The following is a 72,089-nucleotide window of genomic DNA, read 5'->3' as shown; positions in this document are numbered from 1 at the left end:
GTGGATTTGTCAATCGACTCAGTGGCCTGAAGAGGCCTTCGCATTGTGCGGTGCGGCTTTTGGACGCTGCCAAGCAAGCTGCACGGGCGAAGGCTTTAAGAAAGAACACAATGAGCTGGAAAAAACCTGGCTACCTGTGAAACAAAACCAGGAACAGGCGGGAAAATATCCACCCGAGAGAGAGAGAGCGAGAGAAAGAAAGGAAAAAAGTGTCACCATCTGACGCTCTCCGTGTTTTTGCCACAGCCAACTCTCTGAGTACTATGAGTGAATGACAGCCTGAGAGAGAGAGAGAGAGAGAGAGAGAGAGAGAATGGGGAGGACTGGGTAAGCCTTGAATTCTTGTCATCAGCCCCTTCAGTATGAATAGGCCTAATGAATACGGCTAAGTGGTAAGAATCCATGGTCAGCAGCATCAAGGCAGGTAATACCGCCCAGATTTAATTGGGAGCAGGTATTGGAGGCTGTATTACTTTAATTGGTTAGGGGTGCTTTAAGTGGAAAAAGACAAAGTATAATAGCCAAATTGAGGCACACAATAGCACTTAGCGCAGGATTGTATGCAATCGCTAATCTGCCGAGGAATGAGGCAATTCTGTGCCATTTTCTCAGTGAAACCAGCTGCACTGAGCTTGTCCCTTTTGTTCTCCCTTGGGAAAATGCAAGATTGAAACAGAAAATACCTTTACCCGGGCAATCATTTGCCACGTGTAGAAAGCGGATACAGCAGTGAGCGATGAAAAAAAAAAGAAGGGATCTTTGTGGTGGAAGAAAGGATGGAGAGGGAGATAAAGGCTGAAAGTGGGCCCTGTCACGGTCAGCCGAGGAGGAATACAGTGATGACATTTGCAGTGACAGACGAGCCTCCCAGGAAGGCTGGCCAGAGTTTAGAGGCAGGAATCTGATCTTTAAAAGACATGAGCTGTGATAATTAAAAGAGGACAGGTATTTAAGACTTGGGTTTGTCATTAATATTGACCGAGATCTGGTTTAAATCTTAATGATGCTCAGACAGCTGGACCTACACAATAGAGTGAGGTCTGAATTAAACACCAAGGCCTCTCCATTGACCACTGCAAAAGACTAGAATTAACATGCAAACAAAGACACTGAGTGGTTTACGTCACTTTGGAAAGTTACTTCAAACATAGACAAACCCATGCTGTATCTGAACAATATATTTGTGGCAAAAGAAAGAGAATCCAGCAAGTTCCCGGGGTAGGATAATCACACAAACACATCAAAGTCTAGTATGGTCTTGAAAAGACATGTTTGATTCACTATATGGATGTAATTGGTCACTGTATGTGGTGAGCAACTGATAGAGTGCATTTTATTTGTGTTTTGTGATTCGTGGTAGTGGTTTTTGAAATGCTATAATTAGTGTGCTGTGGGGAGTGTTTTGTTGCTTGTGTTTAATGCAATGTCTGGTATTCTGTGTTTATTGAATCGTGTCTAGTGTTTTGACTGTCTTTTGCAGTGCCACGTATCTGACAGCATGATGTGACAGACCATATGGGAAACATGTAAGGTGACAGGATATTCTTATCTTTCCATTCTTGTGCAAGGTGCAGCTGGATGGATAGCTTTTGCTTAGAGGGGTCAAAAACAAATTATGTATAAATATATAGGGCTGGGCGATCAAACGATATCGGAATTTATCGACGGTACACCATTGTCGCATAACGATATAAAAAATGTTCGATATATTTTCATTAAAATGCGCGAGCATCGACTGTAGATCTTAGAGGCCGTTCACATATCGCGTGTAAAAATATGTGGAAAGCGCGGCTGTGCCGCTGTCTCCTACTTTCCAAAGCGCTTGCGCTCCAGTGGCGCTCTCCACATCATGTTGACTGAAGGTGCGTTCCATTCGACCGTAAGTAGACTGCAAAGTTAAAGATGGCGTGACCACCACAACATTGCCCAACATCAAATGGCAAGCGTAATGAAAGCGGAACAAAACTGCGCTACTCATTATTTTGTGATTCACGGACCGTTTATCAGTTTGGACCAATGCCGATCTTGATCAAGTGACTGTTACCGGTTACTACACAGTGCTAAGAGATCCAGTAAAGGAAGCATTTGAGCATTTGAATTCGACACTGAAGTAATAACATCGCTGCGAGATCTAGTGAGAAGCATTCACATTTCTCTGTTATTAACGGATCAAACAGCGCTGACGTGCAAACCAGGAGAAACATTGTGCCATGAATGAACTAGTAATAGGCTTTAAGTCCACAGATCAGCAACATTCACCATAGATTAACACTAACTGTAACCATGGAATTTGGCTTGCATAGTAAAATGGTTTCAAGTATGTCACACATCTTTTTCCAGCACTTGAAAACCCAAATATTATCATATTTAAATTATATTTTTAATGTGACCAAAACATTATTTGTTCATCCTTCAAATATTAGCCCAATTTATAAAAGTAAAAGTTTCAAGATGTAGAACTCACACTTATTTAAAAATAATGTTTCTTTTAATAATTAGGGTTTTTTTTAAATCAAGGACATTTATCTGGCATTTCTTTCTTTTTGCTATAGAGACAGTATATATATATATATATATATATATATAGTTCCCTGAGTTCCACTTATAATGTTTTCAAGATTTTTACATTAAAAAAACATCCTAATTTAGAAGTAATAATCTATTTTCTATCCTGTTTTTGACCCTCTCTTTCGAAAACTCATTTTTGATGGGCATGCCGCATTCAAAACTTGGAAGTAAACGCCCACTGCAATGATTGGGTAACAGTTTTGCATATTAAAATAATTTTCAACGTCCCCTCCATTGCTCGTGTGGAATTGTTTTGAAAACTTCCAATCTTGAAAAAAAAAAATCTTGTTATACATAGTTGAAACATTTGCCAACAATGTGAAACATTTATGCTTATGTGTGCTAAATAAGTCTTGGTTGTGGCAAATAAAGTACTTGGAGTTACCTTAGTTATAACCGACAAGAGATGGCTTATGGTGTTTAGTGTAAATGGAATTATAAATGATTATACCATGGTCTGTCTGAATACTCGATTCTGATTGGCTGGAATCAATTCATAGAAACAACTGGACTCCAGGGAGCGAAAGATGGATTTGCAGTTATCATTTTGTCAATATGCTGAATTAAGTGATAAAATCATACCCTATATATTGTATTGTTATTTGTTGTATTGACAACTCATCAATTAAATATTTACTATCGTATATTCTGCATAATTAGATATTTTTAAATAAACACTGACATAATGATATATATAACACTGATATAAGTGCTCACCCAGATTAAGACCTACCTATATTGTATTTATATAAAGCGTTCACAGGTAAATTTGCGTTATGTATTTCCCCAGCTTCGAAATCAGGCACATTATACAAATGTCAGGAAACACGATTCCTGGCTGCATTTCAATATCCATGGATCAGTTGTATCAAGTTGTAAGGAACACTATATTGAGTCCAACCTTTAGTTTAAACTGAAATAATTTGTTTTACTCACGTTTTCGCAGTTTCCCCAATTTAATCCAGTCACGCAGCAGGCTCTTTTGCAATGCTATTCATTATTCATATTTGATCAAGTGAAAAACCTATACATTGTCATTTGCAGTGTCTTGTTTTAATAAAATGAATCATATAATGTCTTACTGATGACAAAAAAGATGTACTGTAGCTCACTGAAGCTATTATTCAGGATTACAGCGAGCAAATGGCTGAGATAAAAATATAACAAAAGCAGTGTTCTCTACGTATCCGAAGCAAAGTAAAGAACAGTAAATCACAACTATCACGACTATTCAGTTCGACTGCGGCGCTACAGTATAAATACTCAGTACAAATGATCTGTATCAGACAAAGCAATATGTGACGCATGGTAAAAACACTGTTACTCACACTTGTGTCTTGCGACTGTCGGATACAATGTAGTTGGCACGGCATCATCTTTTATTTTCAGTCTCTTTGAAAAACCTGCATCTAACAGTCTTGTTTAAAAATGATTCCAAAGTAAAATGAAACGAACAAACACTTAAATGCTCTTAATGTTAGGATCACAAGGATGGTATTGCGAAGACTGTGTTTTTCCACAACTTGGCACTTCAAAACGTCTTGTAATTCTTAGAGGCATCTCTATCGTTTCGTTGCTTGAGTAATCCTGTGTTTGCATCTCTCTCCTATTTACTACTACATGACATGCACGAATCGGTGGGCGGGGCTAAGAGGCATTGCTCTTCTTCTGCAGAGGCGGTCTTTCGTCACACTATGACCTAATGATGTGACAAAATTCTAAACGAGTCGTTTTCTAAGCTTGTAAGAAAGCTTTCCTAGTTTTTGGACTAATGAGGATGTTTTGAGTTCTGAAACGTAAAGGATATTTTTTATAGTACTATGACCTCCCTTATGACCCCTTTAACAGTCATGCAGCCTATACAATGAATATAAAATTTTGTGATTTGCTGAGACAAAAGTGACCAGACATCATTCCTTTTCTATGAGAGGTGATGTTTTAACCCTTAAATGCATGAATGTTTCGCCAATCATTATTACATATTCGGGTCTTTAACGACCCAGATCTACATCTAACACGGATGGATCTCTACCTGTCGCAATAATATAAAACTTTCCTGATATTAGAGTAACAATTCCAGAAGAATAAAATAAAGCATATTTTGTTATCTTTTGGAGCTTGGAAGGGATCAGTTTGAGCAGATGTTTTATATCATCATCACTGTCCTCATCAGAGCTCATTTCCCAGTACATTCAGCATCTGGCTCATATTCGAGATCTCGAACTTTCTCAAAACTTTCATTTTCAACATCTTCAAAATCAGTATTCATCAGATCCACCATTAAGTGACAGTGACAGTAAAAAAAGACCTGAGGTATGCGTTTAAGGTTTAATCAACGTTAAGCAAACAGGTAGCACAGTGATGTTGTGACCACTATGGGAATGCAGAAAGTGATCTGCTACCTGATGCAATTGGATACTAAAGCAAAGTAGGACTAGCTACTAAAAAGCTTTAGTGATCTTTAGTGATTTAACTGTCAATGTGAACACAGCTTTAAGTCTTGACACTTTTGATTTGATCTAAATAAACTTTAATGTGCTTTATTGGCATTTAATTTAATGCTACTAGTAAATATGTTAATGATTCAAGACTGCATTACTGCCCAATCCATAGCTTACTTTTTGTGCTATGATGAGCAGATGGATGTTACATTGAACGTCAAGATATTGAGTGTTAGCTGGGTGATTCCAGCTTCAAAGTAGAGAGTCATCGTGCAAAGAGGGAAGTCAGTCTACATACAATATTTGGCCATGCATTCCATTTGTATGACAACTAGCTTTATATTTTTTGTGTACACTTAGTTAGTCTTCATATCTAAATCCTAGTCTTTATCTCTTTGGTTTTATGGCTATGGGTGTTCTTGGTTTTATAGAGTTAAATTATACAAGTAAGGTCGTTTCATTTTACTTTGGAATCGTTTTTAAACAAGACACAGTTAGATGCAGGTTTTTCAAAGACACTGAAAATAAAAGATGATGCCGTGCCATCACAAGTAGACGAGGGGGACATACAAGTTTACACCAAATATATTAATCCGTCTATTTTATTTTTAATCCACTTTCGACCAATTCTGTCCTGATGTCTTTGAGGTGAGGGTCTAAGGGTGGATAAATGTAAGGATTTTTTTTCAGATCTAATTGATAAAAAAAAGCTTGCGCAAGGTACATATGAACGCGCCTGGAGACGACAGAAAAACATATGGAGATCAGCAGCTTTCGTTTCTGCTCTGATAGCTTCAAGAACACGGCGAATGTGGTGAGTGCGTGTTAGAAATCAGGAATGGTGAGAGAACATCGTGCTCGTTACGTTTTTCGTCTTCAAACCAAACTTCAGCCGTGTTTAAATCCCGTCTGGCAAGCTAACTTCCCATAATGTTCACGCATCAAGTCAGTAGGTGGAGAGTAGGTGGTCTTTTGTGGCTGTTCGAACGCATTCGACCACATAAGTGTTTACACTACGAAATCATCCGGTTGAATGCAAAGTTGCTCAAAACAATAGAGCCCATTTACACCTACATTTAGCGTCGTCCACTTGTGATCCGATTGTGAGAGAGAGAGCTCTTTTGTCTAATATGTGAGACCCTTTCAAAATATTAACTTTAAATAAAAATAACTATTCTGACAAACAAAATACTCCAAAAGAAATGGGGAAAAAGCAACTGATGAAATGAAATACTGTTCAGAGCTCACCACTGATGTCAAAGCATTTTACTACCATCTAAATATCTTTGCAGATTATATCAGGAACTCTAAAATTGGATTATATCATGAAGTCTAAGACAGTGGCAATAAACTAAGCATTAGGGTGATGTGTGTGTGTTTGTGCGTGATATTTCTCTCGTCTCATCTGTGGTGTCAAAACAAAGTGCTGCACTCAGGTACTGAGGAAGAGCGATCTGCCGCCTCCCTCCCGTGCCTCACCCTGCTGCCTTAAAGCAGCTCTTTAGAAATCAGGTATTTGTCACTTTTAATGAACATTATTTCACACCGGGCCTGAAAAAAAACCATATACACATATTCTAAAATAACCATCCAGAGGCCTGGTTTGTACGCTTGTGTGAGGTGTGACAGAAGGTGTTATTTAATTAGGAAGGACCATATTAGTGGTGTAGTGATATCTAAAAGGGAGAGTAAAAATAGCAGGGTTCTGTTAACATCATCTCATAAAGGTACTGCTATTGTATACCGTTTAAACAACTCATATTCCAGCCATGCAAGTGCATTTATCACTAATTGAAGTTAAGCTTTCGTTTCAAAAGATGAAATCTTGATAGTTTTTGTTGTCACAAAATAAAATCGTTGTGTGATTTTTCAGAAAAAAATAAAATAACTACACTAAAAAAAAAAAAAAAAAAATGGTGTAGGATTTAATTTGAAACAATTCACTTAATAAATTAATTAGCAATTAGCATTGCACACCTGCAGGTAATAGATAGGTGTGTAGGAGAGAAGACAAAAAAATAAGGAAATCCCACACCCTATCAATACTTGCAAAAAGAATCAAAACATATGTATTAGCAACGTTTCAGGCATATACCTGATGAAGGTCATGAGAACGAAATGTCTTGGTTATTTATGTAACAGTAGGAGACGTTACGTCGACGTCACCGACGTTTTGGGATCACAATACGTCGGTGGAGCCCGATCTCACGGGAAAACGTACAAATTCTACGAGGTGGCTTATTCGTACGAATTCATACGACCTGACTCGTACGAATTAGTACGTTTTTTGCAAAATCGTACATATTTTACGAATTGGCCAATTCGTATGAATTCATACGAATGACCTACCCCTGACCCCGCCCCTAAACCTACCCATCACGTGGGTTTAGACAAATCGTACAAATTCGTACAAGTGAGGTCGTACGAATTAGTACGAATTAGCCAACTTTTTATCATTCGTACGAATTCGTACGAATTGGTCGTGAGATAGCGTTGGTCGGTGACATTGAACGTCTGAAAGGGAACGTTGCTAATAAATATTTTTTAATACTTTTTGCAAGTATTGATAGAGTGCTTGGTATCATTTTGTTTTTTAGATTTTACTTAATAAATTAATCAAATAATAAAACGTGACATTTTGAAGTAGAAAGTAGAAAACTTTTTTTTGTAAAACAATAAAATATTTGTTATATATATATATATATATATATATATATATATATATATATATATATATATATATATAATAACATTCTTACAAGAAGTTAAATACAACATGCACTAATATATTTAAAATACATTCCTTATTATCTAATGCACATAAATTTATGTTAATCTACCATATTTTGTTTTAAGGATGTTTTAGAAAGAAAAAGAAAGGGTTTTAATGGGCAGATGTGTGTTCCAGGAAATATATATGCTTAAGCAGAGAGGTTTAACTTCCCAAAAAAAGTCCAACCACATTACGATATTGAGGTCTACTAAATGGAAACGGCCTATCTATTAACAATATATATTTGATTGTTTATTAATATTAGTTTTTGTGATAATTATGATTGTTAAGGGAAATCATTCTTGTATGATCTATACTGTAGGTCATGTTTTAATTCTGCCTATTATACCCCTTTTGCGCCAACGTCACAATTACGTCATGGCGCTAGCTGGAGGCAAAACAAAGGGAAAACTGGAGGCAGCCAATACAAACCAGCACAGATTCGGCTACATAATAAGGAGCTTAAATTATTATTTGTATTATTAAATGTCATCTTGTTGTGTTGTTGGGTGCAAGAATCGATGAAAAATGAGTATGCTGTATCTGGAATTTTTATTTATAGAAAATATTCATATCATTAAAACTGCACCGTAATGTCACTCTTTACATTGTCGTCTTGGTGCTGGCTAAGCAGAACTGCGGATCGTACCACACAAGTCTTTACATGACCATTCAACATACAGTAGTTATAGGCATCTAAATATGTATATGCCCTCAGTTGCTCTTTACCCTCGGTTTCTCTATCGGGTAGGTGTAGAAGTCAGGCCACTCAACCGGAGGTAGCGTTAACGTTAATCCTGTCAGATCGTCCACTGACTGAGCGTGTACGGTCATCTGGTTCCGTCTGTTAAAATTAACTTTTGCAAATAACAATCGCGGTCCTGGACAGGGAGTGATCTTGCACTCACAAAATCGGATTTTCTCCAGTCACTGTTAAAAACAAGCTAACAAAACTTGCAAACTAACGTTACTGAAGCGGCCAGAGCGATCGTACTGCCTCCACCTAAACTTTTACTGTTAGTTAATAAAAAATGTCCTCATTCATGTTGGTTCACTAACAAATAACACATTTAATCTTAAATGTTTTTAGTAAATGTTTAATAAGATTAACAAATGCTGCAGGCAATTGTTCATTGTTAGTTCATGTTAACGAATGTAGTTAAGTAATGTTATGCTTATTGTAGTGTTCCCAAAGTTTAAACCAAATTTGATTGATGAACTGAGTAGAGTTGGTTGCTATAGGGGGTTTTGGCTGTTTTTGACTGGCTTACATCACACAAGCCCACCCCAGTCTCTATGGCATTCTGATTTCTACAGTAGTTACTTACGACCATTTTATCATCTGCCAAGCAAAAATCGTATTGCTTAGAAAGAAAGTAGATTCGACTGCTGCCCTCTTAAAGCACAAGACATGTGTGTGCAAAGAAAAGGAAGGAGGGAGAGAGAGAGACAGAAAGAGCAAGCTGTCACCAAAAAGGCAGCATATAGCACAGTGGAGTGATGTACAGTGAAGCAGAAAGAGCATCATTTGTAATGGAGTTCACATCTCTAATGTCACTCTCTGAAAGACCTTTAATTTCCGCAATAAAGACACACAAATTACCAAATTATACCTCTGTGTGACACAGAGAGGAAAATCCCAGCTTCTTTGACTCTGTGTCGCACGGCTATGGATCTCTGATGAACGAGAGGGAGAATATGATCCAAAGTGCTCAGATAGGCTATACCGAGGACTTCCTCTCTGTGTGAAAAACAGAAGCCTGGGAGATGACAAGAAGCAATCCATCACAATCCAGCGGATGAATGGGGCTGATTCTCAGACAAGCAAAATCTGTGATGATTTGATAAAGTGCAAAAAAAAAAAAACATAAATTGAAGGCTAATGAGGAGAACTTTATATTATTTTAATTTATTTATTTTTAAATTATTCACCTGAAAGCCAAAATCTGATTTGGGCTGATGGTTTGGTTAGTTTTAGCACATTCCTAATATCATAAGTTCACTATAAATCAAAGTGAACTCGTTTATTGAATGAGTGAAAACTATATTATTTCCACCACATCTTTATTTTTTGGATAAAGGATCCAACTCGATTACAAAGTATTGCTACTGACTTAAAAGGCCACAAGATCACAAAACTCTTGTCTTTTGGTAGCACCTGTTTAAGGGTACATTTACACAACAACAATGTACTAAAAACAGAAAGGTTTTTCCTTTGCGCTTTTCGCGTACAGATGACAAATGTAAGAAGTATTCCTATTCACACAGATCTGCAAAGCGACTAAAACGCAGCATTAAGCATGCCAGGCCAGTAGTTGGAGTTGTAATTTGTAAAGAAACACTATGCGCCTATAGACTGAAAACATAATATGCATATTCATGACGTCACCGCTTTCATAAAATTCATGTTTTTGTAGTTCGGAGATGATAAAGGTATCATTTAAAAAAAACTGGCACTTTGTTTTCAAAGGTTCACATTAAGGCAATTCGTTAGCTAGAATTGGCTAAGTTGATCCTGAGTCCCAGGCATTTTTAATGGCTGAGGATCAAGGATTTGTGAGTGTCTAATTCGAGCCAATATGAGCCAGTCGTCGAGGTAATTCAGGATGCGTATTTCCTTCTGTCTCAGAGGGGAGAGGGCCGCATCCATTCACTTTGTGAAAGTGTGCAGTGCCAGAGACAGTCCGAATGGAAGGACAGTATACTGGGAAGAGGAAAAGTGCTCTCTTTTTTAATGTGTTTTTATTTTATTTTGTTCGCTATAACAGCAGTCAGTTGCATGGGTGAGTGAACATTGAAATGAACGGGCCCAATGTTATATATAACTATAGAGACTACACCAGCTAACTCACGAACAATTCATACGAATTCGTACGAGTGAGTAAAAGGTGGCTAATTCGTCCAAATTCGCACGACCTCACTCGTACGATTTGTCTAAACCCCAGTGATGGGTAGGTTTAGGGACAGGGGTCAGGGGTAGGTCATTCGTACGAATTCATACGAATTGGGAAATTCAGATTTCAGATGACCCTACATCTGTGAAGATATAATGCCAACATCTGTGAAGAGATGATGCCAACCACTGCAAGAACTTCAGATGACGCGAACTCTGAATCAACATGCACCACTGCCAAATGTTCTATATATTGTAATCATTATCATTACAACTTGAGATGATTGCTTTAATGAGATCATCATTTTAACCTAGATGAATACATGATGTTAGCTAACTGCATGATTTGTATTACATTTCTGACATGGACATTACTTGGACACAGTCACCACTTATCACCAATCACTAAACTGTATTATAGAAACATGCATTTTCTGTAAAGCTGCTTTGAAACGATATGAATTGTGAAAAGCGCGATTGGAATGCTCAATTTGTCTACAGAAGTCGATGCCGACAAAAGTTTTTTTTTTTTTTGGGGGGGATGCAATCTCCTTGAACAGACCAAAATATTCCCTTTCAGTCTTTTCAAATTCTACTGGCAAAATGTTACGCCAGGATATCAAATGAATTTTTTTCACAAATTGCGCCCCCCTTAAGGCTAAAAAATGCAGCAGTTGCCTCACACAGTGTTTGGAAAGCTTCCTGGCTTGTGTACGGACACAACGTCTACAGCTTCTTTTGTTTACAATCTCTTGCCTCCACTGAGTTCCTGATGAAGCGGTGATGTCATGTGCATAGCATGGCGCGTCTGTGTAGCCAACCACAGAGGATAATCAGACACATGTTTGTGTATTTTAGGGAGGCTGGGCCTCAATCTTCATATTTCATACTTCACTGGCTTCCACTGATGGATTATTGTGATTCGCTCGTGTAGGGTGCCAGTGAGGGGTCCCGGAGCGTGTGTGTGTGTGTGTGTGCAAGAGAAAGAGGAAACCTGGGGTGTGCTTTGAAGTGTTTTGTGTGTGATCTGTTTTGCAGATCCTAGTTGGAATGAAGGTTAAGTGTAGCTGATGCATATATACACACACACAAATGCAGACACACACACATCAAGAGTCAAGCAGGGCAATGCCTCAGTGCGTTAGATGAGGTAGTGTCAGGGCAGGGTGGTCTGTAGCCAACAGCAAGGTTACTGCAGTGCTCTCTCTCCCTTTCTTTTTCCTTCCCTTTCTCTATCATATCCAACTCAAGTCACCTTTATTTTTATAGTGCTTTATACAATACAGATTGCTTCAAAGCAGCTTTAATGTGATCAACAGGAAAATGATGATTCAATTATGCAAACTTGAGTTCAATCAGTTGTAAAGCAGCTCTAAAAAGAAAAAAATATATATATTTTTTTCAGCCAAAGTCAGTTCAGCATTGATTCAGTTCCGTTGTAAAGATAATCATTAATTAACCCTGGAAAAAAAATTTGTGTAAAAAAGAACTTTCACTCAGAAATTTTACAATTAGTTACAAAGGAAAGCTAAAAACCCTATCACATGTAATCTATAAGGCACTGAAATAGTATTTTCCTAAACATACTCCAATATACTTTGTTTTATTTACAACTTCGCAAAATTAATTTTTAAATTTGTATTTTAAAATATGGAGAATTGCAGAGATTAGTTGAGTCTAGTGGTCAGAAAGCCTTAAAAATAAATAATAATAATAATAAAAAAAAGTGTCACTGAGCACAAAATGAAGCTTCTGCCATGACCATTCCTGTCCCTTGACCTGAACCCTATAGAAGATGAGTGAAGAGAAGAAGCGCCAACATGGATCTGGGAATCTGAAGGATATGGAGAGATTCTGTATGGAGGAATGGTCATTGATCTCTTGTCAGGTGTTCTCCAAACTCATAGGAGAAACCTCAGAGCTGTTATCTTGGCAAAAGGAGGCAGCAAAAAGTATTTAATAAAAGGGTGCCAATTATGGCCAACGTGTTTTGGAGAAAAACATTTATTTCATACTGGGATTTTCTCCCCACTTTCAATTCTTTTATTTCAATGAAAGGTTTTGCATTGTTTGAATGAAAGATCAAAAGGATAAACAATGCAGATTTATTTTTACAGCCATGTTTGATCATATTTACCAGGGGTGCCAATAATTTGACCACAACTGTACATCTTCTAAAACCAACTTCACAATAAACACAATTTCATTTCTCATGATTCCATTCCTTAAGATTGCTAATTAATCACTGCACATAGTCTCAGAGCCCAACAGTATTTACATTATACTGTCAGACTTGATATGACACATCACAGAGTGCAACAGCTTTCCACTCCTCTTTGTGCTTAGGAAATCAGTGCAGTGTTATTTCCAGGCTGTTTCAAGTGAGGACCCTGATTTTGACACTTGTGAGAAATGACAAGTTTTGTGATTAGCGGGGCTCTTTTTCATCTGGTTGGTGATTGGAGTGTTTGATGTCCTCAGAGTCGCTCTGAAGGCAGTGAAGAGGTGATTCCCCCAGAGGTCTGTACTGAGGTTGACACATGCATGGGTTTGATGTTTTCTCTATGTTTTCTCCCTTTCACACTCTTTTTTTTTAATGAATGAATCAGACAGGGTGTGAAAGAGAGACTTTGAGGATGGTGTGTTTAGAAGCGGATTTCTCACTCTGGAAATGGTCATCATGTATGTGACATCAAATTGATACGGTTAGCATGTGAGGGAAAGAGTTAAAATAATATTCTTAAGACTTAAGAGTATACATATTCATGACAAGCCTTTTACAATTTGCCGCAACCACCACCATATATGTAAACATAAACTAGTGATGTGTCATTCGCGAACGAGCCGGCTCTGAGAGCCGATTCTTTGCAGCGAACGAGAAGAGCCAACTCCCGTTGGGGAGAGCCGAATCTTTATTTCGGGCGGGACTTTATTTCGATGGGCAAACATGGGAGGACAGACTAGGATCATACCATTATGTGAAAGGAATGGGGACACGCTCCAAAGATAGCGAGAGTACTGGTGGGGGAGCCGAATTTAAATGCTAATGTTAAGACTTTTGCCTTTATTTATTTGGTTGGTTTGCTGTGGTTCTGTGTTCAATTGTTCAATTAAAGTTTTATTAAAATGTTAAATAACTGTGTATTTACCATACATTTACAGTGTATTTACCAAAGAAAAACTGCATAAATAAGGCTTTATAAGGCTTTTATGAAAACACTGAATAAAAAATTGTTTACTAACACACAAATCATTCCCAATTGCTAAATTGGGCTAAAATAGAAAGCTCTGAGTGATATTAAATGAATAGTCATTTGGGAGCCATAAGAGCTGGCTCTTCTAAGGGAGTTGAGCAAAAAGAGCAGAATCTTTGAAAAGAGCCGGACTTTTGGAAAATAATCTAATTGTAATTTCGTTTTACCAATATTGCGATTTAATATGTGATTATTTTTTAAGCTCTTTATCTTTTCTATTATTCAATAAAAACAAGCAATAAATCATTGTAAAATAGGGATGGGAATCTTTAGGCACCTCATGAGCTATTTTCTTATTAATTAATTAATCGTATTAATAAAACTTAAAATATTTAATTACATATGTAATAATAGGTAGGCCTAAAAAACTAAATTAATACAATTACATGTTAATAATTTTAACTAATAGCTTCAAAACAAATAACAAAAGTAGGCCTACATTTAACCACGTAGACGGAGTCGCTCACAGCCGCATACTCAAGCGCTCGTCGCAAAGTGTGCGTGAGTATTTGAAATTGAAAGCAGCTTCTGTCAGTGATTTTCATATTTTTAATATATAAGCCAACTGCATTCCAAAAGACATATGATGCCTTCGTAGAACATTTGTAAGTAAAGTACCGGTGGGCGAGACCGCGCTGGTGCGCACTACAAAAGCGCGCATCTCATAGCGCATATCTTGTGCAATGAAGCCCGCAAATGTCCTTGTAATTCACTTCAACTTTTCCGAACTTTATGAAAGATTATTTTTTGGAAGGTTTGAGTGGTGTCGTGTGTGTGAGAAAAAGGAATTAGAAGCCAGCAGCATACGGTTGTTTATAAAGCACACGTAGCTTCATCACGTATCTGTGTTTAAAACTAAGCTCAGACATAAATCTGAAATTATCTTAATCGATACAGAATCGTTGGAGAGAATCTATAACACAATATCACATAAATTAAACATAAACTGTTATTTCCTGTAGCCTATGCCAGGCCTATATGAGTATCGTGCCAAGTTGATGCTTCATCTGCAATACAGACTGGTTTACTCTCACGTGTTACGTGACCAGAGTGTAATCGCAGCTTTGCGGTAAACAAAAAAAAAATCGCATTTCATCATATCGCAATATTATCGCAAATGCAATTAATCGTTCAGCCCTAAATGAGAGGAGAAAACAGAGCAACTTAAATACAGGGCAAAAGAGGGTAAAAAGACAAACACCTGTGCTTATTAAATGAATCACCATGACAACTCATAAGTGGCAGGAAACTAAACAAAGAAAGACAGGAGCTAATGAATTCAAACTTAAAGTCTATGAAAATGAAAATAAGACAAAAAAAATGAATATCTATGACAAAATAACAGTATATAAATTATACTAATATAACACTTAATCAAAAGTGAGTATATGTGTGGTTACAAAACAGCGGCTGAGATTTTATATTGTATAAACATTCAATTGTACATAGTTAAAACAATGAATAATAGGACATCGTAAAAATGAGACTGCTTGCTTTGGTCGCCCATGTTTCGGACAATGCTCTCAGTGTGATTTGTATCTTTTCATAAAGAGTTCCTTTCACATGATCAATCTCCTTTAAAATTCTGCATTTAGCCATTTATACAGATAATGAAGAATATATTAATTACTATGAAAGCCAGCCCACAATACAGTGTCACTTAAACACATCAAAAACATGATTTGTGAGCAAGCACATGGAAGTGTGGTTAAGTGTTGGGGGGTCCTGGGTAAACCTCCAGAGCACTGAGTGCTGTAGTGTCCCACTGATTTATGGACTGATTGGAAATTATTCATTATTCTATGGCCATAATCTGAACTAATACATTACTTTGTTAAACTTACAAAGTCATCTGATACTGTGACTGACTGTGCTTAAAATCACGATAATGATCATTTAATATACACTGCCGTTCAAACGTTTTGGATCGGTAAGATTTTGAACGTTTTTGAACTCTTATGCTCTTAAAAGCGAGAACGAGATGTTGCGTGACCAGCGCTATGGGAAATCATTTTTGTTTGACCGAATGTGAACACGTGTGGCAAACACGCCAATAATTTGGCTTAAATAACCTTTGATGATGACGTCATCAGAATGCGCACTTCAGAGGCTATAAATAGACGTGTGAAAGGTGCGCTCATCCCCAGTGCGGCAATGTAGCGCATCATTTCGTTCCCGCTTTTTCAGGGAACAGGGTTACAGTCAAGGCGTTCTAACCCGAGACGTTCCCTTTCAAAAGCTAATCTCAATGCTGCGCGAACAGCACTATGGTAATGAGAATACCAATGCTGCCACACTTGAAGTGTCTGGACCCTTCAAGGATTTGTAGTGTGTGCGCACAAACACGAGTTTAGGATATCAACCCTAGGACACGTGAGCCCAGAGTAACGTGAACAACCAAACTATAGAATCTAATAAATATCTGGGGAGAGGACCAGCCTGCCGCATCACTTACTTGTTGCAAGGGGCACCTCTTGCTAAAGCCCTGGAGGATGCAACTCCCCTGGTAGAATGAGCCCTCACGCCTAGAGGCGACGCTTGACTACACAATCATCAGTGTTGGGGTAGTTACTCAAAAAAAGTAATTAGTTACTAGTTACTAGTTACTTCTGTAAATTGTAATGAGATTACTTTACTAGTTACTGCATTTGAAAAGTAACTTCACTACTTATTACTTTACTTTCCCATTTCTTAATTTACCCTGTAGATACATGGACAAACATCATAGCCCTATCATCACTTAGCCTGTCCGCATAGTGTTTATAAATGTAGCCTATACAAAATGGCATGTAAAACCATATGAAAGAACAATATCCATGTCTGCACAAAGAAATATGCCTCACTGTAAAATCCACAAACAGGATAAAAGGACAAATGTCCGCGGTGGTAGACACATAATCAGGGCTGGACTGGGACAAAAAAAATCGGCCCTGGCATTTTGGCCATAATAATAATAGCACACAAATAGACATATATTGTAAAACAAATGCACTGAAAAATAAAGGAAACTTTCATAATTAGTTTTGTACTAATTTCTATACTTGAAAGAGATATAAGCACATGATCTTTTATTTTGACGGAAACTGCATCGAGCTTTTATTTTGGCGGAAAACATTTCACATTCACATTTATGCATTTGGTAGACGCTTTTATCTAAAGCGACTTGCATTGCATTTCAAGCAATACATTTACATTCTTATCAGTTCTTGCTTTCCCTGGGAATCAAACCCATGACCATGGCGTTGCAAGCGCCAACGCTCTACTGTTTGAGCTACAGGAAGGCTACATGGTTTACAAACGCGTCTCATTAAATTTATAGTAAATTACGGTAATCGTCAACTATGCAGAAAAGTGTTTTGAAAGTAACTGTTAGTTCTGTTCATCGCAGGCTCTACACTTTCTCATCTCTGTCCTGATCCTCCTCACTATCCTCATCATCAGCCACTGGAGCTGATGAAGGTCCTGCTGCTGCAGAAAACATTTTGACACATTTTACAGCGTCTGCTTGAAGGGCCTGTGTCTATTTTTCAAGCTATTTCTCTGCACATTCCTTGCGTTTCTTCTCCATCTCTCAGACTATTTTGACAGATACACACTGACACACTGCACACTCGCTCAAAGCCCAAAGGGGGAGGTGTTTAAAGATGTGTTTGGACCAGCCCAGTGTCAATCAAGAAAAGATCCAATGGGCCAAGGTGTTTCATGGGCCGGTCAGCTATCAGCTACTTTTTTTAACCAATGCATTACACCGGCACGCACTTACTTAACCCAGCGCCGCCAATTAAGCAAAACGAATGGGCGGCCGATGTACGAGTTTTATGGTCCGTTAAGACAAAAAACAGAAAAAGAAAAAAAGTATGAGATGTCGGCCCAAAAGGCACGTCAGCCCACTGGGAATCTCCCGGTAGTCCCGATGGCAAGTACTTGCTGCCTGGGCATAGAGTGCATTTCACGCGAATATTTTTGTCCTTTTCGAGCAATAAACTGAAAGTAATGTGAATATCGCCACTGGCTGAAACCCCCTGTCTCCGTCTCCGTCTCCATTTCCCGCTCCCCTTCGCACCAGCAGCTACGTCACTCAAATCGATCTCTATGACAACGGTGCAAGCACACACACACACAGGCATGCATGCACCACTTAAACAGATCAGAGCTTTACACGCAGGCAAGCACGGCTTGGGTAACGCAGGAAAGCGCGTTCCTATAGTCTAGTAAAGTAGTGTAGTTACCGATATTTTTAGTGTAATGCGTTACTTTACTTCGTTACCCAAAAAAGTCATATCGTTACTGTAATTCGTTACTTTGTAACTCGTTACCCCCAACACTGACAATCATAGGGTAGAGCAATAGCATCCCTCACCCGTCTGCTTTGTGGCGGCCGAGACCAGATAGGTAAACCATCTTTAGAGTCAGCCGCTTGACCGGTGCTCACTCTAGTGGTTCAAAGGGGTTGTCGAGTAGCCCCTCAAGGACCACGGGCTAAATCCCATGAGGGAACTTTCACTTTGATGGGTGGTCTCAGTCGCCGAATGAAGTGGGCAATCAGAATGTGTTTCCCCACTGAAACCCTGTCAATCAGAGCGTGGTACAGGGGACATTGCGCTGTTTCTTGTAAAGTGAAGAGGTCCACCTCTGCTTCATAAAATTTTTCCCAGATCCGACGGAATACATTGGGTGGAGCCTCCAATCTCTGTGTGTGACTTCCTGTCTGGACAATAGATCTGCTCCCACATTCATGCATTCCAGGAAAGTAAAAATCGCCCTAATGGACAGGAACTTGTCCTGAGACCAAAGCAGAACCTTCTGCGCCAGTTGTTCAAATGGCGTGAATGCAGTACACCCTGTCAATTTATATAAGCAACTACTGCAGTGTTGTCCAACCGCACCAGTACATGGTAGCCTCTTAACTGCCGGAGGAAGTATTTCAGGGCCAGAAATACAGCCATCAATTTGAGACAATTGATGTGCCAATCGAGAAAGCACACTCTTCTTGGTGTTCAGTTTCAACCCCGAGTTTCTCATGTGGGCAAGAACGACATCTCGATGTGGAACCTCCATGTGCTCTGATTGAGCTAGACTCAACCAATGTTCGATGTAATTTAGTATGCAGATGCCCTGGAGTTGCAGAGGAGCCAGAGCTGCATCGGCACACTTTGTGAAAGCTCGATATTGGTACCCTTCGCCCCCGAAAGCGAAAATCTACTAAAGGAACCAGTCTCTCGAGATTGGCATCTGGTGTAACTTGAGCAGCAAGTACAGCGCCCTGAAGCTGCGAACCGGCAGGGAACATCTGACCTGACTGTTCTAGAGCCCTCCTCTGAGGGAGAGGGCGACCTGATACTGCTACGTTTCCAGGCAGACGTTGGGACAAGTTCACGCTGAGAACCGCTGCGACCCGAAGCACACAAAGTGGCAGGGTTGGCAGAACGGCCCCCTGAGGGCACCAAGGATAGGCGGGCACCGTATAGTGAGGTGGAAACGCTATTGTCTCCACCCGGAGGGGTCTGCCCTCTGAAGCCATAGCTGCCATAGATCGGCCGTGGGTAATGGGTAATGTCATGGGCAGGCTTTAAGGGACAATGCAGACTCAGGAGAGAGATAGCTTGCAAGCATCTCTTCAGCCCTGGGCATTAGAGTTCAACCGATTCATTGGTTTTGCCGATATACCAGTACCGATAGTTGATTGGAGGAACTATCGTTGTCGGCAATACCCATACCGATAGTTTTTCCGGGTTGTGTCCGTTGCTGGAGCGGCTGAGAAGAGTGCGCTGTCATTACACAGTTGGAGAGCGCTGAGAAGAGACTGCTGGCATTATACAGAGTGAGAGAGGCCTCTAGAGGCGGAATAATAACTATCACTGGCACCACGTTTATTGTAACACGTGAGGCTGCACGCAGCACAAAGATCATAAGCTGCACAGAGAGCGCTGACACTTCAAATGCGCATTTAAAACACTGACAGCAAAACGGTATGAATACAGAACACTAAAGTACATTTTGCCATTTCATTTTAACAAACTAACAATGGACAATACTACAACATTTATTAACCTTAGTTAATGCTAATAATGTTTAATTTCTAAAAAAATTATTGTAAAGTGTTACCATTTCATTTAAATCCAAAGAGTCTGCTATGCTTAAATATGGCCATCTTTAAATATCTTCAAAGGCCAGAGCATTAAAATTGCATAAATGTATATTACATAGTCTCTCTATTTATTTGCTTCTATATTAGAACATTTCATTATCTAATCAAAATAACAATATGCATTGCAGTGATAGAAAAAGAATTGAATCGAATGCATTTCTGATTTGTTTGTTTCTGTTTGCTACATGAACATATGTTGAGAAAGCAATCACGTCACTAGCTTTAAATATGCAACTTTGCCGGCTAATTAATGCATACAAGTGACCAGCTGGATATAAACTAATGCAAATAGATGGTAACAATTGCGACATTAAACATTTGGGTCAGGTTTGCGTGTGTTTTTGTCACATTGTTTTAACCGCTTGAGGTAGCCTCCCAATGTTAGAGTCCTCACAGCCTCGACAGCAAACATACTTCTGTTCTTTCTCTGCTGATACAGCATCTAGTCAACAAATAAATTACTTTAATGTCAAAATTTACTAATACATTTTAAATGTACTTAATTTTTATTTTATCTGTTAACCTTAGTTAATGTACTATGAACTAACATGAATGATCAAGGTACAATTGTAAAAAAAATTATATTGCATAATGCATAGTTCATGAAAGCTAGCTAATACATCCTTGTTAACAAATGGGACTTGCAAAGTGTTACCTATGAAATGTACTTACGTTTCTAGGTTATAGCTAAAGAAACCTGTAATATTTTAATGTTTAAATTATTTTATGTAGAATTCGTTCTGTAGAACTTCTTTTAATATATTAATATTTATATATTTATATATTTATTTCATTTAGCAGATTTCAGTTCAGCACTGTTTTACTTGGAGTGTTATGGGGTATTTTTTATCCAGTATCCATTTTAAAAATATCGGTTGTTTAATCGGTTATCGGCACGTACTAGAGCCCGACCGATATATCGGCAGGCCGATATTATCGGCCGATATTAGGCATTTTCCAAACTATCAGTATCGGCATTTATAATGGCCGATAAATTAATATTTAAAAAATAAAATAAAGCGGACGAAACACCCTTCAACCATGTTATGAGTGTTGGCGCTGCATAGTTTGTCCACCAGAGGGCACTAGGAAGGAAGGAAGATCGCTAACATCAATGAGCTTGGAAATCACAACGAACTTATTCTGCCTAAATAAAGTAATGATTACTGTATTTATAACTAGCATCTGTAGTTCCAGTCTCTGCATTGTACAATGTAAGTTAGGCACGCGAGGAGTGAACATTTAGACAGAGAAAAAGTATCAAACATAGCCTGTGCATAAAAGTTAGCTTTTGTTTTACACGTGTGTGAAATCCAAGTGTGAAATCCAAGTGTGCGTTGCTGACTTCATTTAGCCGCAGCATTAAGGAGTCACATAATGTATTTAGTACATCACTAAGTAATAGATTTTAGAAGGCAGGCAGCAAATGATGATTGAAAATGGTTTGTTGTAGCTTGATGGAATAGATGGATAGAATTAAAAGAGTGCAGGTAAAGGGATAAGCAAGTTGACATTGTAATTATAAGGTAGCTTATAACATTGACATTTGGCAGACGCTTTTATCAAAAGCGACTTACATTGCATTTCAAGGTACACATTTACAATCTTATCAGTTCTTCACACACACACACACACACACACACACACACACACACACACACACACACACACACACACACACACACACACACACACACACACACACACACACACACACACACACACACATTACATAATTTAATTATTACTGTCAATATTAATAATAATAGTTGACTTTTTTTTTGTTCAAAGGACTTTAAGTTTCATATCTTAAGTTTGTATTTTTATACATTATATTTATCAAAACTTTAATATATTCTGTTCTGTTGTGACAATAAAACAAACAAGTTTATTTTTAAACTGCATTATCATATTATTTTAGTAAGGCTGAGGACTCTTAAATAACGACAAATAACTAATATTAGGGAAATCTGTTCATGTTTTGTTACGCGTTTCTGGATTTTTTTTTTAAATATGTATCGGCCGATATATCGGAAAATCGGATTTTTAAATCACCAAATATTTGTAGCCTATCGGTATCGGTCGGGCTCTAGCACGTACAGTCAAACCTAAATATCGGTATCTGTAAAATCCACTATCAGTCGACCTCTACTGGGCATAGCCCCATAAACGTGTTGTTTTAGCCCTAAGATGTTTGAGTAGGTAGATGTTTGAGGGCTAAACACACAATGTAAAACCGGTGTCTTCCACGACCTCGACACCTCAATGTGGAGATCAGGAAAAAAACGATAAGCCCTGACGAGGAAGTTATGAAAGTGACGGCAGGAAGCATTCGTCTAATTTTCTTTTATGATGAAGCTTCTGTTTCTTGGCTGGCCAATCGCTGTTTAATTTAGCTACGGCGCGAGTCACAAATTCCACAAGCTCCTCAAATGGAGGAGTATGAAGTGGCGAGTCTTCAGTATTTCCTGTTTCGGTCCTAGGCTTTATTAAGCTTAAATTCAGAGGATGAAATCCTACGTCACCGAACTAATTTGCCTAATCTTCACGGTACTTTAGACCGCGGTGGAAACACAGAGAGCAACAGGTCTGGGGGAAAAAGTTCCTGGGACAAATTGTTCCGGGTAATTTCGGTGGAAACATGGCTTTACACTGTTACACAGTTTGTAATTTTTACAAAACATGAATGGGAAAACCGGCATTCTTTTATAACTTTATTTTTTTCTTATTGTATTGGTTATAATGAATTGATTGAGGAATACTAAGAAGGTTGATGTCTAACTTTAAAAATGAATGATGGGAGGGTAGTGAATGACGTCCCGGGTCACTAAAGACCCGAGTTATGCGTTTAAGTGTGGTCAAATTGGAGAGTTTTGCAGAGGCTAATAAAAGGCGAGCAGCGAACTGCTTCAAAATTGATTGATTTGTGCTAGTATGTAGAATTTGACTGACAGGAGGAGGGGTACAACCCATGCTGATAGGCTAATAAACAACCTTATAAAGAGAGAGATTACTGCTGCTAAAGAGAATAGACTCTGCCATCACTAAATAACTTCCCACAACTCCTTTTGATTGACAAGTCTGACACATGAAATACTACATTTATTCCCAGGTGATTGGCAGATGGAGAGAGAGAAACAGAAAGAGAGGGAGAGAGAGAGAGATAAAGAGGAACCGATAGAGGGGCTGCTAGATTTTCCTGGCAGGCAGGGTATGTTTTTAAGATTTTTACTCCCCCAATCAAAAGGATTCCTTGTCGCATGGGCTAAATTTAGCACAGATGCAATTAGCAGAAGAGTCACACAGTCACTCCTGGAGCAGCTGAACAGCCAGAGACGAGCAGAGGCTGGTTTTCAGTGAAGCAGTGAGTCTGCGCTTCTCTCTGCTCACACCAGGAAGACTGTAGGCTGATCTATTTTATTCACCATGTTTTCCTCACCACATTTTTATTGAAAGGATTCATTCAAGAGAGGGAAAGAGAGAGTGAGACAGAGAGAGCATTGAGACATGACCTCATGGCTAGTCTGTGTGATTTGCACATGGTCATTATAATGCCTGGGTTACGTCATCCCCTGATTGGTTGTTGAAGCTCCATACAGAGTAGCTTCGTACAGCTGTGGCCACACAGCCTGTACCACTAGACACGAGATCAGACACAATAACAAACACACAATTTAGTCCAACTGTATGCTCCCCAGAGACTAATGATTTCTCCTCAAAGACTGTGCCCTGGCTGAGGGTAAAATCTATGGCTAAGAGTGTTGTAAAGTTTAAAATAGGTTTTGTAATGTAACCAAAAAATATTACTTTAATGAGTCAAAGGTTGTAACGTAGTTTATGTTTTAAACGATATATGGTCAGTGCTAATGCATACTTTTGTTAAGTGAGATTCTGGCCAGATTCATTCGAGCATGCCATTTATTTGGTGTCCTGCGGTTCCTGAAACCTTACATCCAAGCTGTTGCTGTTCTTACATTTAATATGCTGTAAACAATTAGCCACATCACCAATTTCTGCTGGGCTTAACCTCACTTCATTCCTTCACTCATCTTTCCTCTTTCCAAAGCCCCACTCTCCAAAAACATGTCAACAAACCCCATGTACATTGATTGAGATACAATTTCTGATAAAAAAAAAAAAAAAAAGATTTGTTGATAGAACCTAGGACTGTCACAGAGACAAATGTGATACCTCAAGATAACTATTTTTGTGATCTGTCAGGTAATAGTGATATTTTATGTGTAATTATATAAAGCTTACCGTACCTTCAAGTCTGGAGGTAGTACATACAAGAAATGTACGTGAATCAGGGTTAGACTTTTGCTGCCTTCAAGTGCACCTGGGAAGCTCATTCCTCTGAGTCAGGCATTCGTCATTACGACGTCACACGTTCGAGTCGGAATAACAACTGAGAAGTATCATAAACAGAACAGAAACAAAACATAAGGTGGGATCTAACAACCTGTGCACATAAATAAATAGATCTGGATTTATAAATATAATTATGAAAATCATTTTTTCTAAATGTTATCTAACAAAAATAATTTGTTTTCATAAAGCAAACAATGAAAGTTGAATGGGTGAAATTCACCTTGAATATTTTTCTAAATGCATGTTATAGATCTTATTGAGACAAATTTATCTGTGCATCATTTTTGTTTAATTTCATCTCATAGTGTTTACTGAAAATGTCATAACTGGACCTTCCAGTGATGAAAAAAAGATAAAGTCAGCATGGAATGGAAGTATAGTCTTTCCTTGCATATTGTGATGTATAACCGAGTGAAACAGGTTCTCAAACAAGAAATAAATGTAGGGACTTAATTTTGCAAGTCTGCAATATTCCTTAAAAAAACAAAACAAAACAAAAATAATAATGTAATGTAATTTAAGTTGTGGATACTCACCTCATTTCACCTCAGCATGGTGGCCAACTCTGAGGAAAAAAGGGGGTCTTTTGGGGATTGTGGATGTTATCCCCAAAATGCCCCCCTTTAGGTTCCTGACGGACACTGAACACCTTTTCTGATGAGGAGATGTGGTGGCTTTTGTGATGGGAGTGCAGCTGTCTCTGTCTGGACTCTTATCATTCTTCTGAATCGCATCTTTTTGAAACAGAACCTCTCACCACTGACATTGTTTTTTAGGCCCTCCTCAAACTGGCGCTGGAAGGTCATATGATAATTATGTCTGAATTACATTCATACTACACAACATAGACTGTAAAAAAAAAAAAAAAAGTCACAATTTCAAGAAAAAATAAAGTCTAACCTGTATTTCAACTTGTTTGAAATACAAAAAATGAATGTAGATCAATTTGATTGACAACGCGATAGATGTTTAATTTGTAGGGGGAAAACATGCTTGAAGTCAGTCAGATTATAACAAAATAGTTGAGATTACGAGCATACAAGAAAGAAAAAAAGAATAATAATAATGCAAGACCTCTTAGGCCTTCTGTACTTTTTTGATTGGATGGTTAAATATGCCTATCCCGGTTTGAAAACACCCCTTTTTTGTTCCACAGAGACCCATGCAGAATTCGGAAACGAATACTTAGTATAGTCCTCTTGCTACTTTAACAACATCTTTCTATGACAGAAATAGTATGAGTGGTATGCTAGTATGTGGTTCTGATTTCACCACTATCGGCCTACTTGGAAAATGGTGACCATGAATTCGCCAATGGTTGAATATGTTTGCGGTTTATTTATAATCGAAATAATTAGGCAACTGAATTGTTTGGACTTGTATGTTTAAAACAGTAGTACTTCTTATTGTTTTTCCGTGAGGCCGTGAGGTTCAGTACCTTCTCGTGCAGCCCATGAACAACTCTGTAGCCTACTCCAGGTAAAGACCAGACTGTAAAAACAAAAAACATGGTCAATGCACCTTCACTCTCTTCCATAGAGTGGTGCAGGTATGACCTGACGTCACTTTTTAGGCCAACCAGCAGGTAGCATCACGCTGGTTCCCTCGCCAAAAACCCAATAGGATTTTCCCATAGGCTTTTGGATTATTGCTAAAAACAAGCTCTGTGATCAACAAAAGTTTATGATACCTGGACGTTTTGACTAGGGATGGGCATTTTTCAAAAATATTGCATTCGAATATCCAGGCTCATAAAAATCGAATATTTGTTTATTTAAACAACGTTTAACGAAAAAGACGTTATTTTTTAAGTTTAATTTTCTTTAAGTTTTTGTCACCATTTCTGAACAAGCTTATGATTAGGCAATATACACAAGCTTACAATATATATTAAAGTTTTCTTTTAGTTTAAAACATTAAACAGTAACTGTTAGACCTATGTGTTAAAAAATAAATAAATAAATAAATAAATAAAAAACGCCTAATAACGCTGACTGCGCCAGATATCGTGCAGAACGTACACATACTGTTCTTAAACCTGTCTCCCTTAAAGGTGGTATCAGTGATTTCAGGCCCAAAAATATTTTTATCACATTCATCTAATCTTTCCTAACGATCCGCTAGCTGCCCGCCCCATAAGCATGCCGTCAAAAAACGCGTCTCTGTAGGCAGCCTAGGCTCTGAAATCTGCACACAAAAACAAATGGTTTAGCCAAACACTCAAAACCAAAACAAATAGTGTTCCAACCAATCACCGGCAGGGGGAGGGTGTTGTGAGGTTTTGTGCTCGTGCACGGCTGCACGCGAAGTCAGAGCTGAAGAAAAAGCTGGCTCAAAACCTCACAACACCCTCCCCCTGTCGGTGATTGGTTGAAACACTATTTGTTTTGGTTTTGAGTGTTTGGCTAAACCATTTGTTTTTGTGTGCAGATCTTGGAGCCTAGGCTGCATGCCTACAGAGACGCGTTTTTTTGACGGCATGCTTATGGGGTGGGCAGCTAGCGGATCGTAAGGAAAGATTAGATGAATGTGATAAATATATTTTTGGGCCTGAAATCACTGATACCACCTTTAACGAAACTTAAAGGAAGTATGAATGGAAGAATATGTCTCAAAATAATTTTGCTATTAGATAAGTTATCATCTCGGATCACGCGGTGTCCTAGCTCCGCTTACCTGCAGTCATGAATGCAGTGATGGACAGCTGCCTTTCCTCATTCGACTGCTGTTTGGATTTATGCGATTTCTCATTGTGGTGATGATATTACAACTCCGATTAATTAATTAATTTGATCAAAAGTAATTTTCAAGTAAAAAAGTAAAAGATCATTTTCAAGTAATTCCAAACACGCCCGCCGACAGGGGGGGGGGGGGGGGGGGGGACAAACGGGTCTGTTGTCTCGGGCCCAGGGTAGAGGGGGGGCTCAGAAGTGGGCCCTCATTAAATTATTAAAAATAAAAATAAATAAGGCCTATTTGTGGAAAAAAAATATTTGACTTATTATTTGTGGAATATTTGAGTTACATAAACGCTTTTTATTTGTTTTCTTCCTAATTGTCCTTGAAATAGTGGCCAAGAACCCCCCCCCCCCACCCCCAACACAGAAATGGTTTGGCCACTGATCAAAATTTGATGTTGTCTTGTCATTTGATTTGAAGTTCAGAACGCTCAAAATGTCCGGTGCTCAGAAAAGGAAAGAAAAGAGAAGAAGAGAAGAAGAAAATAGAGCCCTGGGAGATTTTCTAAACAAATATTTTTTTAAAAAGGTGGTGACGGTGAAGCTGGAACTAGTAAAGTCAACGGAGAGCAAGGTAAGAAACAGCGCAGCCAACGTTTACCTTGTCAGGAGTTTTCCTGCGTTGAATTTTTTTGTAGCGGCCGCCAAAGCAAATTTTTGTCCTGCCAAAGCCTTATTTGATCGGTAAGTGATGTAGAATAGAATGACTGCTGCGCCTGGTCGATAACGAGCAGAGAGAGAGAGAGAGCCCCGGTCGCGCGCGCGCGCTCTCACGTCTTCAAACAACACGTAGAGCGCTCCGTGTAACGCTTCACAATTCACTTTTCAGACCATACAATGCAAATGCATATATGAAAAATTTAAACCAGACATTAATTTTTCTTGTTTTTCCAGTTACATTATCAATGAATATTTGACTTTTTCTCCCTTTTTTCAATTTTACTTTTGCTAAATTGTGACTTCAGAAACAATTTGAATAAATAAAAATCTAACCGATTTTCTATTTTTCCGTTTTTCGTTTTGTAATTTGTGCCGTGGGCGGTACCATTAGCACGGGGGTGTGGCCGTGGACTAACTTTACTATCATTTCATTGATGTAACTGCTTTATTTACACTGCATGCACGTTTGAGGAGAAGTTTAAAAGACGGAACACAGGACAACATTTTTCACCCGAAGTGCCATTACTTGTATTATAGAGCTGGTAAGTCCCACCCCTTCCGTAAAACCCCGCTGAACCTCAAAGTTGAAAAACCGTCAATGCAAGTGAATGGGAGAAAATAATTATTTTCTGATCCCGTTTGAATTGTGCCATGAATTGAACATATGTTGTCTGTGAATTTTTTATATAACTCTCCATGTTACGAGTTTGACAGTATATGTTATGATTCTTCAGCTAGCAGTTGTGGAAAAGACATAACGAGAAAGACTACATGTCGCCTATGTGACGTCACCCCATAAAGTTGACTTACCCTTGGTTTTCACCAACTTCAACGATTTTGTCCTCTCCCTGAAAGAAGGCGGTGAAGTGCACCAAAGACACAGCCATGTTTAGCGGGATCCGTGAGCTAATCCGTGTGCTAGTGGTGTTGACGTTTCAAACGCGTCGAGAGTTGTAGTCCACAAAGTGCTCTCACACAAAGTCTAACCGTATCAAACTTCTACCCGCTAAATTGTATCATTCTTTACACGAAAAGTTATATAAAAAATTCACAGACAACATATGTTCACATTCATGGCACAATTCAAACGGGACCAGAAAATAATTATTTTCTCCCATTCACTTGCATTGACGGTTTTTCAACTTTGAGGTCCAGCGGGGTTTTGCGGAAGGGGCGGGACTTACCAGCTCTAGGCTAATAGTCTTCGTGCACTAAATTATAAGACAGTCTCGGACCGGCCATCGGGAGCAGCCGGGAAAAGTGAAATCCCGGTGGCCTGGGTATGATTTGGCACATTGCCCTACCTGTTTGGGGTAGACTGTGTACAGTTGAGACACTTTTTGAGTTTTGATTTTTCACACAAAAATGCATACTGAAAAGAATTGAATTTTCACATGAAATGCCACATGACATTACATTAGCTTGTAGACTAATATATTATCAATCAATAATACCCATAAGTAGTTTATATTTTCCACAATTAGCGAATAAAAATAAGGTGCTTTTTGTGTCAACTCTGTCTCAACTGTACCTATGTACGGGACAGTTGAGACAGTACTATGGTACAGTTGAGACACCCATTTTTAATGAGGGAAATGTAACTAAATGTTCATTGTAAATATAACTAGATGTACCGCATCGCGGTACAAAATATGACCGCCGCTCAGGCCTGCACTGGCTTTCCACAAAAATAAATGACGTTGAGTAATTTGGCTGTATTGCATGTTTATGTATATACCTAAAAAAAGTAGTAGTATGTGCATGTCTGTCTGTGTGTGTGTGTGTGTGTGTGTGTGTGTATGTGTGTGTGTTTGTGTATGTGTGTGTCTTTGTGTGTGTGTGTCTGTGCGTGTATGTATGTGTGCGTACATGTGTGCGCGTGTGTGTTTGTGTGTGTGTGTCTGTGCATGTGGATTTGTATGTGTGTGTATGGGTGTGTGTCTGTGCGTGTGGATGTCAGTGTGTGTGCATGCTTGCGTTTGTTTGTATTCCTGCATGTGTGTGTGTGACAGTATCATCCTAAACCAGCAACCCTTCGCTCAACAGCACCATCTACAGGCCGATGAGTGTACAGTCACTAAATGTGCACATAAATGAATTTATTTTATACCCCCCCATGGATGAAATTCTACGAAACTTAGCAGAGGATACCCCCAGAGGATGTCAAGTTAATCATACACATGAAATATGGTGCAGTTCTGAACATCTCCACTGAAGATAGGGGCGATTAAAGCAGAATAATATTGCATTTTCATTTGTTATGGGAGGGGCGCAAATCACAAATGAGTGATTATGGGCTAGGTTGATGTGGGCCCATAAGAGCAACATACCATAACAATTTCTTCATCCTCGGTGCCACGGTTCAGGTAGTTATTTAGGAAAAACTTTATTTTTGGGGTTTGGGGGGGCCCAGCGCGGGGGGGGGGGGGGGGGGGGATGGGATAGTGGCCCCCGGGGACCAAACGAAATTTTTCCTTAGAAGTCTAGTGGGGCTACATGCCCACCAAATTTCATGTTCCCCGGTGTTTCGGTGTCCCTGGTATCGTTGACGAAAAATTTACGGGGGCCCCAGCGCAGGGGGGGAAGTGGCCCCCGGGGACCAAACGAAATTTTTCCGTAAAAGTCTAGTAGACCAACATACCATAAAAATTTCTTCATCCTCGGTGCCACGGTTCAGGTAGTTATTTAGGAAAAACTGCATTTTTTTGGGTTTGGGGGGGCTCAGCGCGGGGGGGGGGAGTGGCCCCCGGGGACCAAACGAAATTTTTCCGTAGAAGTGTAGTGGGGCTACATGCCCACCAAATTTCATGTTCCCCGGTGCTTCGGTGTCCCTGGTATCGTTGACGAAAAATTTACGGGGGCCCCAGCGCGGGGGGGGAAGTGGCCCCCGGGGACCAAACGAAATTTTTCCGTAAAAGTCTAGTAGACCAACATACCATAAAAATTTCTTCATCCTCGGTGCCACGGTTCAGTTAGTTATTTAGGAAAAACTGCATTTTTTGGGGTTTGGGGGGGCCCAGCGCGGGGGGGGAGTGGCCCCCGGGGACCAAACAAAATTTTTCCTTAGAAGTCTAGTGGGGCTACATGCCCACCAAATTTCATGTTCCCCGGTGCTTCGGTGTCCCTGGTATCGTTGACGAAAAATTTAAGGGGGCCCCAGCGCGGGGGGGGAAGTGGCCCCCGGGGACCAAACGAAATTTTTCCGTAAAAGTCTAGTAGACCAACATACCATAAAAATTTCTTCATCCTCGGTGCCACGGTTCAGGTAGTTATTTAGGAAAAACTGCATTTTTTGGGGTTTGGGGGGGCCCAGCGCGGGGGGGGAGTGGTCCCCGGGGACCAAACGAAATTTTTCCTTAGAAGTCTAGTGGGGCTACATGCCCACCAAATTTCATGTTCCCCGGTGCTTTGGTGTCCCTGGTATCGTTGACGAAAAATTTACGGGGGCCCCAGCGCGGGGGGGGAAGTGGCCCCCGGGGACCAAACGAAATTTTTCCGTAAAAGTCTAGTAGACCAACATACCATAAAAATTTCTTCATCCTCGGTGCCACGGTTCAGGTAGTTATTTAGGAAAAACTGCATTTTTTTGGGTTTGGGGGGGCCCAGCGCGGGGGGGGAGTGGCCCCCGGGGACCAAACGAAATTTTTCCTTAGAAGTCTAGTGGGGCTACATGCCCACCAAATTTCATGTTCCCCGGTGCTTCGGTGTCCCTGGTATCGTTGACGAAAAATTCAGTAAGGTGACGAAAAAAAAAAAAAAAAAACTTTGACAATCCCTATATGACCGCTTTCGCTAGCTACGCTAGCGGCGGTCATAATAAATAAAGACAAATGAAGAAAACTAGAGCTGCGTCCGAAATCGAATACTTCCCTACTATATAGTATGCGAAAAACAGTACGCGAGCAGAGTAGTATGTCCGAAATCATAGAATTCGAAAAACAGTAGGCGAGAAGTACCCGGATGACCTACTACATCCGGCGAGATTCTGAAGTGCGCATACGATGGACACTTTACTATCCCATGATGCCACGGGAGAGGAGTTGTCGTCGTTATATTTGAAAATGGCGGAAAACGGAGACGCGGCTGTTTTCAAGTGTAAGTACTTTACAACACACTTTTTGTTTATTTGTGGTTAAATTGTATTCGTTTAACATCATACAAGTAAACGATTGACTTGTTAAAAGTTTAAATAATGTAAATTGAGGGTACAAGTTTGTGAATTGGCTGCAAAATGACAATTTTATCATTATTATTATTGCCGAACAGAACGAGCTAATGTCTGTCAGTTAACACTGTTTTATTTAAACAACGACGTTGTTTCTCAGATAAATGAGAGGGTTACAAAACTTTTCTTTTTTAATTTTACAACGGTTTTATTTCTTCTTTACCAGTGTTGATATGTAATATGTGTTGGCTACAAAGCAAGCTACTGTAATCAAGTGTACCTCAACTTGTCCAACATTAATATTAATTTAATAATATAGATTGAGCATGGTTCATCACTAATGTTAAATTCTGTGTTGATTTTGCAGGGGCTGATGACCACACCTGTGTTCTTTATAGAGTGGCTAATGAAAGGGAGGAAAGAAAAGAAAGAGCGACGAGAGAGAGAGGAAAGATTCCTTCAGCTTTTAGAAATTGCTAAAAAAAAAATTATAATAAAGAAATCAAATGTTACACACTCTCTTTCCATTTATTTGTTAGTAAGTTCATTTTGTAATGCTGTTTTAGCAAGTTTTATTACAAAACACTTAATTCCCAGGGATTTACAGTACCGGTAGTTAGATGGTCAGTTGTAAAGTATTTAATATGTGGCATGGAGTAATTAATATTTTTAAAGGGTGTTGTGTGTGCACTTATTTTGTGACAGATTCCAGATGTTTTTTTCTTTTTTTTTTTGAAAAGCAAATTGCAGGTATATCTGAAAAATAGTGCCACACTGAAGAGAAATATCCACACACCCCAGACACCTTTAAAATGTATTTGCTTTATTTTTGTATATTATTTAACTTTTAAATGGATACAGAATACAAAAGTTTAAAACAAAATCACAAAACTTTGGCACAAAGTAGTATAATATAGCTTAAAGCACCACCAAAAGCAAAAGTTTTAAAACTTTTTTTATTAAAGTGTCATCTTGAGGGAAGAAAATCAACGTCAGCAGCTTCAGTAAGTTAACCTTCACAGGTTTCTAAAGATCTAAAGGGACTTTCTTACTAACAATCTCATTTGTTGGGCATCACTTTCAAATAATTTAAAATCTGTTTCTTTAAAAGCATGTGTACAAGATGAGAACTTTACACCCTGGGCAATTTTTGGATTTCCACATTAATTTTTCCTACCTAAATTTAAAGTAAATAATTTGTAAAAAATTAAGCTCAAATATGTGATGTGTAGCTAGAGCACCAGCACCTCGATGGCCTTTTTTTCCACCCATGGTCGCAATCAGTGACTGGATGGACTACCGTGAGGGGTGGAGGTCAGCTCCATCTTTAAAATATAGATGAAGAATTGGCGTTGTAGGGCTCACAATCTGTAAACGTGTTCATAGTTTATTTTAGAATATGATTTGAATCGACAAGACACTTGTTTTCGGTGTTGGATTATTTATATGTATTATATCTGTATATGCTCCATTTCTTATATGTGTGTGTGTGTATATATATATTATACACACACACACACACATACATATATATGAATACTTAATGTAAAAGCCTCTAAGTGCCATCTGGAATTTTCTTTTAGTTTGATTATTTTTATCAAGCTTGTATGTTTATGTTCAGTTATTTCACTTTAATGGCAATGAAAAGGACCTATTAATTGTCATTAAAGTGAAATTACTGAACCTAAATAATACAAGTTTGATAAAAATGCTCATTTTAGAAGAATTCTTTTCTTTTACGTCTTAAGTCTTCATATATACACATGTATGTATGAATGAATGTGTGTGTGTATTGTATCTGACCTCGAGTGTGTTACCCTATTGTTCACTGTGTGTGTGTGTGTGTGTGTATATATATATATGCACACACACACACACTGTGATATTGCCATCTATGAATGAATCGACAGAGATAAACACACGCATATTATTGATTCATTCATGTTTATTCATTGATGGCAATATCACAAGCAAATAAATTACTTTTTCCTTACCAAAAATCAACCTCTCTCATTGTTCACAGGTTTGTGTGTGTGCGAGCAACTGACCGCGACGACTCTGAATTGTGAGCACGAACGACGTAAAAACGCAGACGAAAGCGGAAAGAACAACTAAAAACATTGCTCTGGTGCAGTCAGTGGAACGGGCTCTTTAAATTTTCGCGCTGATGTGACCGCGCATGTTACGTGACAATACCAACATGGCGCATGTAGTACGTCCGGACTCCATTCATACTACCCGTATTCATACTATATAGAACGTACTTTTTTAACGGTCGCGAAGTACGTTCTAATTTAAATGTAGTACCTACTCACAAAGTATGCGATTTCGGACGCAGCCTAGATGTACCGCATGGCGGTACAAAATATGACCGCCGCTCAGGCCTGCACTGGCTTTCCACAAAAATAAATGACGTGGAGCAATTTGGCTGTATTGCGTGTTTATGTATATACCTAAAAAAAGTAGTAGTATGAGCATGTCTGTCTGTGTGTGTGTGTATGTGTGTGTGTTTGTGTATGTGTGTGTATGTGTGTGTCTGTGTGTGTGTGTGTAAGTATGCGTGCGTACATGTGTGTGCGCTTGTGTGTTTGTGTGTGTGTGTCTGTGCATGTGGATTTGTATGTGTGTGTATGGGTGTGTGTCTGTGCGTGTGGATGTCAGTGTGTGTGCATGCTTGCGTTTGTTTGTATTCCTGCATGTGTGTGTGTGACAGTTGGGGTTGCCAACTTCAGAAAAGGAAAATGCGGGACAATCGTGGTTATTTATAGGAAAATGAGGTACACTCAAAATATTTGTACTGTATCACACAGTGTACGTCATTTCAGTGTCTGCAGTTAAGTTTGTGTTTAAAAGGTTATCAGACATAAACACATTTGTATTGCTTAACCTATTTATGTATTTAATTCTAAAAATAATTTTAATGTCATACATGAAAAAAGTCACATTACAAACAAACCATAGTTCAAAATAACAGCATTTATCTAAAATAGAAAGCTTTTTTAACATTATACACTAGGCTTACAGTTCAAAAGTTTGGGGTTAGTAAGATTATTTTTTGGGAAAAAAAATAAAGAAAGTAATTGCCTACTTTTATTCAGCAAGGATGCATTACATTAATCAAAAGTGACAGTTAAGGTAATGTTACAAAAGCTTTCTATGTACTTTCTAAAAGCTTTAAAACATTAATAATAATCAGAAATGTTTTTTGAGCATATTATTTCCTCAGGTAGATTACATGTTTTCTTGCGTGGCTGGATGTTAGACTCATGAACAATAATCACGTTGTTTGCATTCGCCAAAATTGATTAGCCGAAATCAAAACGTGGACAGTGAAAGGAAATTACCGTTAGCGTGAGACGAGTCCGGCTTGAAGCGGAAGCGACCAGACGGCAGAGGATGTTCGCAAATCAAACAATGATTTGTCTCAAAACAGTGATTAAAAAAAGCTGTGATTGGATGATGACAGGTGTCGGTGATCATTCTCAAGTGTCGTGGTCAGCACTGCTGCTGTTGCTGTTGTATCAGTCAGTGGTTTATCAGCTTGTCAAAAAACGGGACACGGGAGGTCACGCACGGGACAAATAAATTAGGCCCAAAATACGGGACGTCTAATTCGGGACAGTTGGCAACCTTAGTGACAGTATCATCCTAAACCAGCAACCCTTCGCTCAACACCACCATCTACAGGCCGATGAGTGTACAGTCACTAAATGTGCACATAAATGAATTTATTTTATACCCCCCCATGGATGAAATTCTAGAAACTTAGCATACCCCCAGAGGATGTCAAGTTAATCATACACATGAAATATGGTGCAGTTCTGAACATCTCAACTGAAGATAGGGGCGATTAAAGCAGAATAATATTGCATTTTCATTTTTTATGGGAGGGGCGCAAATCACAAATGAGCGATTATGGGCTAGGTTGATGTGGGCCCTTAAGAGCAACATACCATAAAAATTTCTTCATCCTCGGTGCCACGGTTCAGGTAGTTATTTAGGAAAAACTGCATTTTTTTGGGTTTGGGGGGGCCCAGCGCGGGGGGGGGGGGTGGCCCCCGGGGACCAAACGAAAATTTTCCGTAGAAGTCTAGTGGGGCTACATGCCCACCAAATTTCATGTTCCCCGGTGTTTCGGTGTCCCTGGTATCGTTGACGAAAAATTTACGGGGGCCCCAGCGCGGGGGGGGGGAAGTGGCTCCCGGGGACCAAACAAAATTTTTCCGTAAAAGTCTAGTAGACCAACATACCATAAAAATTTCTTCATCCTCGGTGCCACGGTTCAGGTAGTTATTTAGGAAAAACTGCATTTTTTTGGGTTTGGGGGGGCCCAGCGTGGGGGGGGAGTGGCCCCCGGGGACCAAACGAAATTTTTCCTTAGAAGTCTAGTGGGGCTACATGCCCACCAAATTTCATGTTCCCCGGTGCTTCGGTGTCCCTGGTATCGTTGACGAAAAATTTACGGGGGCCTCAGCGCGGGGGGGGAAGTGGCCCCAGGGGACCAAACGAAATTTTTCCGTAAAAGTCTAGTAGACCAACATACCATAAAAATTTCTTCATCCTCGGTGCCACGGTTCAGGTAGTTATTTAGGAAAAACTGCATTTTTTTGGGTTTGGGGGGGCCCAGCGCGGGGGGGGAGTGGCCCCCGGGGACCAAACGAAAATTTTCCGTAGAAGTCTAGTGGGGCTACATGCCCACCAAATTTCATGTTCCCCGGTGTTTCGGTGTCCCTGGTATCGTTGACGAAAAATTTACGGGGGCCCCAGCGCGGGGGGGGGGAAGTGGCTCCCGGGGACCAAACAAAATTTTTCCGTAAAAGTCTAGTAGACCAACATACCATAAAAATTTCTTCATCCTCGGTGCCACGGTTCAGGTAGTTATTTAGGAAAAACTGCATTTTTTTGGGTTTGGGGGGGCCCAGCGTGGGGGGGGAGTGGCCCCCGGGGACCAAACGAAATTTTTCCTTAGAAGTCTAGTGGGGCTACATGCCCACCAAATTTCATGTTCCCCGGTGCTTCGGTGTCCCTGGTATCGTTGACGAAAAATTTACGGGGGCCTCAGCGCGGGGGGGGAAGTGGCCCCAGGGGACCAAACGAAATTTTTCCGTAAAAGTCTAGTAGACCAACATACCATAAAAATTTCTTCATCCTCGGTGCCACGGTTCAGGTAGTTATTTAGGAAAAACTGCATTTTTTTGGGTTTGGGGGGGCCCAGCGCGGGGGGGGAGTGGCCCCCGGGGACCAAACGAAATTTTTCCTTAGAAGTCTAGTGGGGCTACATGCCCACCAAATTTCATGTTCCCCGGCGTTTCGGTGTCCCTGGTATCGTTGACGAAAAATTTACGGGGGCCCCAGCGCGGGGGGGGAAGTGGCCCCCGGGGACCAAACGAATTTTTTCCGTAAAAGTCTAGTAGACCAACATACCATAAAAAATTCTTCATCCTCGGTGCCACGGTTCAGGTAGTTATTTAGGAAAAACTGCATTTTTTGGGGTTTGGGGGGGCCCAGTGCGGGGGGGGGGAGTGGCCCCCAGGGACCAAACGAAATTTTTCCGTACAAGTCTAGTGGGGCTAAATGCCCACCAAATTTCATGTTCCCCGGTGCTTCGGTGTCCCTGGTATCGTTGACGAAAAATTCAGTAAGGTGACGGAAAAAAAAAAAAAAAAAAACTTTGACAATCCCTATATGACCGCTTTCGCTAGCTACGCTAGCGGCGGTCATAATAACAATTGGGCAACATGTCTGTTTATTCATCCTTTCTAAATTCATTAATTTGATGTAAATTAGCACCGTTAAAATGTATAAAACATGAACAAGATATTTAACAATATTCATTAATGTACAGTTTAAATATAATAAATATGAAATTGTATTTTTAATTGCATCCTATGCTGGCCAATTATGACGTTTAACCTGTTATCATAACACTGAACAAATAAACAGCGTGTTTTGTAATATAACTCTATTGGGGTACGGTTGAGACACTTGTGTCTCAACTATCCCCCGCTGGCCACTTCGCACATTTCTCTAGATTTTGCATTGAGCTTGCATGACTCAATACCATGAAATATGCCAATTTTTAGGGCACAGAATAACGTTTGTAATGGTACCCGTTACGTTTAACAGTCACATAAGGATAATAAGTTATTCATAGTTGAGTGCGCAAAAAACGATGCAAGCCTTCCCTTAGAAAAAAAACTTTTGCAGATCTTCTGATCCGAGACGCGTCCAGTCTTCAGATTTTGCAGGATAAGGGGCCGCTCACATATCGCGCCTAAAAACGCGTTGAAAACGCTAGGCGCGCCGCGTTCTCCTTTTTTCCAAAGCGCTCGGGTGGTTGCGCTCCGGAGGCGTCTGTCGTTGCTAAGCTTGGTTCTTGTCACGTGACCTGCGGTGCGCTTGCGGCATTCTGAAAAGTTGAGATGTTTTTATCTCGATGCGGCGCGGACGCGCTTGGAAAAAACGAGCGCGTCGCACCGCGACCGCGTCGCTTCCATTATGAGCGCGCATACCGCGCGGCTACATTTGAAATAACGAACTTGCGCGCGCAAAAGACGCGATATGTGAGCGGCCCCTAAAAGAGGACACTAATACGCATGTGCACAGCAAAAATCACAACTTGTACATGCTGCGCGCGCAAGTTATTTAAGGTGTCTCAACTGTACACATGTCTCAACTGTACACCCTTGACCTTATTAATAAAAATACTACCAAGCGAAAATATAGAAAAAAAGCTTATTTTTTGTTAGGTTTTTAGCTCTCGTTTGTAATAGCCTACAATACAATAAAGATGCAGATGTTCACTATAGCGGGCATTGTTCGTTACCACGGCATCCGCTTGAGCTTCTGTGTGCTTTAGCTCTACACCGCTTCTCGTTCCCGTGCCCTTAAATCTAGCACAGTTGTAGAACTCTAGTCTGTTCATTACAATAGAAGCAGTTCGCCGGGATAGCATGAGGCGATACTAGGCTACCTAACGTTAACTGTGCTGCAAATCAAGAGCAATGATATTTATTTATTTTCAATAAATAAACAAAAATACCTTGCTACGTTTGGCACATTGCCCAGCTTGTTTTTTATTTATTTATTCAAGCACATTAAATTCGCCATTCGATAATGAATCAGCACTAGCTAGACATTAAATATTGTAGGCACAAACGAGAGCTAAAAAACCTTTAAAAAATTGGGGGGGGGAAATATGCTTATTTTTTTCTATATTTTTGCTTAGTAGGCTATCATTTTTATCGTTATTCTAGATTCCCGTGAAGCGCTGCTGCTCGCGAGCCACCCCCGTTCTGCTGCACTGAAAATGAACTGTCTGGGATCTCGTGGTTGTGGCTGCCTAGGCTAGGCTACTGTCTGTACCATGTAAAATGAACAACAACAAGGATAGCCTATAGCTATATATTAATAAAATAAAGTAAGAATGAATAGGTAAATACAAACAAGGGCAATGTGCCAAATCGTACCCAGGCCACCGGGATTTCACTTTTCCCGGCTGCTCCCGATGGCCGGTCCGAGACTGCCTTATAATTTAGCACAGACTATTAATAATAAAAATGATGGCACTTCGGGTGAAAAATGTTGTCCTGTGTTCCGTCTTTTAAACTTCTCCTCAAACGTGCATGCAGTGTAAATAAAGCAGTTACATCAATGAAATGATAGTAAAGTTAGTCCACGGCCACACCCCCGTGCTAATGGTACCGCCCACGGCACAAATTACAAGACGAAAAATGGAAAAATAGAAAATCGGTTAGATTTCATTTATTCAAATATTTGTTTCTGAAGTCACAATTTAGCAAAAGTAAAATTGAAAAAGGAGAGAAAAAGGCAAATATCCATTGATAATGTAACTGGAAAAACAAGAAAAATTAATGTCTGGTTTCAATTTTTGCATTTGCATTGTATGGTCTGAAAAGTGAATTGTGAAGCGTTACACGGACCCTTGCTCTCTCTCCCTCGTGCATATTAATCAAAATCAATTGACACTATAGTAAAAGGTCGGAAGACCGCAGTTTCACGTGGAGCATTTGGAGATTTTTTTCTCCTGAATTAGCCGAGTGACTTGTGCTAAAAAAAAAAAATAACTAAAAAAAAAAGTTACCTTATTTTCTCTAAAAAGCGGACATAAACCATTCGGACATAAACCACAATTTCAGTAAACGAAAAAACCTATCCAGTGATGAAATGTTTTCTGTGTTGACACAAATCTTGTGCGATGTCCTAAACTGCCGAGATAATCACACAATGCGTGCCATAGGCTCATAGAGAGCTCGTTTTGTTTTATTGAAAACTCTTTTTAAAAGATTTTCGTTTTGTATAAATTGTATCTTAATTTTGATATAGGCCTATGTTTTATCAATCAATTGTCTACTTTTAAACAAAAATATTCAAACCAAAATAAATAGGCTACTCTCTGATTATGTAATCCAAATGAAATGTGCATTTCTCTTTGGCGTTCATGGCGAGTCCGAATTGTCAACTTCATCTTTGCAGCGACACAGAAAACACCAGTTTATTACTAAACAATTAAATGTCTCCTTGCTAATTTAGACACATTCATAATCATTACTTTAACCGGTTCTTTGTGGCAAGCTTTATGCGTGCGTTCATAACGCTTATTATCCATAGGCTATAGCCTATTTAAGTAGGCTAATTAAATTAATATAAAGGGGCGATTTGTCCACGAATGGCTTAAATGAACAACTACTAGTCAACTAGAAAAAAAAAATTAGTCGGAGGTAGCCCTTATTCCACATATTTTCGAACCAGCAGGCCATTCTGGGTTGAGCGAGCGACCCTGCGGAATGAGTGAGCGAAGCGGAATAGGTTCAGCTCTCCGCTCACGAGCTCGGAACAAACCCGAACCTCACTGTCTGCTGAACTTGCACAGAAACATCAAAATAGACATAGCCAGCTTTTTAAAATTGTTGTTAAAACTAAACATTTAGACTATTTACAAATTATGAGCTTATTGACGATTTTTTATAATTCTTGACAAAATTAGAATAGCCTAGGCTATATTTAGGGCCCAAGCCCTGAAAGGGCGAAGGCCCTATTGTTTCCGTAAGGATTATTTTTTTTTTTCTCTTTTTTTTCTTCATTATTTTTTTTTTGCCTTTTTGCCACTTTTGGGGCCCTTAACATGCTCAAAAACTCTTGAAATTTTGCACACACGTCAGAACCTGCGGCCATCAGGGCCGGGCTGAAGCTGGTACTGGGGCGTGGCAGGGGGGCTCGACAGCGCCCCCTGGAATGGGGTCCGAAAACTTGGTCCATAAATCAAACACGCTTGCATGTAATAATATGAAACTCAGTACACATATAGATCTCATCGGGCCGAACAACTTTCGTGCTCTAAGTTTTACAAAAGCCCAACAGGAAGTCGGTTATTATACGTTGTTTGGAAAACGCATACAATGGAATGTGAAATACTCCTCCTAGGGATTTCATCCGATCGCCACCAAACTCGGTGAGAATAAAGTCAAGACATTGAGGATGAATTCTTGCGAACGGATTTTTGATATCTCGAACGGTTTGGCCGTGGCGAGGAAACGAATTTATGGCGAATAATGGGACACAGGAAGTGTGTTATAACTTCTGCATACATTAACTGATCTTGATGAAACTTCAGCAGTGTGTTCGTTGTAAGAGGCCGATCACATGGATGTGACTATTGTGAGTCAAAGTTATAGCGCCACCAACTGGCAGCAGGAAGTGTGTCACTTTCAAAATGCTTTGAAGTCACCCTCTTAATTTGACCCGATTTGCTTCAAACTTTATGTGTATAATGTAAACACAGGGCAGATGTAGACCTGTGAAAGGATTATTGATATCTTAGATACTGTTGCCGTGGCAACGCATCAAGTTTTAATATTCTTTTCGGATGCGTTTGAGACTCTTAACATGCTTGAAATTGGATGAAACTCGACAGACACATAACACTTATTAGCCAGTAGACATGTGAAAAGTTTCAGAAACGGGCGTGGCAGGGGGGCTCAACAGCGCCCTCTTGAACAGGGTCTGAAAACTTGGTCCATATATCAAACACGCTTGCATGAAATAATATGAAACTCGGTACACATATAGATTTCGTCGGGCCGAACAACTTTCCCTCTGACAAGTTTCACGCCAGCCCAACAGGAAGTCAGCTATTATGGGTTGTTTGGAAAACGCTTGCTGTGGAATGTGATGTACTCCTCCTAGAGAATTCATTCAATCACCTCCAAACTCAGTCAGCATGAAGTAAAGACATTGAGGATGCTAAATTGCGGACGGATTTTTGATATCTTGAACGGTTTGGCCGTGGTGAGGAAACGAATTTATGGCGAGAAAAGAGAGACACGAAGTGTTATAACTTCTGCATACATCAACTGATCTTGATGAAACTTCAGCAGTGTGTTCGTGGTAAGAGGCCGATCAGATGGATGTGACTATTGTGAGTCAAAGTTATAGCGCCACCAACTGGCAGCAGGAAGTGTGTCACTTTCAACATGCTTTTGACAAAAGTGGGGGGGTTAGTTTTAAATACAGTAAAAAAAAAATGTTTTTATATTGTTCTCATCAAGCCGGACAACTTTCTAATTTACATTCATTAGCTCAGAGCAAAAGGAAGTCAGATATTTTGGTCTGAATGTGGATTTTTTTGCAAAATCAGCCTATGAATTTTTAGCCACTCCTCTTAAACTATTTATTTTATTCCCACCAAACTTTTTCAACATGATGAAAATACATTAAATATGCTAAATTGTGAACGGATAATAAATATCTCAAACGGTTTTGCTATGGCGAGGGATTAAAGTAATGTCCAAAAAGGAAAAACTAAAAGCCTCAAATTTTCTAAAAATGTAATTATATACCATTTATTTCTATATAAAAGTATACAAACATCACAACTAAACATTTTATTCTTTTTTTTCAATTTAAGAATGAATTTTAAGTTTAAAAACTGCCAGAATGGTTGTTTAGTCTAAACAATACATAAATAAAGTCAAACATAGTGCTATACTGCCCTCTTGTGTTCAAAATCAGGTAGGCCTATTATATCTATATATAAATATACTAGGTATGTGACGGTGAGAATATTTTACCACCGGTTAGCTGACGTGTGACACCGCTGGGGGCTTTTTAATCGCTAACTTAAAAACTAAAGTAAAATATGTTCGTCCGCACTGACATTTATATTGGTTGAGCGAGCGTTTCAAATGAATTCCTATGGAAGTAGGAATTAACTGAAAAACGTTCACTCTGTTCTGCTCGTTCCTCGCCGTGGACGTGCACCGTTATGAATGCCCGTGCAGCCATGAGCATTTTAGTTTCATTTTAAAATTAGCGCCTTTCGGGGGGTGGATTGCTTGAAATTATTTTACAAAAGCACAATTTTGTGTTTTATTGCAACTGTACACAAATATAAGTTAACACTTTGCAGTTTGAATGTCGTCCTGTATAATGATGGAGTATGTTTTTATGTGTCTACTGTTCAATCGCGCCCACGCCACACACACACACACACACACACACACACACGGTTTACTATCTTTGTGGGTACTCTCCATGGACTTAATGGTTTTTATACTGTACAAACTGTATATTCTATCTCCTCACACTAACCCTACCCCTAAACCTACCTATCCCATAAAACTTTCTGCATTTTTACATTTCCAAAAAAACTCATTCTGTATGATTTATAATCTTGTTTACCCATGGGGACCTCTATTTAGGTCCCCACTGTGACACGAGTCCCCATGAGTCTGTGTGCATTCAGGTTAAAGTCCCCACCGGGATAGAAAAACATGAACACACACACACACACACACACACACACACACACACACACACACACACACACACACACTCCAGCATTACAATCTTGACATCGCAGCCTGTTCATTATAGCCTTAATAAAATATAATAATAAAATAGTCAACCTAACATATAAAAATTACACTGCTCTAAATAGTCAGTAGTACAATTCGTACATTCACAGTAAGCACCGCTCGCTCCACTGTGATGTTTCCAAGCAAATTTTTGCGCATGTGAAGAGGATGATTTTTTCCATCAATATTGGAACACGAGTGAAGAACAAAGCCTATAATAAAGAATAGTTTAGCATCCAAATACATCGCAAATGTTGAAACATTTTGATTCTGATGAGAGGGTTACGTGAGCCCAACACTGCTTACTTTCATTTTTACTTTTACATTAAATTTAAAGGATTTGTTGTGGAATATTTTGAGTGTATCATAAAATCTGAATAAAAAAATAATAATAATAATAAAAAAAAAAAAAATGAATGAATGAATGAATAAATAAATAAATATATATATGTATGTGTATATATATATATATATATATATATATATATATATATATATATATATATATATATATAGCTGCGAGCAGCGATAAAGGGCCAAAGCCGGCGGCACCGCCACCCTAAAGGCACCGGGGTTGCGGTGCCACCGGCTTGGGCCCGTAATCGCTGCTCGCAGCTATATTCTTTTTTTTTTCCAACGACGCAACGAAGAGCATTTACTACTTTTAAAAAATGCGGGTCAGGAAGCGGGTCGGGTACAATATTTTCATTTTCTATTTTTTGCGGTCCGAGTTGCGGGCGGGTTAGTTTAAAACGTCGGTCGGGTGCGGGTTGTTTATACATTGACCCGCGCATCACTGATAGGCATAGAATCACTGCTGGTGGGAGGGGCCCCGTCGCCTTCTTTGCGGGGGGGCAGTGGCGTAACTTTGTTTTAAAAAGTGGGTGGGACGGGTTTTTTTTTTTTAAAGGGGGGGGCATTTATGAATGCTAAATCATAAATCGATGTATTTACAATAACATTACGATGTCCAGCAATCGATTGAAATAGTGCATGGGTTTAATTTGTCGTTTAATGAGGTTTGATAGCCTATATGTTAGTGTGGGTAAATCCATTATGAATACGTGTATTGAAATGGTCCAGTGGTAGAACTTTTGCCAAGCGTGTCAGAGGTTCTGGGTTCTAATCCACACTCGTATAGGCTTTTTTTCTCATTAAAACCGATTATGTTTATCAGTGGTTGTATATCAGGCAAGAATACGTTTGTATGCATTTTGTATCAGTGGTTGTATATCAGGCAAGAATACGTTTGTATGCATTTTGTTTTGTAATATCACCGGAACGAATAGAGAGTCTCCACAACGGATTGAACAGCCCGGTCTCACCCCAAAACGCCATGTACTGACGGGTCTTGACCATACGGCAACATACGAGAGATGGTCCTCAATGCAGAACATGAAATCCACGGGGAGGAGTCGGATCCAGATCCAACTCCTCCCACCTTACATACCTAAACCTACCAATCTCCCCCCCCCCTGATCCCTAAACCCACCCCTAAACCTACCCATCTCCACCCCTAAACCTACCAATCTCCACCCCTTATACAAGATCTGACTCCTCCCCCCGGATCTTGTGTACTGCATTGAGGTGCTACTGGAATATGACGAAAAGGGTACCCCTAAAACGTCCATACGAGACGAAGACATAAGCACACCAGCAGCGCCTCCTAGCGGTACCCTAACGCATACCTAAACCAACCCATAACCCGAATCGTCACATATGGACGTTTTAGGGGTACCCTTTTCGTCGTATGTTGCCGTATGGTCAAGACCCGTCAGTATGTGACGTTTTGGGGTGAGACTGTGTTAGATTGAAGCGCGCGTCCGAGTGAAGACTGCGCGAGCCTCAAGAGAACACAGTATCCGCGCCACTGATCGCAGCGGCAACGAGCACTTTGATCACTTGATTTCAAAAACAACACATTTCAGCGCTAGATCGCCTCTTACAAACGAACTAAATGAATGCTCTGCTAGTTAACTGGAGATGTTTTATCTATTTGTATTGGTACATTCGTGCCCTGAGATGTTTCAAAAGTGGTGGGGACAATATCGACCTTTAGCAAAAAGTGGTGGGGACATGTCTTTTGGACAAAAAAAAAACTTTACAATAATCTTCCATTTATTAAACTCTAGTTAACTACATTAGTTAACATACTATTAATAAACTGCACTTCACCGGCATTCTTAAAGGGATAGTTCACCCAAAAATGAAAATGCTGTCATCATTTACTCTTCCTCAAGTTGTTCCAAACCTGTATAACTTTCTTTCTTCTGCTGGACACAAAAGAAGATATTTTAAAGAAGGTTGGTAATTAAACAGTTGCTGGTCCCCATTGACTTCCATAGTATTTTTTTTTTCCTACTATGTAAGTCAATGGGGTCCATCAGTCGTTTGTTTACCGACTTTCTTCAAAATATCTTCTTTTGTGTTTAGCAGAAGAAAGAAAGTTATACAGGTTTGGAACAACTTGAGGAAGTGTAAAAGATGACAGCATTTCCATTTTTTGGGTGAACTGTCCCTTTAATATCAATTTTAATATTCATGCTACTAATAGTCTACATTATTGAAATCAAAAGTTGTATTTGTTAACATTGTTAATGCAGAGGAGAGGAAGAGCAAGGGAAAAGGAGAGATCTGGGCGCGGGGGGCCCATCTAAGATTATCTCGTCCCGGGCCCAGGCAAGACTGTCAGCTGGCCTGATTCCAAACTTCGCGAAGCGAAGTGATCGAATACCATAGATATATACACTATATTATTATAATATTTGAAGTGTAATTGAATTGTTCTCACGTCGCATTATTACATGGTGGGTGCGGGTTAATGAGCTATACTGCATTCAGCCACCTGGGGACAATTGAAACGTTTTGGCTTCACTTTTCAGGACTTATGCTGTGGTGCTGTTTTGGGGGAGCTAGAAAATAACAACAACATCTTTATAATAGGCCTGTGCTCAGTACTGAAAAGAAAGGCTAGAAATGCCTCTGGTAACATGTAAATAGTTTTTAGAAGACCTGCTTGTTTGAGGGTGTTACTTTTCCGTATGCAACTTTGTTTATTTCTGTTTGTGGTTATGCTTATTTATGAATCCCATTTCATACAGTTTGCATATCTTCACACTGTTGTTGTTTACTACGAATGGGCTAACAAGACCTGTTAACAAAGCTCCCAGCCCAATCCAACAAAAGCAATTACGTCACAATCATGACCACATTACAGCAACATAAGAATATCCATGTGTGCATGTTAAAGGGGTTCTATTATGCTTTTGCACTTTTTTTCAACTTTTTTTAGTCTGTATTGTTGCTGTTTGAGCATAAAAAAGATCTGCAGGGTTACAAAGCTCAAAGTCCACTCCAAAGGGAGATATTTGATTTAACAGAATCCACTTTTTATGAACTACAATGAACGGCTCGATTGGACTGTCCGGATCTTATGAAGTAATAATGTTCCTCAATTAAATAATCCCCGCCCACGGAATACGCAAAAAAGTTGGCGTGGCCTGGTTGAGCGCTAGAAAAGATTAAGAGTGTTGTTGCTGTTTTTTTTTTTTTTTTCAAAGTTTGTCCTAAGGCTGACGAACTTAGAGAGGTTGAAATGTATTATTTTGTTCCTGGAGATTATAACCTCTGTGCGCTGCACATTTTACGGAGAACAGCAGACAGACAGTGTACAATGCAGACATGCACTATAAAGCTCCTGAAAGATGCAACCATTCCCATTTTGTTGGGCTCGGGACAATCTGTTGTTTATGGATCAACTTGTAAGTATTTCTTATTATTTGTAGTTGTGTTTTCTATTAACAGGTCCAATTATAAGTTTTATGTAGTTGCTATGATTAGAGGTCGCCCGATAGTGGATTTTACCGATACCGATATTTAGGATTGACCGTACATGCCGATAACCGATTAATCAACCGATATTTTTTAAATGGATACTTGATAAAAAAATCGATTACCACGGGCAATTTTCACTCAATTTGTAAAAACAAACAAAACCTTCTTAACATTACTCCAGTTACAATAAAAGTCTATGGTGCAAGGCACTAACATTAAAATACGCAATTTTGAAAGTACAACGACTGCTTCTTTTTACAAATTGAGAGACGTAATCAATGTTTGCTAGATGGCGTCAGATTCATTTTAGCTTGGATTGAACCTGAAACAGTCCTTTTAAAGGAGAACTCCGGTCAATTTTAACACTGAGCTCATTTTATTGTACATTTGGAGTGCTGTCAATACAGAGAACAATGACAAAAATCGGTGTTGCCTACACCGTGTTATCCTCTTTTTAAAATTTGCACCCTGTTGACTTCAATGGGGCAAGTTTTAAACCTGCTTTTAGCCTCTTAACATCCTTGATGTGTCATTACAAGTGCACAGCTAATGTGAGTGATTCCTTCAAAGTGTTCACGGGTGAATCTGACTGCAGTAAATGTGAAAGATATGAATAAAAATGTTGTTATTTCAGCCAGCGCACATACCTGTATTTTCTTCCTGTTTTCGGTCGAAGTCCATAGTAATCGATTGTCGAGTTCACGCGCGTGATCATAGGTACTAAACCAATGCGCGTGAACTCGACAATCGATTACTATGGACTTCGACCGAAAACAGTCTTGCCCCATTGAAGTCAACAGGGTGCAAATTTTAAAAAGAGGATAACACGGTGTAGGCAACACCGATTTTTGTCGTTGTTCTCTGTATTGACAGCACTCCAAATTTACAAAAAAATGAGCTCAATGTTAAAATTGACCGGAGTTCTCCTTTAATGTTGTCAGCGTCTGAATTGGGCTCAAAATGGTTTGAAATTGATTCCATTGGTAATATTTACACCTGAGTACTAGTAGGCCTAGCCTAGAGCTTGTGCCTCACGGTTATGAAAGGGCGTGACATTTCCCAAACACAGAGGACCCGAGGTCCACCCACCACAGTTTTACTAAAAATCCTGTGAGAAACACTGGTATTGCTATGCCAGTGCAGCTTATAGCTTTTTAGGATTCACCACTCTGGAGTAGTTCAATTGTTTTAATTCTTTAATTCTTTTAATTGTTACAATTCTTTTGTTATTTCATGTTAACACTCGCTCGTTCCTACTCACTCATTACATGGCATTAGTGGTTTTAAGGAAAAGGAGTTGTATACATATTCAATGGCGTGCAAAGATGGGTGGTGTTTATGATTAGGGCTGTAGTCAAGACCACCTTTGTCGAGTCCAAGACAAGTCCAAAACCAGGACTAGTCGAGTCCAAGTCAAGACCGAGTCCAAAGAGGTTCGAGTCCGAGTCAAGACCGAGTCCAAAAAGGTTCGAGTCCGAGTCAAGACCGAGTCCAGGACAGGAAAAAAAAGTCTGCTAAAAAATATAGGCTAGCCTATAGAAATTAAATCATTATGTAATAATGAAATAATGAATAATTTTAATTTTATTTAAAATAATTGACTAATTCAAAGAACAACAAAAAAATAATAATTATATAGCCTAGGCCTAACACATTCGTTTCGACTGTCTGATCAGCCTTACATTCTGTTCCTTTCAATCATACACGCAATGTCAACCAATTAAACTGCATGAGGGAAGACCGAGACAACTCACAGACACACACACACACACACACACACACACACAAGAGATGCGGATAAACCGCGGATCGGGCGGATGACGTGACGAAAAATAATATTTTAATTAATTTCGGGCGGGTGGCGGCTGAAGCAATCAAATGAAAAAAGTTTGCCACTAAGCAAACCTGCAAGTTATGAGCTGGGTGATTTTGTTTTGATATTAGCTATATTTTAAAACAGCCAGTCATTGCGCCTACCACTCATGGAATAGGCAAAGAAAGAAAGGTAAGAAAAAAAGTCGGAAAACTTTGCCCATTAATTAGATGTGCAAGGCAAGCAGGCTAGTTTTCGGGGTGTTATGGACAATTAAAAATGTGAATATTCACGTTGCACTAGCGGTGGACTTTCAGCGAGTTTATTTAAACATTTATTTTTTAAAGAGCCGTTTGTGAGTCAAAAGAGCCGGCTCTTTCAGTGAGCTGAGTGAAACGAGCCGGCTCACGAAAAAGAGCCGAAATACTTATTAGGTGGCCAGTGTTTCACTTTCCCTCCAATAATATATTGTTTTAATATCGCGGCGACGTATGTGTGATTACTGGGAACATAATAAAGAAACCTGGACTCGGTCGAGACCAAAAGCCATATTTGGCAAGACCAGTGGCCGAGACCGAGACAAGTCCGAGTCCGAATACCAGCGAGTCCGAGACAAGTCCGAGACCATAGAAAAGCGGTCTCGAGTCCGGACTCGAGTCCAAGACCGGACTCGAGTACTACAGCCCTATTTATGATCGTATATAGTGGACCAGTATGGGCCAAAATGCCAGGGCCAATTTTTTGTCCCAGTCCAGCCCTGGGCTCTTTTTTAGCAAGTAATTATAATTACTTTTAATTCATATAATAGTCTTATTATATTAATTCACAGGTACTATTAAACTTATAAATATAATATATGCATTCATATAACGCTTTTAAACAATGTGTATTCATTTGAGCTCTTTGTAAATGTTGGCAAATTTCTTTGATTCACAGCATCATGCATTGAGATATTTTCTTTCAGCTGCCTAAACTTTCGCTGCAGCAGCAGTTTATTTCTGCCTTGTAAAAGCTTTTAATTTCATGATAATTTTCAAAATGATCTCTAAATCTTCAGAAGAGAATTGAATTGTGCCGTCTCGCTCTCTCGAGAAGTGAATCAAACTTATGCTCTCCGTGTTCCATGTGATTGGCTGTTTGTCGCACGTGTCACACCTCGACACATGCTTCATTAAATTGAAGTTAAACCACTGGAGTCACATATGTCTTTAAAACCTTTCTGGGGCTTATAAATGGTAGTTGCGTAGGCTGTCAATGGAGGGACAGAAAGCTCTCAGATTTCATTAAAAATAACTTAATTTGTGTTTCAAAGATGAACAAATGTTTTTAGAGTTTGGAACAACATGAGGATGAATAATTAATGACAGCATTTTCATTTTTGGGTGAAATAATCCTTTAACTTTGTGTGTGGCACAATCCAGGTGAACTGTTTTGTGAACTTGTCACAATGTAAGCCTGACATTGCAAAGAGACTGTTATTGAAGAATGGGGTTGCGGCAACTAAAACGTTGACTAATATTATAAATTAGACAAGAAATGACTACAAATTTGATTTGTTGTTTTTAAATGTTTTACAAAACCTTGTTTCTTTTCTTTCATGTTTTCTTTCGCCTCCCTAGCTTCTACTCTACTGTACATAGTCTACACTGTACACAGTAAATACTATTCATTTCGACTCACTAGAGCACATTGCATGCATACAGTACCTACTTTACATCAGGATTCATAACAAACTTCCCTTTACCAAATTCCAGCAGTATTGCAGTCATCCCCAAATTTAAACAAACACGCACACGCACACACAAACATCCACCTTCAACTCAGGCGAATGATGAATACACGGCATCTTGCTGTCTCTCTTTCCCTTTCCCCGCTCATCCCCTCCTGACATTTCTCCGCTCTCCCCCCGTCTCCCCCTCTCTCAGGAGCTGTGAGTGTGTTTGACCTTAAACCGTTCCTCTGCCTTTACACTGTCAGCTCCAGTCTGTGTTTTCAGGGCCTGAGAGATCCCCGCCTGCAATATGTCTGCCGACAACCCATAAGAAACGACTTGCTCTGTGTTTATCTATTAATAATTGAGCAGTTTTGAAGATGGGAGGGGGGCAGTTTGTCACAAGGGGAATTTATACCTTTCACTAAGGTTTGGGCTAAACGGCACTTTCTTCCAAGCTGAGAGACAGAGAGAGGGAGAGAAAGGAGAGCTTAGTGTATTGTTGTTATCCATAGCTTAAGGGTGTGTTTATGTATGAGTCTTCAGAGAATGAAATGCCATAACCTTGTGTCTCCTCTTCGTAGTCCTAGACAGACTGTGTATGTTTATTTATATGTGAGTACATCAGGGTGAAAAAAAAAATGCATCTCCAATTTTAGATAAATGTTAAAAATGCAATCCACTGATTGTGTTCATTTATATGGGCCTGTTTACACCTGGTCACTTCATGCGTTTCTACTGATCGGATAGCTATCAGATTTGTTAAAACAGTTCCATTTACATTTGGCCACTTAAAAGTGTCTCCGTAAAATGATTATAAATCTGATCTTCAATTCCCTTGCTATATGCAAATTTAACGGAGTTCATGTCAACGAAAGCAACATATGAGCTGCATTTTATTGATTATGAGCTAATTTCAAGGTCAAAGACCACAATAGGAGAGAGAGCGGCATAAGCACTGGTAAGATAATTTAGTCTCACTACTTTTAATGAAGATGATTGTGTGTTGAGCTTCAGGATGTGACGCCGAACTTTCAATTTCATTTCCAGCAGTTTGCACGGCTTGCTAAAGAGATACTTAGCTACTCATCTGCAGCGATGAGTGTTGCAGTAGTGCTCCATATCAGGCTATAGCATGTCATATAGCCTATAATACGCTCTCACACTTCTATTTTTTTACAATTTTGGGAGGAGCAAAATGTAAAAAAGTGATTTCAAAAACCGATGCATTTACACTTGTCCAGTTTCGTCTGGAATGCCTCTCAGACCACCTCCTGAAATGGTTTGAGTGATCGGATTTAAATCCATCTTGAAAGCCTTTCGGAGGGCATTACACCTGGTATTTTCACAATTGGATAGCAATCAGATCAGAGAAAACGCTTGAAGTAACTGGGTGTAAATAGGCCCTATATTGTCAAAGAGGTTCCCTAGAGAAAGATATTAGCTCTCCCGTTCATTTTAATGCCAGTGCACATAGTTGGACATCATAATGCCTTAAATGCCATGTGAATAAATACTCTGGTCCCACAGGAAAATAGCATCATGACAATACTTATAATCTGATGGCACCACATGAACCATCAAAGGGTTCAACACTAAGGATTTTATTCTGCTTATTCAACAGGACAGGCGCTCACTCACTCACTCACTCGTTTGTTTGTTACATTATATATTTTAATAATCCAACCTTGTCCTATGTAGGGTTGCAAAGATGCTGGAACCTATCCCAGAAATGAATTTAAATGTATAATTTTATATTTAAATTGAATAATTAATTTGAAGTTGAATAATTGAATAATTCATTTTTTTCCCCTCATTTTTTAAATGTTTTTATATTTAAAAATGTGCAATTCATTTTTCAACAGAATTTAAAACCACTTGTTACAGAAAATAATATGTTCAAGATTGAAAGTCATAAAAATACGTCAATAAGGAAATATGTTTTGTGCCTGCACTGTGATATATATATATATATATATATATATATATATATATATATATATATAGGAAGTGCATTTATTCTGTATAAATAACCCCTGAGAAAAAAAAGAGGTGCTTAAGAGTGCATTTAAACAGGTAACGATCAGTCGAGCTCCTTTTATTCCCTTTGTTTGTGCTGTATTCACATCTGAGGATAGCCTTACCTCTCACTTTCTCCCTAATTAAGTAGCCTTTAAACATTTTCCCTGCTGAGAGCTCGCTGTCAGAACAAAGTAGACATTGTTTTTCCCTTTGAGGCTCTCAGTGAGCAGGAGCCTCCTAACGTTACTGCGGGCCGATAGGGCGGCGGTCCTCAGAGGCCTATGATGGAGTAAGACGTGGAATCGGCCCTATCTCCTGTCTGGGAGGACGATTGTTTAATGGGAAAAAGATTGCTGTGTTCACTGCTGATTGCATTTGGACAGGGCAGCTGATGACGGTGGGAGGTTCCTCGGCCCTGGAGGACAATGATTAGTGGAAACTGGAGACGAGGAAATCCAACTTCCCATGGAGTTGAAGGGCAGCGGGTAATGACCCGGTATGGGCTTCCCCTCGGTTAGCTGAGACAACCTCTGTTTACACACAATGAGCTCTAATTGGAATGGTACTGGTTTTTATTATCTGCTATTTCTTTAATATAAGACATGTCATGGGCTCTGAGGTTGAAATAGACACTCTTCCTTCCGTGTGTCAGGAATTTCACACCAGTTTTTACAGCAGTCACTAGATGCCTAGTCGCCTTAAAATACCTCAGATGTCTCAATCGAATTGATGCTTTTCACAACTCAGGGCTTAAGCAAAATGAAGATGCTTCGATTCAAAACAGCGCAGTCATGAAGATGGATGTGGGCGGTGCAAAAAACTGCCCTTCGTTCAGATCCCAGAATCAGTCTAGCTATGCACATGCCCCCACAAGCCTCTTCTCTCTGATATGGAAAAATGCACCATACCATGCTGATATATTTACATTCATATATCATTAACTGACTATCAAACCCCTAGAAACAGAGAGAATTCTCTGAAGGGTGGCCGCTGTCTTTCTGCATGGCTCATTAGTACATTGCCCTCGCACAAATGTATCAACAATGTTCTAAAGCTAATACACTCTTAGATTTCCTCTCCTCATGATATAGGCAGAGAGGAACGGGGGTCAGATGTGCGTTTGAGTGCAGGCGATTGCTTCTGCACAGAAATGATTTATCAGGCATCGCCGTTCCGCTCCGCTCTGTAGAGTTTCCTATTGATGTGACGAGTTGAAATGGTTTCTTCAAGAAAACGACAACGTCAGTAGCCACATGAGACGCGTCGTGCGAGCACACGCACACACAGTTCCTCTCATCAGATGGCTGTGTGATTTTAATTTGATGCAGACTCCTTGTTTGAGTACAGAGGGAAGCAGGGCTGAAATATAGCGCTGTACCTTCCAAGTGCATCCCACTTTCATGTTGTTGTTTTATAGCTTTTACGATCACCATTATGTAGGATTGAACAAAGCATAATGATTGTTTGCATTACTGTTTAAGTCATCTGAAGTGGTCATCTGTGTGTTAATTTTACAGATTAGCTGTGATTTGCAGGTGGTGGTTCAAGATTAGCAAAGGCATTTTGTCTTGCCTAAAACTTCTGCTAAAAGAACATTCTCTTTTTCTAAGGCAGAATTATTCAGACATGCAGAGTAATAGTGCATTGGAAGCCTATTAAGATTGATTCTCTTTCCTTGTTAGTACAAATCATTGTCAGTGTAGAGTGAGAGATTCTTACTATATGATATGGGGGATGGCAATCATTTAATATAGCTCAGATTCTTCTTTTAACACACACACAGCTTGCAGAGCCAGCCTAGTGTTAGCTGCACACGTCAAAAAAGCGCTCAAGGTGAGAACATGAGCTTGTGAATGAGATATTAGCAGTATGCCACAATGCAGTCAAGCTAAGATTCTGCAGAGCAGCAAATTGCACTGTTGTGACCATTGGCTCATCAGGTACAATAAGATGAGTATTTATCGTTGACTAGAGAGACTTAAAATGGAAAGAAATATACTTGTATGATGGGCTAATGGAATGTAGACCTCCATTAGAGATAATTTAAAGCAGACTGAAAGCTTTGTTGTGAAAAAAGTGGATTGATGTTAGCAATTATGTAGCTGCGGTACTTTCCTATGAAGTTATTAATATACTGTACATTCCTGAAATTGGACCTGTGGCCTAGCAATAAACAGTGCACTCCAGGTGCATACATCTGTGGTGCTTATGCGGGAGACACAAGATCAATTCTGGCCTGCATCTTGTTCTGGCATTTCATGCCCAAAACAATTTTCTGTCCTGAAAATTGTTGGAAAAAAATATAAAAAATTGCATTTAAAAAAATAAAATAATAATAAATAATAATAATAATTATAAATAAAAATCAAACCATTTCAATATTTCCCTAATATTTATTTATATAAATTTTTACTCAAATTATGACTGTCCCATATTAGTCATTTCAATCAAAGTCAGTAATTTTGCCTAACAGTTTAATATTAATGTGTCTAACAGTCAAGCTGTAATTTTCTGTAGGGCTGAAACTAACGATTATTTTGATATTTGATTGTTTTTTTATTCGATTATTCAGATGAAAAAATCCCAAAGTGTTGTGGTCAGTATCACAAAGTGCATTTAAATTATAATTAATATGGCAACATGTAGAAAACAGTCATGAATCGCACAAAAGACTTTTTCAAAAGTCCATTTATTTTTTATTTTTAGGTAGCCTGTCTGCCCTAACACATTGCTGCGGGTTGGTGTCTTGCTTCGGACTTGACTGATAGACTGGCATTCTGAAGCTCTGACACTGCTTGCTAAAATACAAGAAGTTTATGTCAGTAGTTGCATGTTCATAACTGTAACCACACAGTTTGTTTACAAAAGTGATCGAGAACCGCTGACCATATATGGCTCTCTCAGTGATTGCTAGTGTGTAGATTTTGAAATTAACAACCGCAAACTCGCCAAAAGCTGGTGAAAATACACTGTGGCAGGTAACGCATATCAGCATGTTAGCCAATGTTTGTTGGGTTGCGATTCGTAAATTATGTTCTATCACTTTGCATCACATCGCTATCAGATCCCTTCCCGTAAAAGGAGCTTCAAACATTAGCTAAACAACATGTAAATAGTGTTAGAGAGAGAAATGTAGTGTAGCGCAGCATAACGCTCAAAAATTCGATTACGTTTTCTAGGACCGTACACGCATTTCGCAGTTGAAGAAACACCCAAACATGCTTGTAGCATTTTTGGGGGACAATGTTACCAGTAGATTTGGACACACTAGGTTTAGAATATGAGGTAATTCTAAGCAGTTACACATAAACAGTAGTTTTCTGTACCAATTGTTTGGTATTTTGCACAGTCAATTTACTGTAGCTGCCTAATATAATGTCAGCAACAATATGTAGCAAGTATGCTATATCAGAGTCTTGATGTACTATATTAAAAGCTGTACCTACATTACTGTTGGCTCTGAGAGTGCCTCTGCAGGTTCTCACCCAGGTGAGGGGAACTTTGAAGAAAAACTCTGATCTTCTCTCCCAGTTCTCCAGGTGCTTTGTTCTGGTTAAGCAGGCGAAGCAAACACAAAACCCATCTCTGCACACTTTTAAAATAATCATCACAAGGAAGGCGAGAGACAAAGAGAAGAGGCAAAGATACAGAGAGAGAGAGAGGGGAAAGGCTCAGAGAACAAGGTGAGAATGTGTAAATTTTTCATCCCGGCATCAGGATCAGGATGGCAGCGGATTGTAGTGCTGGATTAACGGTTCTAAGCCCTAACAAGGGCTGCTGAGAACGTGGCCACGGAGCAGAGATACTGCAGGAGACACATGGATCAAAAGCAGCTGGTTTCCATGACATTCAGAGTCTTCGCAGCTAATTACGCTGGCCAGGGATCTCCCCCTTCTAAAAGTCAGTATCAAACCAAGTTCAGAACAATGCACGCAGCTGCTCACTTCACAAATCTCATGTATCCCTCCATGTAAAAATATAGAATAGACTTCGAAATACAAGCCTGCAAGTATGTGAAAATTACAATCTACTAGTCCCTTTTAATATCCATGAGATAAATTCAAATCGATTTTATTTCAATAAGGCAGTTGCCTTATTGAAGTAAAGTTGGCGTGACATAATTTACCCTTTTTAATTTACCATTATTTTCTAAATGCACATTCCCGGTCCAATAGCGATCAATTAATAGGTGCATGCAAAGAAAGCAGTTCTTAATTAAATTAAATGTGCCTCTGAAAAAAACAAAACAAAAAAAAAACCCCTTGGCTATTGATATTAATAATATTAATAGATAGCAAAATAGTTAAATAGCTATTTGCTTTACTGAATTTACATTTAGTCTGACCATCCGTTCTGATATAAAATGTTACGTTTCAGGATCCAGATGAATAAAATCTACATTTTGTTCATCTTTGAAAATCCTTCAGATTATGAATGATAAATGGTTTGCTAACGTAAATTCTCTCGACTTTACATATAGACAGATTAGAGTCAACAAAAATCTGTACCACCCCGAGTTAAGCTTTAACAATAAGACACCAGTAGCTTCTAGAACTCCTCTAATTTGAAGATTAGTTAATCATGTGTTAAGTCTGTTGCAATGTTTCTCTCCTGCATTTACATGCTTGTCTGGCATGCATGCAGCTGCTTGCTGTTGACGTTAATGTTCTTCAGTGGGCGGATTCGGCTTGAGTGGCAGAAACACTTGAAATGCTATTACGCCTCTAGTGGGCTCGCTTGCACTGGTGGCACGGCACGTTCCATCAATACGGCTGCTTGTTTCATATGAGAGCCCGCTCAGGAGACAGATTGCTTGTCACTACATGGCTTTGCATCTCCACTGATGATGATAATCACAACGATTCCTCCAAGTGGCCATAAACACAGAAAGCAAGACAGAAAGAGAAAAAGAGGGAGATGGAAATCTCTCAAGAAGAGTATGTATTGTCACATTCTGCAATCAAAACAGGGATTTAGACTTGAGAGAGTTAAAGATGAATGTTCCCATGTATGGATTTTCAGCTCTGAGGTGGCTTGTTTTGGGGTTGTTTTCTCAACAGACAGTTGTTTTGGGCATTGAGAGAGATGGATCCTCGTGATGGAATATTTTTCCCAACAAGGTGAAATTAGAGGCCTTTGTGATTGGTTTGCAATCAGAAATAAGGGGGTCTGAGTTGTCATATTGGGAAAAAGTATTGAGCTGACATATTGGGAAAAGTATTGCTTTTTGGATTTTAGTCAGTTCCATCTATCTTTGATGAAATCAGTAGCCCCTTATGACAAGACTACTGTTTTCTTAAGACCCATTGATGCCAAGAAAGATAACTATGATGATTTTTGTAGTCAATTCCATCTATCTTTGATGACATCAGTAGCCCCTTATGACAAGACTACTGTTTTCTTAAGACCCACTGACGCCAAGAAAGATAACTATGATGATAACTGTATTAGCGTCCACACTAACGCATGATAACATACCGGTTACCTAATGTAACCTCGGTTCTCTCTAGAAGAGGGTACGAGTATTGCGTAAGTTGCTTACGCTACGGGTAAAGTCATATTTTCTCGAGATATGAATTATTCAAATTAACAAATTATTCTTAATTTTTGTATTTATTGTCAACACAGTGCAGCAGCTAGCAGACCTAGAGCGGGCTGTCTAGCGCACTCATTGGCTGCCCTGCGGCAACTGCAGCAGCCGACCACTGAGCCCCGCGTGACGTTACGCCCAATGAGGGCGCTCGCGCCCTCACGCGTCAGAGCCCGCCAGAACGGGAGTGGCTTAGCGTATATAAGGAAGGGCGCGGGGCTTGCTACCCTGGTTTTCATCGACTGAAGCGAAGTCAGCTCGAGGCGCGAGCACGGCAGGTTACGCAATACTCGTTCCCTCTTCTAGAGAGAACCGAGGTTACATTAGGTAACCGAGTACGTTCTCTTACGAGAGGTTCTCTCGTATTGCGTAAGTTGCTTACGCTACGGGAACCCCTTGTCAACGCCGTGCGCGCCAAGCATCCACTACATGAGTCCCAGGGGAAACTCGGGGAACACAAATAAGTGGGAATCAGGCGGCCAGCAACGCGGGCCAGCACATGTACATAAGCACACCGTAGGGGAATACAGAGCGGCGCTGCCGGTCTATATTAAGAACATCAACCCCTTATAGTGCAGCTCAACCAGGAGAGCTAAGTCACGTGAGAGTAGCCTGCGCACGAACACTCTGGGCAGAACATACACACCGCTTAGACTGACAAAAGTTTAGCCCGCAAGACGGGAACTTCCAGGTTGTAAAACCTAACAAATGTAGAGGGGGAGGCCCAGCATGCCGCCATACAAATGTCATGAATAGAAATCCCCGTTGGACCAAGCCCACGAAGAGGCCATGCCTCTAATGGAATGAGCCCTGATGCCCAGAGGGCACTGCAGGTGTTTTGACGCATAATCTGCTGCGATAGCGTCCACTATCCATCTGGACAGGCTATGTTTCGAGGCGGCGAGACCCTTGGTGCGCCCACCAAACGAAATAAAGAGCTGCTCCGAGCGCCTGAAGGCGGCGGAGCGCGTAATGTAAACTCTCAGCGCCCTGACAGGGCAGAGGAGGTTATTATCACCCTTGCTACCGGATGCTGGCAGAGCCGATAGAGAGATGACCTGCGCTCTGAAGGGAGTGCCAATCACCTTGGGGACATAACCATGTCTTGGTTTGAGGATGACTTTAGAGTCATTTGGTCCAAACTCGAGACACGCAGCGCTAACGGACAGTGCGTGTAAATCCCCCACACGTTTGACTGATGACAGGGCTATCAGAAAAACGGTTTTGAGCGAAAGGTATTTTAGATCCATGGAATATAATGGTTCAAAGGGATGTGTCTTCAGGGCCTCTAGGACCAAAGAAAGATCCCAAATAGGAACCGATGGGGGCTGCGGGGGATTCATCCTCCTGGCTCCTCTGAGGAAGCGGATGATGAGCTCATTCCTTCCTATTGACTGGCCGCGCGTTGGCACTGCGAACGCTGCAATCGCCGCCACATACACTTTGAGTGTGGAGGGGGACCTGCCCTCGTCCAACAGCTCCTGAAGGAAGCAAAGCACCCACGAGACCACACAAGTACGTGGGTCTAGATTTTTGTCGGTGCACCATGAGGAGAACACAGACCATTTAGATGCGTATAGCCTTCTCGTAGAAGGAGCTCTAGACTGCGTGATCGTGTTCACGACCCCTTCTGGCAAGGCAACGGGTATCCGTTGATTATCCATGTATGCAGAGACCAGCGCTCTGGATGGGGATGCCAAATTGAGCCGCCGGCTTGAGAGAGAAGATCTCTCCTCACCGGAATCGGCCATGGGGCCACGTGTGACAGGTCTGGTTTTCCCATCGCGGGGCTATGAGGAGCACTGAGTGGCACGCTTCCCTGATTCTCTTGATTACCTGTGTTAACAGCGAGATCGGAGGGAAAGCATACAGTGGAAGGCTGGGCCAGGTTTGGGCCAGCGCATCCTCATTCTTCGAAAAGAACCTTGGGCAATGAGCTTTGTCTTTTGAAGCGAAAAGGTCGACTTCCGCTTTGCCGAAGAGGCGCCACAGTAGCTGGACTGTCTGAGGATTCAGGGACCATTCTCCCGGGGGAATGTTGTCCCTGGACAGTCTGTCTGGGCCATCGTTCAGGTGGCCTGGCACATGCGCGGCTCTCAGGGAACGTAGCGAGTGCTGAGCCCAAACGAGGAGGCGTTCCGTTAGATCGCAGAGGTTCCTGGATCTGACACCGCCCTGGCGGTTCACGTAGGACACCACAGACATGTTGTCCGAACGGACTAGAACGTGGTGGCCCTGTATGTATGGGAGAAAACGCTTCAGCGCGTTCTCGACCGCTATCATCTCTAGACAGTTTATATGAAGGCGTTTCTCTCGGTCTGACCACAGGCTAAAGAAAAAACGCCAGCGGCCTGAGATGGAAAACCAGACATTACATTCTTCTTGAGGTTTCTCTGGGTCGCCGTAAAAAAGGCGGTTGCGTGCAGGCGAGCGGGTAGTTTTAACCGGCTCGTTGGCTGCCAAATACACTTCTGCAGTAGCCTTTCTTAAGGGGACTGACAAAGCAGGGTATTTTGACAGTGGTCCGGCTGCGGCGGGACTTAACCGTCTCTTCCTCCTTGCGGCCGCTAGGAGGACTTCGCGTGCTCGGGCTCCAGCGCGATCTTAGGCCGGGGTCCCCGCGGGGGAGGCGGTCTATGATGGCTGGCTGAGCGCGATCTAGGGCGGCCGCCATGTCATCGCTGCGAAGACGGAGGCTGGGCTGGACGCTGGTTAGAGCTTTGTGCAGGAGGCTGATCTCGAGAGCAACCTGCAGCTGAGCTAGAGCGTCGAGGCAGAAAGAGCGTTGAGGCGTCTCTCAGGATTCAGTGATGCGTAGAGCTTCGCTGAAGAGATGAAAATCAGGGTAGCAGCCCCCGAGCCCTTCCTTATATACGCTAAGCCACTCCCATTCTGGCGGGCTCTGACGCGTGAGGGCGTGACGTCACGCGGGGCTCAGTGGTTGGCTGCTGCAGTTGCCGCAGGGCAGCCAATGAGTGCGCTAGACAGCCCGCTCTAGGTCTGCTAGCAGCTGCACTGCGTTGACAATAAATACAAAAATTAAGGATAATTTTTTGGCTTCATATCTCGAGAAAATATGACTTTACCCGTAGCGTAAGCAACTTAAGCAATACCTTTAACAATAGAACCTCTCGTAAGAGAACATTCTGTTTTTTATAAGTGCAGACTGCAGTTTTGTCGTCTGCCGCTTTAATACTTAAGCTCCTAAAGTTGTCTGTTAAAGCTCCGTTATCATTATAGTTATGGTGTGGATTATGCTATTCTTTCAAATTTAGAAAAAAAAAATTATATATAGTTTTCGTTAAAGTTATTGTCCTTGGTAAGAATGGGCCTTAAGAGTTAGCCTACAGTATCACGCTCACATTGGTACATAAAAACTATTTGTCGTATTTGGTCAACGAATATTAATCATTTGTAAGTCCCTGCAGACTACAGTTTACACTGTAGATCCATTGATTTTATTGGAATTGTGGTTATACACTATTCTGAATTGATTTTACATTCAATTCAGTTCTACCAGAAAGACTCAGAAGGCAAGAGAACATATGAATTAGATTTATTTAGCAGTTGTATGCAAAATGAAATGTTAAATGTCCATAATCCAAATCGGGAGGGTAGCAGATGCTTGCAGTTCCTGCCTAAAGATGAAGGCAGGGGCAGAGCCTACCCCCGATGGATGGACAGGGACCGACCTGGTGGTAGTGGGGAGGATGGGGGTGAACACCGGCATCAGTATCTGCGAACGTAGTAATGGGTGTTAACCGGGCTTAACTCCATATTATGTAGAGTGGTGATTGGCTATCTGTGGTTAATGAATGACGTGATTAATTAATGACGTGATATTAGAGTCTTCACGGTAGAACTTGCGCATGAGCTCCCATTTCTTGAATTTGAATTGATTTTCAGTTGCAGCAACTTCAAGTGAAATTTGACATTCAAATAATTTGCAATTTAAAGAAATTTGCATAATTTTGATAATTAATTAATACAATACAGATAATTAATCAAGACAAACTTTGTAAATTACAGGCTTTTACAAGCTTGACAGCTTGGTTTGAAAGTTTAAAAAACAATATTGATATTCAAGTAAAATGGCTTCTTTAACAGACAAAATGTAGGGAGGGACTTGATTTTGTCCATGATAAATTGATTGGCTGGTTTGCTGTTGCTGTGATCTCATGTGAGTGACAGGTTGTGCCGCCGTCACGCCAGTAAACACATCATCAGAGAATAGATGTTGTTTTGAGATGGAGGGGAATTTATTTTGATTTGATAATACTGATATATATTCAAAAAAAAAAAAAAGATTTGCCCATTTTAAATTTATGATGACTTCCCAGAATGCCATTAGCTACTGAACTTCTTTAAATTGCAGTTCAGTAAGTTCTATTACAGGCATTCCAAATAATCTTCCTGTAGGGTGTGGCAAATTTCAACTCATGAATGGAGAGAGAACCAATTCTTAATTTCTAAATTCTGGTCATCCTGAAGGGGATGGTGTGTCACAAGTACATAAAGAGGAAAACACAAAGTTTACTATTGCTGCCACATGTACATGGAAGAAAAAATCCAGCAAAGACTGCATCACTGATTATAATGGGTTCTATTTGCATTTGTTGCGTCGCCGGGCTCCCGTCTGGTGTAGACATGTTTTGGTAGTTACGATGTTTGAAGTAGATTTATTGTCTGCTTTACATTTACCTGGCACTGGCAGTCCTTTTACAAACTTGTCCATGCTTAGTGCAGAACCACACATTACTCACTTATATTTTACATGGCTACCTGCAATACTTAATTCGTTCTCTTCAATCGGGCCATAGTGGTCTGTCATTTCACGACAACCGCTGCAACTGATAACAAACCACTCAAATGGGTACTGCAAGTTATCTTGAGGTAATAAAATACTTCAAATTAATATTTAGTGTTTAATTATTTACCTATGTGGCAAGTAGCCAAATAATAGGCAAGATGATTTCGCAGTGGGGTCTTGTATCACCCTGAAGAGGTTTCATTAGCATAACAATCTGCTGACTGTACACTTTCCCTTAGTCTCCCCTTTTTATAAATCCGGGCCCCCCAGTTTGGAAACTACTGGCTTAAAATACTGTATTGATATTTTGTGATAAAGATATCTTACTCTTTTCTTATGTTACTGTTGCTCAGCTGGTTGAACATGACACTAGTAATGCCAAAGTCATATGTTTGAATCCCAAGGAAATGTGCAGACTGATGTATAGCTTGAATGCAGGATAAAGACATTCTTTAAAGGGATCCTATTATGCCTTTTTACAAAGTCTTGATTTTGTTTTTTTTTGGTGTACTAGAATATGTTTTCATGCTTGATTTTCATGCTAACTAAAGTTAAAAATTATAATAGGACCCCTTTAAGAGCCCAGAAAGGTTGTGCCAATGCTCAGATACTCTGCAAAGTACAGTTTTGTGAGTCTGAGCTGAGTCTGTTGTGAGGTTGTAATAGTTGGGTTGCATATGTGTGTGTGCGTGTGTGTCTGTTTTACCTCTTCCTTAGATTGTCTTATTTAATTACTAATACTCACTTCTAAAATCAACACCAACAGATTCACACCAAATCAGGTGTGTTAAGCCTTCTGTGAATGTTTCATGCATGAGGTGCATTGTGCTTCCTTTACTCAAGCACATCAATTATTTTTAGGCAAAATGTGCTGATGAATTATTATATATAACTATTTTTAAACTGAAATTTGGTCTTGTGATTTCACAATGTACTGTATGTGCCAGTTATCTTAAATGGGTCCTATTATGTCCTTTTACAAAGAATTTATTTTGTTTTTGGGGTGTACTAGAATATGTTTTCATGCTTGATTGTTCAAAAATGCGTTATTTTTTCACATATTTTACATTATTACAGCTCCTCTCTACCCAGTCTGGTTGAACATGTCATTTTTCGATGAAGCCCCTCCTTCCAAAATACAAAATGTGCTGTGATTGGTTATCTGGCCCAGTGTGTTGTACCAGGTGTTTGGAAAATGTCACGCCCCTTCATACCTGCGAGCTCTACTTCAATTTCAAACCATTTCGAGACAGATTCAGACCCTGACAATGTTAACGAACAAGAGGATCATTCAGAACGGATTTCACGCACAGACTTTGCAAGCACGGATTTCACAGGATGTTTCAGAGTGGTATGTTTTTTTTGTTTGTTGTTTTTTTTGGGTAATTTTCTTATAGATACGATGTTATCCACCATTTAATCACATTTGTCAGAAAACTATGGTAATACAAACAGTAATGGATAATTTTCCTAAGGTCTTCAATACTGTAATGTTAGTTAGCAGGCTAGCGGAGGCAAAGCTTTGCCCTTCAGTTACATCATAGCTATCAAAGCAACAACATAAAGTTTATAATTGGAACTGTTAATAGAAAACACAACTAATAATAACTAATGCGATGATAAGTTGGGATGACTTCATAAGATCCGGAAAAAGTGCATTGTAGTCCAAACAAGCTGTTCATTATAGCTCTTGAAAAGTGTATTCTTTTAAATAAAATATCTCCCTTTGGAGTGGACTTTGAGCTTTGTAACCTTGCAGATCTTTTTTATGCTCAAACAGCAACTTTACAGACTAACTAAAGTAAAAAAAAATGGAAAAGCATAATAGGACCCCTTTACAACTGTTAATAACATTTTTATACATTGAAGTAATGCTGAAATAAAATAAAATATATATATTAGATGGAAAATGTACTAAATTAGAGACATTGCCTTCGTAACTAACTGATATAAGTTTAAGATGAAGCGTTAAAATGGAAACTGTAAATAATTAAAAATGAACTAGAACTTAAACTGAAATACAATAAATTAAACCTAAATAGTTGTATTGAATTACAACTACTATTGTGACTACTACTACTACTAATAATAATAATAATGATGATAAAAATGACAAAAACATATTTAGAATTTTTTTTTATGAAAATTTAAAATATAAAAATAAGCTAATTAAATATTAATAATTAAAAACTATAATAGCATACAAATGATACTAAAATAACACTGGTATGTGCATGTGACAATGTGTCTATGTGTCACACCTTCCTGTAGTATGTATGTGTGTGTGTGTGTCCCTCACAGTCACCTTCATGAGTCAGAAATAATTACAGACAGGCAAGTGACCAGAGGGAGCGGCAACCCACCTCGAGCGTGTGGACATGTCCTTGAGACATCTTCATTAAGGGCGTCATCTCACTCACACATATAGGCAAACACACACGAACACACAATCACACACTGCTCACCATCAGCATCGTCAGTATCTTCAGCTCTGCAGGAAGGGGCGACCTCTCTCCCTTTCAATTGTCGTCTTTTCTCTATATTTCCTGTCCTTTATCACACTCTTCCTCAAGCGGTCTCTGTCTGCCAGCGGGGTCAGGCGAGAGGGGAGAGGACGGTTGGGGGAAGAAGGGGAGAGGAGTGAAGGTAAAGGGGTGCTCGACTTGAAGGCATGGAGATAATTCGCCACACTGTTTAAGGTTATGCTGCCATTAGCATTTCAAAAGCTGTGCATGATGTAGCCACCTCAGGGACGCTGCCTGGCCCATGGCATGTCATAATGTCAGCAGGCGCCAAGGCCTTGATGGAATTAATAGAGCAGCCCATGATTGATAATACCCCTCATCTGGCATGCCTACCCTTCTCTTTCCCTCTCTCTGCTCATCTTGCATGCGTCCTGTTTTGGATGCTTGCTCGTTTAAGAGTATTACTCGTGCATGTTTATGCATGGGCCTTTAGGTACGCTGCCCCACCAAAGCGATGGTCCCTGCTTCCCCTGCCTTTAAAAGTCGTTTGAACACAGTGTGGAGCACTGGGTGATGGAGAGAGCTTTGCTAGGTGTGAGGGAGGAATAAAAATCCAAAAACAGAGTGAGCGAAGATGAGACAGGTGTGAGGAGGAGGAGGAGTGCAGGCAGTGATGAAGAGTTTTCAGGTGTGAGGATGAGGTGTTGATGGAGATGAGATGTGTAAATAAGAGCAAAAAGTGAGAGAGACTGACACACCAAGTCAACAAGTCTAAGCTTACAGCTGTAAAATATCTTGCACAATTACTTTAAGGCTAATATGACAAAAAATGGCTATATATCTGGTGAAAAACTAAAATTTTCAGATTATGATGAGGGAAAAAAGATTCTTTAAATATTAGAAAATATTGGATAATTTGACTTTTTTTGATCTCTAGTAAAGATTAGTGAGGTTGTGAAATGTCGCATGATGCGTGTCCCCAGAAACGCATACTATTTATATTTCTCACTTATTCACTAATTTGTTTGTACTTTTAACCATGAACATATATTTAACTCTTTATTCCCTGAAGGCATTTATTGATGAAGTTCAAGTTCCCCTACATGTGAGCTGCATCCGGATCAAATTACTCAGCACTTGTTAAGAGCTGATCATTAAAAGCATTACAAATCTTTAAAATGATACCTATTTTGTGTTATTCCATTCAGTGGTTGCTTAGTAATTTGATTATGGACTACGGTTGTACACTTCGGGTGGGTTGAAAGGGTTAAAGGGGTACTTCACCGCTGGCAAAATGGGCTTTCAATAAAACTACACTCCCTATACAGTAGAAAAGTGAGACAAAAATATTAATAATAATTTAAATCAGTGCTAACTAGAGAAAAAAGGCTGTTGTTTTCCCTTTTGCCAAATAGGTAAGAAAACTTTAACACTCATAAAGCACTAGGCATGTTTCCATCCAAGGCCAATCTCACATGTCCGCTATGGATACACTTACCAGAGTCACATACCACCTTGCTTTACAAAGTAATATTTCTTAGCAAACTTTTAGCCATAATGGTGTTGACTTGTCTTGTTCCTGGCTGCAAGAATTCCAAGAGTAAATCTTTAGCGGGCGTGAGTTACTTTCACTTTCCAGTGAAGGACCCAGTGCAAAGAATCGTAAGTAGGGAGAGAAATTCTGTAACGGAAAATATTTAAAAAACCTCAGTGTTTGCAGTCAACATTTCAAACTGGATGACAATGAACACAGTGTTTTAACTTAAACGGAGGGGAAAATATTAAAGAATCTGCCGTTCTGTCAGTTCCGCCCAACACTGTTGTGTACAGGTAAGAAAGCTGTTGCCATAGTATTCCAGTTTAATTTCTTGGTCCAGGTAACAAGGAGAACGAGTAAACATTTTTCATTTACAAATACTACCAACAGAACAATACAAAGCAGGTTGAAAATCGGCAAAGTTACACTTTAAGACAAATTTTTTTTAAATGAAATGCACCACATTACGGAAGTGTTGCAAAGGCATTTCATGTTCTTGCACTTTGAGACAGAACAAGACATTTTGTCAGAGCCCCTGGCCTGCAGAGGTTCCTGTTTGCACACCTCTGTTGAGAGGCCAAAAGGGTTAAAACAGGTAATGGGTACATTGAGAGAGTGAAAGAGATGTGACACTGCATTGATGCACTTGGGAAAGGGTGTCAGTGATAAATAAAGAGAGAAACAGCCAGTGTTTAACACCAACTAATGGATGTTATAATCTGGGCATAGAGGTCAAGATGTCACTCTTTTCCCCTCTCCCCCCTTGACTTGCATATCTCCCTCTCTTCCTGATAACACCTTCCCCGGTTTTCCATCAGCATTCCACTGAGGAATACAAAGTATTCCACAGTTCTCTCAGGGAAATGCAGCTCTTTTTTTTTTTTTTCTTTTTCTTAAACAACCAGATTTTTTGTTATCAGTCCTAACCGCAGGGAAAGAGGGTTTGGCTGTGATCTTCAGTGCTGCGGTGTGGGCTACGAACACACTCACTCTGCCTGCGTTGCTCCATATTCATTTCAAAAGCAGTTAATAAGCACATATTATTGCCCCTCCAATCACTCACTGCCTGAAAGATGAAATGAGAGAAGCACTAAAGGGTCTCTCATCCTTCTTGTCTGCCCCCCCCCCCCCTTTTTTTTTTTTCTTTTCTCACTTATTCACTCATCTACACTGGCCATTATCCCAGTGTATTGAAGCTGCAGAGATAAAGAGAAAGAGAGAGAGGGAGTGTGCGAAGGAAGAGAAAAAAAAAACACATGAGAGAGAGAAAAAAAAGAAAAGAACAATAAAACAGGCAGAGGGGCGAGCGTCGTTTGAATCAATTACATCCTAAAGAATTTTTCATTTGCATTCGTATCTGCACAGAACCTGAACAAATGCCAGCTGCCTTTGTGTCTGGATATTTTTAGTTTTTTCTTTTGATAATTGTGTAGGAAATATCAAATTTGCATAGAGTGATTATTGTTGATTGTTTATCTAGCCGTCAGGATGGCTCAATATTCTAAGGCTGACAGGTTGTCAAGTACTTAAAACTCATTTATTTGGTGAAATTTGCATGTAATTTGGTGTTAATTAGGGGGAGGCGCAGGGCGTGGATTAGAGCCCAGTGATACAGGAGGAGACAGAATGGACTGGCTGTCATGTCTCCTCACAGCTAACCAAACACACACACACACACACACACATCCCTTAACATGCCACCTATCTGTCTGAGTGGACATCTGAGAGCGTAAAACATAAACTAAACCTGTGGAAGTTGAATTTCATTGTTATTCAAATCAGAGAAGTGTGCTAGCTCTACCGACTAGCTAAATTAATAAAGGAGGGTAGAGGACAGTCCTGTCCCCTTTGAAAGTGTGATTAATTAGGTTTTTATTAACAAATAGAGAACAGATGACACCTTCACCAAACATGGACGCGAACGGACTGTCCCAGTGGCCCTTCATCCCTGTTTGTTGTTGTTTATCGGCATTTTCTTTCATTATTTCTTGGGTTAATTGCCAAACTCTCCATACAAATTAGTAAACATACACTGTAAAAAGAAATAAAAATAATTGGTCAATTTTACACAAATAAAAATGGCAGCTGAACTTTACCTTTAAAAATATGGTAGCAAAATGTTAAATTTTACAGGTTAAAGGGGTCATATAATGTCATTTTTGTACAAGCTAATATGATTCTTTAGGGTCTAAATTAAAAGTTTGTAATATACTTTAATTAAAAATTCTCATTAGTATTGTAAGAAAACACTCATTTTACCTGGTCAAAAACAGCTCTGTTTTCAGCACGCCGTTTGAGTGCATGTGTCTTTAAATGATGATGAGCTTTGCTCACCCCGCCCCTCTGTTCTGTGCGTACACCGTTTGTAACACAATTTAACACAATAACCATAATATGTTGTTCATTATAAACGTGGGATTATGAATTATATTGAGAACGTCATACATAGAAAACATGCCATAATGTACCCTGAGTGTAAAAATAGCCGCATTCATCGTGAAGCGTGCAGCAAGCGATTTGCAAAGATTAATATAAAGATTAATATAAAGGTTAATAAAACGTTACACTCACTCACTTCTTCTGGAGGAGCAGCAGGAACACGAATAGTTGGTACTGATCCTTTTTTCAGGAGCAGCTTCTTAGCAAAACCAGCTTTATACTGATCCTCGTTTGTAATTCAGTTTGGTGTGTGAAATGATTCGCGCAAACATGAAAGTAATGACGTTGATCGCGGGGAATTCCCTTCGAAAACAAACTCAGCCACTGCGTCTTCAGCTGTACGGATTTAGGAACATCAAAATGACTGCAGTGTTTTATTACCATTACACCCAAGAACACCACAATCGCTTAGACACCATTCTACTCAGTGCTCCAGCTATCAGCAATGCACGCGCCGGTTGGCGCGGGCTATGATTGACAGCTCGCTCACGAGGGCGTGAGGGCGGGTCTGTGTTGAAACGCTGCTGTCAATCAACCAGTGTGGGAGGGGCGTCAATTTTGTGACGTCACAAAATCGAACAGCTTGATTCAGGAGAGGGGGAAACATATAAGAAGATTTAAAAAAAAAAACACTGGATGGATTTTTATAATTTTATGATGGTTGTGTACAGGCACTGCCAACACACATTTCAGTACAATCAACTTGTAAAAGTGCATGTACCATTATATGACCCCTTTAAAGGATATATTTTATTAACAGATATATTGTTTGTAAGACACATGACACTAAATAATGCATGCAAACATTAAATTAACAGCATGAAAAGTAATAACTGATGACAAAAAAAAAAAAAAAAAAAAACATCAAATGTGATGTTAATTCAAATTTACGGTTAATAGTAAGGGAACTTCCTTTCTTTTACTGATCATTACAATATATATTTTTAGGTGACCCCCTGCGACCTTAGGACATAAAACAAGATGCCTTCTAAAGCCCAAATTATATTTCTTTTTTTTTCACGTGTATACGTAGTCAAAAGCGTAGCCTCTCAAAGTACACATGACACTAAATAATGCAATAATTTGAAAGCGTGTGACGTGAACGCAGGCGGTCAACACATGCCCTCTAGAAAGTTTTATCTTTGTCCAGTGTCTGCGCTATTTTTCTCCAGAAGTTATGACCGACTGAAAAATGTCTAAATATTATTTTAAACTTAAGTTGCAGTTATCTCATAAAGCCCTCACACAAGTGCTTGTCAATGTGGGTGTCTGTTGTTGTTGTTCTGTCTCTTTAGTTTTGTTTTCTACTGTAAAACAATGGCCCTAGCCAGTGTTAACACCTTGTGGAAGAACTGATTAGTGCAAAACAAATTCAGTGCGCATATGCGACTTGTGTATACACATATACTATTCTGGTGATTCTTTGCGTCACACACACTGTACGCACCCTTGCGTATGCTAAAAAAAAGAAGTTTACTTTGGCTTAAGAGCGCTCGAGGGTATGAAGGAACTTAGCGCCATTCCCTCCATCTGAAGACCTCTGATAGAAACTTTGTGTAGTGTACTTTGAGGGGGAAAAAATCTCAAAAATCTTTATTAGTGGTCTTTGTGATAGTGAGGAGGTTGTAGCCATCACTCGCAGCCATGAAACATTCAGTCCATCTTAAAAAATTAACCACTCCACCCTCAGAGTCACGTCACTTTAAATCAGAGCTTCTGAAACTTCTGTCTGATTTTATTCTAAACCTCAGTAAATCCAAGCAGGGCTCTTGTGTGAGATTCACATGCATTTGTGTCTTCTGGAAATCCACGTGTGGCTCTTAGGTCAAATGGCAGCGTGATCTCTCCTCCTCTTCTCCAGCTGTGGGTCCACCTGCCGACGATCCATGCACCGGTGACAGAGCGTTTAAGGCAGGGGGTGGGGGGCTAATAACTCCCAGAGCGGGCGGTTAAAAGCCTGGGTCACAGCTTTAAAGAGAGT

Source organism: Scardinius erythrophthalmus (genome assembly GCF_964197995.2).
Source record: "Scardinius erythrophthalmus genome assembly, chromosome: 12".
Classification (NCBI taxonomy): Eukaryota; Metazoa; Chordata; class Actinopteri; order Cypriniformes; family Leuciscidae; genus Scardinius; species Scardinius erythrophthalmus.
The sequence above is the reverse complement of the archived record's forward strand: the minus strand, read 5'-3'. Positions refer to the sequence as shown.